The sequence below is a fragment of the Oncorhynchus keta genome, chromosome 17 (assembly GCF_023373465.1).
Source record: "Oncorhynchus keta strain PuntledgeMale-10-30-2019 chromosome 17, Oket_V2, whole genome shotgun sequence".
In the NCBI taxonomy this organism is placed as follows: Eukaryota; Metazoa; Chordata; class Actinopteri; order Salmoniformes; family Salmonidae; genus Oncorhynchus; species Oncorhynchus keta.
Genome location: NC_068437.1, coordinates 1,642,540 through 1,714,628, shown reverse-complemented (window position 1 = coordinate 1,714,628; position 72,089 = coordinate 1,642,540). Strand labels below are relative to the sequence as shown.

The 72,089-nt window shown below is 41.7% G+C and overlaps 1 protein-coding gene across 1 annotated transcript; it reads left to right on the top strand.

The window, feature by feature from the left end:
- The first annotated feature begins 11,705 nt into the window (after positions 1-11,705).
- Positions 11,706-70,771, top strand: tmem86a (transmembrane protein 86A). Its single transcript, XM_035790372.2, has 3 exons — positions 11,706-11,871; positions 41,950-42,214; positions 55,162-70,771. The coding sequence occupies exons 1-3, from the start codon at positions 11,851-11,853 to the stop codon at positions 55,587-55,589; spliced, it is 714 nt and encodes a 237-aa protein (XP_035646265.1). The 5' UTR covers positions 11,706-11,850; the 3' UTR covers positions 55,590-70,771.
- Positions 70,772-72,089: the final 1,318 nt, after the last annotated feature.

The window sequence follows — 72,089 nt, the reverse complement described above, 5'->3', positions numbered from 1 at the left end:
TTCATATATCCTTATGTACATATTCCTTATCCCCTTACACTGTGTATAAGACAGTAGTTTTGGAATTGTTAGTTAGATTACTTGTTGGTTATCACTGCATTGTCGGAACTAGAAGCACAAGCATTTCGCTACACTCGCATTAACATCTGCTAACCATGTGTATGTGACAAATAAAATCAGATTTGATTTGATTTTGAAATTTGATTTGATTTGATTTGATTTGATTTAGTTGTCTGTTTCCCTGGCCTTGTTCTGTAAGAGGGGTCTTCTGAGGATGGCTAATCAGCCGTGTAGATGGTTCCAGCATAGGAATGAAAGCAGTGTAGACACACGATTCCTTGGAGAGAATAACCAGGTGGTCCTGCTTGAATTCAACTTCTTAGATACAGATACAGCTACTCAGTCACAGTCAAATTCTTAACTCACATGTTTTATACCCCTGGGTCACAAGAGGATGTTTCCGTTTTCATGGCAAGTTCTCTGGGGCGTATCTAGTTACGAGGCAAGGTACGGATTTGACTCTGATCTAGTTTAGACAACTAAATTCACAATCTTTACAAAAACATTATTTTTGATCAGAGAGGTTCTAATGTGAACTTTCGACTGGTCACTCTAGATCAAGAGAAGGCTTTTGATAGAGTGGGCCATGAGTATCTGTTTAATGTGATGTCTGTGTTTGGGGAAAGGTTTTTGGCCTGTGTGAGGATGTTGAATGCTGAAGCGTCATGTATGGTCAAGGTGGGCGGAGGGCTCAGTAAGCCAGCCTGGGAGAGGTGGGGCATTAGACAACGATGCCCTCTATCAGGGCAGTTATATACACTAGCTAATTAGCCTTTTTTGGAGACTGCAGAGAGAGTGCTGGACAGGAATGGGTGTGTTGACAGGCGTAAAAGGCTCATCGTATACTGATGCTGAGGACGTTTCTGTGATGGGCATGGATGGGCAGGATATGCAGGCACTACAGAATAGTCTTTTTACACATTTAAAAAAATATATTTGACCTATTATTTAACTAGGTAAGTCAGTTAAGAACAAATTATTATTTACAATGATGGCCTACTGGGGAACAGTGTTAACAACCTTATTCAGAGGCAGAACAACAGATTTTTACCTTGTGAACTCCAGGATTCGATCCAGAAACTTTTCGGTTACTGGCCCATTGCTCTAACAACTAGGCTACCTACCGCCCCTTCGTCAGCTAAGGTGAACTGGGACAAGAGCAAAGCTCTTTCCCCCTCCCTCTTCCATGCCCCTCTGCTTCCAAAGGGTTTGCAAGTAGGGTTGTGAAGAGCTTAACATTTTAGGGGGGGGCCTGGGCTCGGAGAGGTAGGTCAGGAGGAACTGGGAGGGGCTGTCACAGGCAGTTTGTGTCAAGACTGGCCAGGTGTAGGTGGCTCCTGTCACAAGTGTCATATAGAGGGAGGGTGCTGATAATCATCAACCTGGTATCTTCCCTGTGGCATAAACTATCTGTCTTGCAACGCAAACTGGTGGATTTTTTTCTGGTCGGGCCATCACTGGCTGAGGGCAGCTGTGTTGTACATGTCCATCCACGAAGGAGGACAGGGCCTAAAAGGTGACGCAGAGACTGCTGTAGCATATCAAATAAAAATCAAATCAAATGTATTTATATAGCCCTTCGTACATCAGCTGATATCTCAAAGTGCTGTACAGAAACCCAGCCTGAAACCCCAAACAGCAAGCAATGAAGGTGTAGAAGCAAGTCCTCTTCTGGCTGTGCCGGGTAAAGATTATAACAGAACATGGCCAAGATGTTCAAATGTTTATAAATGACCAGCATGGTCAAATAATAATAATCACAGGCAGAACAGTTGAAACTGGAGCAGCAGCACAGCCAGGTGGACTGGGGACAGCAAGGAGTCATCATGTCAGGTAGTCCTGAGGCATGGTCCTAGGGCTCAGGTCCTCCGAGAGAGAGAAAGAAAGAGGGAAAGAGAGAATTAGAGAGAGCATATTTAAATTCACACAGGACACTGGATAGGACAGGAGAAGTACTCCAGATATAACAAACTGCCCCTAGCCCCCCGACACATGAACTACTGCAGCATAAATACTGGAGGCTGAGGCAGGAGGGGTCAGGAGACACTGTGGCCCCATCCGAGGACACCCCCGGACAGCGCCAAACAGGAAGGATATAACCCCACCCACTTTGCCAAAGCACAGTCCCCACACTACTAGAGGGATATCTTCAACCACCAACTTACCATCCTGAGACAAGGCAGAGTATAGCCCACAAAGATCTCCGCCACGGCACAACCCAAGGGGGGGCGCCAACCCAGATAGTAAGATCACATCAGTGACTCAACCCACTCAAGTGACGCACCCCTCCTAGGGACAGTATGGAAGAGCCCTAGTAAGCCAGTGACTCAGCCCCTGTAATAGGGTTAGAGGCAGAGAATCCCAGTGGAAAGAGGGGAACCGGCCAGGCAGAGACAGCAAGTGCGGTTCGTTGCTCCAGAGCCTTTCCGTTGACCTTCACACTCCTGGGCCAGACTACACTCAATCATATGACCAACTGAAGAGATGAGTCTTCAGTAAAGACTTAAAGGTTGAGACCGAGTTTGCGTCTCTCACATGGGTAGGCAGACCATTCCATAAAAATGGAGCTCTATAGGAGAAAGCCCTGCCTCCAACTGTTTGCTTAGAAATTATAGGGACAATTAGGAGGCCTGCGTCTTGTGACCGTAGCATACGTGTAGGTATGTACGGCAGAACCAAATCAGAGAGATAGGTAGGAGCAAGCCCATGTAATGCTTTGTAGGTTAGCAGTAAAACCTTGAAATCAGCCCTTGCCTTGACAGGAAGCCAGTGTAGGGAGGCTAGCACTGGAGTTATATGATCACATTTTTTGGTTCTAGTCAGGATTCTAGCAGCCGTATTTAGCACTAACTGAAGTTTATTTAGTGCTTTATCCAGGTAGCCGGAAAGTAGAGCATTGCAGTAGTCTAACCTAGAAGCGACAAAAGCATGGATTAATTTTTCTGCATCATTTTTGGACAGAAAGTTTCTGATTTTTGCAATGTTACGTAGATGGAAAAAAGCTGTCCTTGAAACAGTCTTGATATGCTCTTCAAAAGAGAGATCAGGGTCCAGAGTTACGCCGAAGTCCTTCATAGTTTTATTTGAGACGACTGTACAACCATTAAGATTAATTGTCAGATTCAACAGAGGATCTCTTTGTTTCTTGGGACCTAGAACAAGCATCTCTGTTTTGTCCGAGTTTAACTTCTTGCGTCGAGCCAACCCGGATCCGGGATCATGACTACAGCCTCAATCAAGCCCATTACCATAACGCAACGTTAACTATTCATGAAAATCGCAACTGAAATGAAATCAATATGCTAGCTCTCAAGCTTAGCCTTTTGTTAACAACACTGTCATCTCAGATTTTCAAAAATATGCTTCTCAACCATAGCAAACTAGCATTTAGCATTTAGCATTAGCATTTAGCATTAGCAGGCAACATTTTCACAAAAAACAGCAAAAACATTCAATAAATCATTTACCTTTGAAGAACTTTGGATGTTTTCAATGAGGAGACTCTCAGTTAGATATCAAATGTTCAGTTTTCCTGAAAGATTATTTGTGCAGGAGAAATCGGTCCGTTTTCTGCGTCATGTTTGGCTACCAAAAAAAAAACGAAAATTCAGTTATAAAAACGCCAAAATTTTTCCAAAATAACTCCATAATATCGACTGAAACATGGCAAACGTTGTTTAGAATCGATCCTCAAGGTGTTTTTCTACATATCTCTTCAATGATGTATCGTTCCTGGAAGTCTGCTTCTCCCTCTGTATCTCATGGTGAAATGAGTGCCACTACTGGGAGTTGCGCAGCAATTTAGACAAAGGACACCGGACGGCCCCCTGGCAAATGTAGTCTCTTATGGCCAATCTTCCAATGATATGCCTACAAATACGTCACAATGCTGCAGACATCTTGGACAAACGGCAGAGCGCATAAGCTCGTTCACAGCATATTCACAGCCATATAAGGAGATGATAGTAAAACAGAGCGTCAAAAATCTTGCTCATTTCCTGTTTGAAGTTTGATCTTTGTTTCGCCTGTAAGATCAGTTCTGGGGCAGTCACAGATAATATCTTTGCAGTTTTGAAAACGTCAGAGTGTTTTCTTTCCAAAGCTGGCAAGTATATGCATAGTCGAGCATCTTTTCGTGACAAAATATTGCGCTTAAAATGGGCATGTTTTTTTATCCAATAATGACATAGCGCCCCCATAGGTTGAAGAGGTTAAAAGTAGAAAGTTTGCAGCCATCCACTTCCTTATGTCTGAAACATATGCTTCTAGCGAGGTCAATTTTGGGGCTTCACCATGTTTCATTGAAATGTACAGCTGTGTGTCATCCGCATAGCAGTGAAAGTTAACATTAAGTTTTCGAATGTCATCCCCAAGAGGTAAAATATATAGTGAAAACAATAGTGGTCCTAAAACGGAACCTTGTGGAACACCGAAATGTACAGTTGATTTATCAGAGGAGAAACCATTCACAGAGATAAACTGATATCTTTCCGACAGATAAGATCTAAACCAGGCCAGAACTTGTCCGTGTACCACCCTTCCCCCAATTAGAGTAAACCAATAAACACTTAGGGTTCTACCTTCAGTTTATATATCTTATACACATTTTATAGACACAAAACTACACTTCTCAAAAGAATAAAGGGAACACTTAAACAACACAATGTAACTCAAAGTCAATCACACTTCTGTGAAATCAAACTGTCCACTTAGGAAGCAACACTGATTGACAATACATTTCACATGCTGTTGTGCAAATGGAATAGACAACAGGTGGAAATTATAGGCAATTAGCAAGACACCCCCAATAAAGGAGTGGTTCTGCAGGTGGTGACCACAGACCACTTCTCAGTTCCTATGCTTCCTGGCTGATGTTTTGGTCACTTTTGAATGCTGGCGGTGCTTTCACTCTAGTGGTAGCATGAGACGGAGTCTACAACCCACACAAGTGGCTCAGGTAGTGCAGCTCATCCAGGATGGAACATCAATGCGAGCTGTGGCAAGAAGGTTTGCTGTGTCTGTCAGCGTAGTGTCCAGAGCATGGATGTGCTACCAGGAGACAGGCCAGTACATCAGGAGACGTGGAGGAGGCCGTAGGAGGGTAACAACCCAGCAGCAGGACCGCTACCTCCGCCTTTGTGCAAGGAGGAGCAGGCGGAGCACTGCCAGAGCCCTGCAAAAGGACCTCCAGCAGGCCACAAATGTGAATGTGTCTGCTCAAACGGTCAGAAACAGACTCCATTTTTTTAAACCTTTATTTAACTAGGCAAGTCAGTTAAGAACAAATTCTTATTTTCAATGACTGCCTAGGAACAGTAGGTTAACTGCCTGTTCAGGGGCAGAACGACAGATTTGTACCTTGTCAGCTCGGGGATTTGAACTTGCAACCTTTCGGTTACTAGTCCAACGCGCTAACCACTAGGCTTCCTGCCGCCCCAAAAGAGTGTCCCCCAGGGAGTGCTGGGTCCCTTACTCTTCAGAATCTACATCTTCCACCTTGGTCAGCTCCTCATTCACTTCAACCTTGACTTCCACCGATGACACCCAGATCTCCCTCGGCACCAAAACCCTCCTCAACCCACCTCTGATGCGCATTGAATCCTGCCGCTCTGCAATAAAAACATGGATGCAACAAAACATCCTCAAGCTCAACAGTGATAAAACGGAACTCCTCCTCATAGGCACCAAATCCACCCTCACCAAAGCTGGCAACCTCACCCTGACCATTGACAACACCACTGTCTGTCCCTCCCTCCATGCACGCAACTTTGGCATCATCCTGGACTGCACCCTCTCCTTTAACCACCACTTAAGACATATTGTCAAATCCTCATTCTTCCCACTCCGGGCCTGCCCTTGAAACCTTCATACATTCATTCATCTCCTCCCATCTTGACTACTGCAATGCACTACTCACCGACATCAACTCAAGCTCCCTCCATAAACTCCAAATGGTTCAAAACTATGCAGCCTGACTTCTAACCCACACTAAGTCCTGGCAGCACATCACACCGTCCTCCGCGAACTCCACTGGCTCTCTGTCTCCCAATGCATTAATTACAAGATCCTCCTACTGACCTATAACACCCTTCACCAACTTGCCCTACCTTCCCTCGGAGACCTTCTTCGTTACCAACCGACACGTGCACTTCGTTTCGCCACATCAGGCCACATTGTCATCCCCAGGTCGAAGTTTCAGAGCTTCGGCAACAGGACCTTCTCCAGGGTTGCTCTTGAAGTCCCCCCCTCCAGCCATTCATGACTCGGAGTCATCACTAACTTTCAGTCCCTCCTAAACCCCCTCCTCTTTGACGTGGCCTACTACCACACACACAGAAAGAAATACACTGCAAACTCTTACAATACCCCTTCCCCTCAACCGGGTTCGTATCCAAATCCCAACCCTACCCATATACTGATACATCACACTCTTTCCCTTCTTTATTCATATTTTTCTTTTGTCTGATGTTTTGTTTGTTTTTCTTTTCTACAAATTTTAAAGCGACTTTGGGTCCTTGAAAAGAGCTATATAAGTCCTATGTATTATTATTATTAAGGGTAGGGCTAAAAAGATCTCCATTATAGTAAACGCACTGCATGAATCTATCATCTTATTTGCAGGTCTGAAGAAAAAGAAAAGAAAAAAAGAAGTATTTTATAAACGCATTTCATGCAATTCTACGTAATTTTACATGACTGGAGAAAAGCAGAATCTTTTTTAAAACCACAACAGAGCATGACAACGAATGAGCGCATGCTGTTGCACTGGAGATGTTTTGATTTCTATACAGGCCATTGTTCAAAAATAGGATAGTCTAAGTTTGGAACAGGTGGCAGGTAAGGTGGAGGTGATTGTTGTCCTTGATGCACTTTCAGTTTTGCGCGAATTTCACCATCTATCCACGGTTTCTGGTTAGGGTAGGTTTTAATAGTCACAGTGGGTTCAATATCTCCAATGCGCTTCCTTATAAACTCACTCACCGAATCAACGTATAAATCAATATTATTCTCTGAGGCTACCCGGTGTCCATGACTAGCCTCTCAAAACACTTCATGATGACAGAAGTGAGTGCAACGGGCAATATTAATTCAGTTCAGTTACCTTTGCCTATGTACAGGAACAATGGTGGCCATCTTGCATGTGGGGACAGCAGACTGGGGTAAGGAGAGATTGAATATGTCCATAGACACACCAGCCAGCTGGTTTGCGCATGCTCTGAGGACACGGCTAGGGATGTCGTCTGGGCCGGCAGCCTTGCGAGGGTTAACATGTTTAAATGTCTTACTCACTTCGGCCACCGAGAAGGAGAGCGAGAGCCTGCAGTCCTTGGTAGTGGGCCCACATCGGTGGCACTGTATTATCCTCAAAGCGGGCAAAGAATGTGTTTATTTTGTCTGGAAGCAAGATGTCGGTGTCTGAGACGTGGCTGGTTTTCTTTTTGTAGTCCTTGATTGCCTGTAAACCCTGCCACATACGTCTCGTGTCTGAGCCGTTGAATTGTGACTCCACTTTGTCCTTATACTGACATTTTGCTTGTTTGATTGCCTTGCGGAGGGAATAACTAACATGTTTGTATTGGGTCATATTTCCAGTCATCTTCCTATGGTTAAATGCGGTGGTTTTCACTTTCAGTTTTGAGCGAATGCCGCCATCTTTCCATCTTTCTGGTTAGGGTAGGTTTTAATAGTCACAGTGGGTTCAATATCTCCAATGCGTTTCCTTAAACTCACTCACCGAATCAATGTATAAATCAATATTATTCTCTGTAGCTTCCCGGAACCTATCCCAGTCCGCGTGATCAAAACAATCTTGAAGCGTGTATTCCAATTGGTCAGACCAGCGTTGAATTGTCATGGGTACATTCTGTCTGAGTTTCTGCCTATAAGACGGGAGGAGCAAAATGGAGTCGTGGTCAGATTTTCCGAAGGCAGGGCGGGGGAGGGCATTGTATGCATCACGGAAATTAGAGTAGCAGTGATCCAGTGTATTGCCCGCACAAATGCTACAATCAAGATGCTGGTAGAAATTAGGTAGCCCTGTTCTCAAAATTTGTTTTGTTAAAATCCACAGCTGCAATAAATGCAGCCTCAGGAAATATGGTTTCCAGTTTGCATAGAGTCCAGTGAAGTTCCTTGAGGGCCGTCGTGGTATCGGCTTGAGGGGCGAAATACACAGCTGTGACAATAACCAACGAGAATTATCTTGGGAGATATGGTCAGCATTTGATTGTGAGGAATTCTAGGTCAGGTGAACAAAAGGACTTGAGTTCCTATATGTTGTTTCGATTACACCATGAATTGTTAATCATGAAGCACACACCCCCACCCTTCTTCCCAGAGAGATGTATATTTCTGTTGGTGCAACGCATAATGAATCCCGGTGGCTGTACCGACTCCAACAACATATCCCGAGAGAGCCATGTTTCTGTGAAACAGAGTATGTTTACAATCCCTGATGTCCATCTAGAAAGCAACCCTTGCCCTAATTTCACCTACCTTGCTATCTAGAGACTGGACATTGGCGAGTAATATACTCGGAAGCGGTGGGTGGTGTGCACGCCTCTGAAGTCTGACCAGAATCACACTCCATCTACCTCTTCTGCGGCGACATTGTTTTGGGTCGGCCTCTGGAATCAGATCAAATTCTCTGGGTGGTGGTGCGAACAAAGGATCCACTTCGGGAAAGTCGTATTCCTGGTCGTAATATTGGTAAGTTGATGTCGCTCTGATATCCAATAGTTCTTCCCGGCTGTATGTAATAACACTTAAGATTTTCTGGACTAACAATGTAAGAAATAATACATAAAAAAATAAAATACTGCATAGTTTTCTCAGGATTAGTAGCAAGGCAACCCTCTCTCTCGGTGCCATCAAGCTTACATCCCTCTCATCATTGAACTTTCCCTCTAAAACTAAAGAGGACATCAGTAGGCCTAGATCACGTGCACAGATATGACCTTTTTGGGGGGGGGGGAGTAACTTTGCCTTGTGCTTCTCCAAGCATGCTCTTTGTATATCCTAGGTCTATAGCCAATAGTATAGGCTATGGATCATTTGATTGAGACCACACTAGACTCAGTTGATATTTTGCGCGTCCAGCAGAGAATCAGGTATGAGGGGGAGCATCGGGCACAGATGAGACATAATAATAACTAATTCTGAAACACTGAGCAATATTACATTTAATGGATAAACAAAATTACATGACCCTCCCCTGGACTACATGTTTAAATACTAAACCCTCCCTGATTGAAATTGAAAAAGCATGACCCTCCCCCATTTTCCTCTGGGTAACAATTGAGTCAATTTCGACCGCTCCCTAGCTAGCTAACTACAACACACGGGTATAGTTACTCTAAGACTAATATGAGTCATCAAGCCAAAGTAATTCCTTTACTATCCACCATCATCATCAAAACATTTATACAGTTTTGCTCATAATGAGAAGCACTGAGGCTAGCTAGGCTAGTTAGCTAGCTATAACGTTATACTAAAGTAACTTTTAGGTATAGCAAAAAACAGTTATCTAAACTTGGCTTGTAGGGGTTCTCGCAAGCCCCGTTATGGCGGAATCAATCCCCAAATTGTACTGTACTGAATAACACTGTCTCGGTTAAAAGAGAGATTATCTTGCTAGCTAGCTGCTGACAGCAAAACAACTTACTCGTTTGTCATTTATCCCCCCGAGGCCTGGCCCAGCTGGTCTCGGCTGCCACTGCTGCTTGCTGGTTTCGCAAATAATTTTTCTCGCTGTCTCTTCAGTGTATTCCAGCTCAAAATAAATATGGCTTTATGTTCCTATCTAAAAGAACATAAATAAATAAAAAATGTCACCCAGCACTTCTTGGAAACAGGAATCATCATAAACAGCCACTGTAGCTAATTATTTAGCAGTCTTGGATAGACAGTGAACCTGTAAACTTGTACCACCCCCGTTTTGAAACACCTGTGTTCGAGGGTGGGCACAAGGAAGTATGGCTCTCATCAGGCTGTTGTCTTTAGAAAGCTAGGGAAAATGAGTCAACCTAGATATCCTGCAATGTTGTGGCAGATAGGAACATCGTTGAGACAAGTCCAATGGCTTTATTGAACAAGGACAACCATGTCTACTCAAGTGAGTGTGCAATATGCAAAACACAAAAGCCACAATAATTGATAGAAAACATAAGTCCAATCCTTTTAAGATCAGAAAGCAGGCTCAATCAACCAATGATGCCATTGGTTGAACTCTCCCAGCCCAAAAATAAAAACAATACTGCTACACTGCATAATTATGTCTGAAACACCCTCTCATTACTCATAATTATGTAGGCAAACTGGAAAAACACAACACAAATAATGTCTAGGGGTGAAGTTTCCCTTTAAGCTGTTAACAATATTGTCAATGCTATAATATTATCAAGCCTTTTAACTTATTTCCTTTTTTGATGTTGTTAAACAAAATTCTAAGTCAGCTAACATTGCTTCATAAAATCTTACGAATTTTGAACATTGCCATTTCTATAATTTCTACCATATTCATTACAAGACTTTTATTCTGAAGGAAAATCCCGACCGTATAATTTTCACCATATTCATTACAGGACTTTTATTCTGAAGGAAAATGTCCGCACTCACGACCTTATTTATTGCTAGGTCTTGCTTATTGCTGCTGGCTTCTAAGAGGTGCGGTGTAGCTAGCTAGTGTATGACCACAGTCAACAGATTTCAGAACAAAATGTCCGTAAAACAGAAAAGCTTGAATTCGTGTAATACGGGATCAATGCCCGGCACCGGGTTGCTATAACATATGATGTTAGCTGATATGTAAAATACCTATCCATGCACATAAAATCTAGCATGCGTCAGCAACGTCTGGGCATAGGAACGTGCCCATATGCTGCGACGGTAACCAAGTGTGAAGTGGGAATTTACCACCTTAAGAGTTAAATAGAGGATGGAGAAAACACGTTACGGCATGGACATTGAGGGCTTGAACCATTTTAAAGTCAGCTGTGTGAGCATTCCTATGGGCGAAGGAAGGATCACATAATTCTATCAGGGGTATCAGCCAATGAATTATACTCGTGAGCAAACACTGAATAACTGTAGATGGCAGTAAATCACCAACCACTTGGCTTTAAACCTGTTCAAACAACACACTAGCTGTCACTAGCTATGCACCCTTTCAACTTGTCTGCCAACTCATAGAAATAGTAGAAAAATAAAATTGACTACTTCAAAATACAGGTGGTCTCAATGGCGCTACAATGGTGGTAAAGTCCCAGTTCCCACTTGGTTACTAAATGCAGAAAAGACTGTTTAAACATAGTTTGATGCACAGCGCGCGAGACAAAAGGACGAGTGTGTTGTTCATCATTGTCTACAATGGAACAATGTTATCACAATGTAAATGTACAGAGAGAGATACAGTGTAACAAAGTGAAATGTGTAATTAGACTAGATGTAAATACAGGCCATCTGCTTCGATAGGTAAACAGCAGTCAAAAGACCTCGTATTAAAAGGGGCGTTATAGTCTCTTAACCTTGCCTCTTTTTTTGTTCCTGTCTGTTAATTGGTCGGATATTTTAACGGCACCCTATCGGTGCCTAAAGTCTATCTCCACCTACAATTATGGTCGGTTTGCCTCCTCCCCTTATGCCAGTCTGCCCCGAAAAGGGACCAAAACAATACGCATCACAAAGACTACAGCAATTTTAGTGAACCGTACAGTACGGGAAAACGGCCGCAGCTCAGTGTCGCAATCTCCAGTTGCTTTGCGAATATATACTACAGTGATCGATTGAGAGATGGTTTCGCCAGTGACAGTGGTAAGTTTGGCTATTTGACGTCACACGTAGAAATATGGACATTTAAATCAAAATGTGCCATTAAGAAAATATTCAGTTTTTATCATTGTCACAGCGTTGATTTGAAGGGTTAATAGAGATAAAGGAAGGCTCGTTAGCTCTACAGGGACTGTATGTATTGCTTGTCGGTGTGACGGGTAGGCTATAGGCCTGTCTTGTCAATTTCGTTTTTCCTCCAATGTCGGGCATTATAATACCACAGACGCACATAGGACCGAGTTTACCCTAAATAGGCCTACAGTACAGCACGTGATCATGAAAGCATGTCCGTGTTTATTTCGCGATTGTCACCCACAAAACGTTCGTTATTCATTCTGCCTCTATGGATGTGCAGAGGTTTATAATGATCCATACAATGAACTGGGCATGCATTTGAGGGTTTCGGTCATACTAGACCAGACGCAATTCATTGGCGGTGGTCTATTGATGCTATGCGGTATCTCTTTGACGATGTGATGATCAGTTGTTGTAGTAGCTACCACTTAAAAAAAAATCTGCCTTGATTGTAGAGGCAAATCATAACTTTTCTAAGCATAAACTTAAATAGCCTAATAAGCCCATGGATATTTTTCGACAGACATGCGCGATCGTATTTTTTTTGTCTCGAATTTTCCTTTGTCTTGGTACTTTCTAAACTGTTCCAAAACCGAAACCTATCATGTGACTGAACTTTTTGTCTTTTTTTTCCTGTACCCTCCAGTGACGGATGCACTGAAGAGCTGTCCCGTTGTGGCTTTGCTATACCTTTTCACCACTCTACCGAGCCTCTCAGCTTTCCTTCTAAATCCCTATTTCAGTAAACCTTATAATTACTGTAAATATTTAAAATAGAGACAGATATATTCTGTTGACAAGGGCTCGTGTGCCCATACGAAAAAAACGTGACATGTATTTTAACTCATAAAGTGACATACATTTGAAATAATATCGTCATATATTTTAATAACCTATATAAATGGCACAGCTCCATACCAAAAATTCTATATTATATTGATATGCCTATGTATTTTCATCATGCAAAATGTGTTCGGAACATATTTGTTTTGTTCAATGCATGTATTGCTTTCAAAATGTATTACAGAATTATTATTTGTTTTGCATGGTATATATATATATATATATATATATATATATATATATATATATATATATATATATATATTCATACTTTTTAAAAATGTGCTTGTCTTTTTTCCTACTATCACTGGCTTTACCGATACCTACTTTGTCGAGGTAAAAGATGCCTTCTACAATGGTGATATGCTGTTGTCTCACCTAGCTATTTTAAGAGGAATGCAGTCATGTAAGTCGCTCTGCTCAATCACTAAAATGAAAATGTAATTTAAGAACCATACATAAATCACACGATTTTGATATTGTTGTAATACACTTATTTGGGCTGAGTCCTCCCAAGGATTTCAATTGGGAATTGTTTATGCCTGTTGCCACCAGCAGTGGGCGTTGTAGGGGCGCGACAACAGCGTTTTGTGTCTCCCCTCAACACTCAAAGGAGAAACTGTGAACGTTAAACATTTCCTCCTGCCTCCTTTTTCATTATTTTGTTAAAACAAGTATGCCTTTTACACAAGCACGTTATCTATAGACAATTTTAGTCGAAATCTGAGTACCCTTTATGTTGAAATTGTACAGTTAAAATGTGTAAATTGATTGAGTGAAAACTGTTAGCAATCTTGCCTTGGAGATGCCTGGGTTTGCTGCTTAAACAGGCTAGCCCATGGAATAATATAAGACAAAAGGGTGCCAGCTACTATTCTGGTTTAAACTTATTGATTTATAGCTCCTCTAAGGTAATAATGTGGTTTATTTTCTACTCCGTTTATATGGTCTAAGGTCCATCTCCCAACCCAAGTGAGTATTATTATTAGAGTATTATTTTTAGAGTAAAACGGTATACGCTAACGCTAAGCTAACTGCAATCGCTAGCGGGTCAAGCCTATACTGGTCACTATTAGTTTAGCGGCTATCTTTAGCTGGCTCAAGCCTCGTTCACATCCTGTCCGAGGTCCAACAGATGCATATGAGTTTTTTTTGCCGCATGTCTGGCCTGCGTTTTCCGTATTTGACGCACATGTCATTTGCTTTTCAACTTGCTAAAAGCTAGCTAGTTTGAGTCTGTGTGTGTACTTCCGTTTGTACCACCGCATGGTAAAGCAACACACAATTAGAAAATATTGAACACATGCGGTAAAGAGAATGCACTGCAGCCTAATGCTGCACCCCCAACGTAGTGTTGTGGACTGCTCCATTGAAAATTATGTCATGCATTTCAATGGGGACATCCACAATGGAGGCAAGTGGCAGCAGGGCAAAACAATGGACCTGGGCACTCTGTGCCATTACATTCAATAATATAAAATGTCCACATATTAAGATATATACAAAAAAGCTAATATAACAAATCACTCCACTAGCGCGGAGTGTATTTATACTTGGCTATGAGGCTATCTCAACATTAACCAAGCCTTGCAGGAGTGTTTGAACCTAAGACTTGCAAAAACAGCTTTTATCTCAGCCGGGAGTTTGTTCCACTCCACCACTGCCGTATATAAAAACGTGCTCTGACCAGTACCGCTCTTGAATCGAGGTGGCTCAAAATCTCTGGCACTGCCTCTCATGGCGTAGGAAGGACAGTAGTAAGATAGTTCTTTAGATACTGGGGGACTGTAACATACACAATTTTATGGGCCAATCCCAGCTCCTAGCTACAGCTAAATTACCCTTTTATTAACTGATAGTCACTGTAGTTCACTGCACTGAGAAGGGCCGAGCTGAAAAGGTAAACATCTGTTGTTCTGCCCCTGAGCAAGGCAGTTAACCCACTTTTCCCTGGGCGCTGAACTTGTGGATGTCGATTTAAGGCAGCCTCCCACACCTCACAGATTCAGAGCGGTTGGGTTAAATGCGGAAGGCACATTTCAGTTGAATTACATTCAGTTGGACAACTGACTAGGTTTCCCCCTTTTCCAACATGACCCAGAGGGCTATAAGATTCAGAATGACCCATGACATTTTATTTTGAGATGTCTGTAGCTTGTTCTTGATGAACTTGGGGAACTACTTGAGCAGGTAGTTCACACAGTCAAAGTGAGGTTGCACAAACTGCTGCAAGTGTTTTCAAGTTCCTTTATGTACAAATGTGGCTTTTCTGGCCAGACATTTCACTTCCTAGTTGACTTTGGCAATCACTTTCTGCCCCATACTCTCCCCTGTGAGGAACCTGTCTAGTTCACAGCCTAAGTATTTAACACAGTTCTTGGCTGTAACCTCTGTGTCACCAACCGCGACTCTAAAGCCTGGTGATCTACCAAGCCTGATCTTAGATCCAAATAAAATTGAATCTATTTTCCCCAAATGAAGAAACAGCATGTTGTCTGACAGCCAGTTACTGATACTCGTCAGTTCTGCACTAAGCTGGCTCTCATCCATACTTTGCGAGAGACCAAAAGAGCTGAATCGTCTGCATTTAAAAACAGTTGAAAGGAACAAGCTGATTTCATATAATTTATATTGAGACATCACTAACACAGAGAGTCTGCTGCCTACATAAAGACTACATACAATGGATCACTAGTCACTTGATTAATGCCACTTTAATGATGATGTTTACACATCTTGCATTACTCATCCCATATGTACAGTGAGGCAAAAAAGTATTTAGTCAGCCACCAATTGTGCAAGTTCTCCCACTTAAAAAGATGAGAGAGGCCTGTAAGAGACAAAATGAGAGAAAAGTTTTTCCAGAAAATCACATTGTAGGATTTTTAATGAATTTATTTTCAAATTATGGTGGAAAATAAGTATTTGGTCAATAACAAAAGTTTATCTCAATACTTTGTTATATACCCTTTGTTCCCTTTGTTGGCAATGACAGAAGAAAACGTTTTCTGTAAGTCTTCACAAGGTTTTCACACACTGTTGCTGGTATTTTGGCCCATTCCTCCATGCAGATCTCCTCTAGAGCAGTGATGTTTTGGGGCTGTTGCTGGGCAACACGGACTTTCAACTCCCTCCAAAGATGTTCTATGGGGTTGAGATCTGGAGACTGGCTAGGCCACTCCAGGACCTTGAAATGGTTCTTACGAAGCCACTCCTTCGTTGCCCGGGCGGTGTGTTTGGGATCATTGTCATGCTGAAAGACCCAGCCACGTTTCATCTTCAATGCCCTTGCTGATGGAAGGCCGGTTTTCACTCAAAATCTCACGATACATGGGCCCATTAATTCTCTCCTTTACACGGATCAGTCGTCCTGGTCCCTGTGCAGAAAAACAGCCCTAAAGCATGATGTATCCACCCCCATGCTTCACAGTAGGTATGGTGTTCTTTGGATGCAAACACGACGAGTTGAGTTTTTACCAAAAAGTTATATTTTGGTTTCATCTGACCATATGACATTCTCCCAATCTTCTTCTGGATCATCCAAATGCTCTCTAGCAAACTTCAGACGGGCCTGGACATGTACTGGCTTAAGAAGGGGGACACGTCTGGCACTGCAGGATTTCAGTCCCTGGCGGCGTAGTGTGTTACTGATGGTAGGCTTTGTTACTTTGGTCCCAGCTCTCTGCAGGTCATTCACTATGTCCCCCCCGTGTGGTTCTGGGATTTTTGCTCACCGTTCTTGTGATCATTTTGACCCCACGGGGTGAGATCTTGCGTGGAGCCCCAGATCGAGGGAGACTATCAGTGGTCTTGTATCTCTTCCATTTCCTAATAATTGCTCCCACAGTTGATTTCTTCAAACCAAGCTGCTTACCTATTGCAGATTCAGTCTTCCCAGCCTGGTGCAGGTCTACAATTTTGTTTCTGGTGTCCTTTGACAGCTCTTTGGTCTTGGCCATAGTGGAGTTTGGAGTGTGACTGTTTGAGGTTGTGGACAGGTGTCTTTTATACTGATAACAAGTTCAAACAGGTGCCATTAATACAGGTAAGAGTGGAGGACAGAGGAGCCTCTTAAACAAGAAGTTACAGGTCTGTGAGAGCCAGAAATCTTGCTTGTTTGTAGGTGACCAAATACTTATTTTCCACCATAATGTGCAAATAAATGAATTAAAAATCCTACAATGTGATTTTTCTGGATTTTTTTTCTCATTTTGCCTGTCATAGTTGAAGTGTACCTATGATGAAAATTACAGGCCTCTCTCATCTTCTCAAGTGGGAGAACTTGCACAATTGGTGGCTGTATATACTGTATTTTATACCATCTATTGCATCTTGCCTATGCCGGTCGGTCATTGCTCTTCAAATCAAATCAAATCAAATATATTTATATAGCCCTTCGTACATCAGCTGATATCTCAAAGTGCTGTACAGAAACCCAGCCTAAAACCCCAAACAGCAAACAATGCAGGTGTAAAAGCACGGTGGCTAGGAAAAACTCCCTAGAAAGGCCAAAACCTAGGAAGAAACCTAGAGAGGAACCGGGCTATGTGGGGTGGCCAGTCCTCTTCTGGCTGTGCCGGGTAGAGATTATAACAGAACATGACCAAGATGTTCAAATGTTCATAAATGACCAGCATGGTCGAATAATAATAAGGCAGAACAGTTGAAACTGGAGCAGCAGCACAGCCAGGTGGACTGGGGACAGCAAGGAGCCATCATGTCAGGTAGTCCTGGGGCACGGTCCTAGGGCTCAGGTCCTCCGAGAGAGAGAAAGAAAGAGAGAATTAGAGAGAGCATATGTGGGGTGGCCAGTCCTCTTCTGGCTGTGCCGGGTGGAGATTATAACAGAACGTGGCCAAGATGTTCAAATGTTCATAAATGACCAGCATGGTTGAATAATAGTAAGGCAGAACAGTTGAAACTGGAGCAGCAGCATGGCCAGGTGGACTGGGGACAGCAAGGAGTCATCATGTCAGGTAGTCCTGGGACATGGTCCTAGGGCCCAGGCCAGTTGAAACTGGAGCAGCAGCATGGCCAGGTGGACTGGGGACAGCAAGGAGTCATCATGTCAGGTAGTCCTGGGGCATGGTCCTAGGGCTCAGGTCCTCCGAGAGAGAGAAAGAAAGAGAGAAGGAGAGAATTAGAGAACGCACACTTAGATTCACACAGGACACCGAATAGGACAGGAGAAGTACTCCAGATATAACAAACTGACCCTAGCCCCCCGACACATAAACTACTGCAGCATAAATACTGGAGGCTGAGACAGGAGGGGTCAGGAGACACTGTGGCCCCATCCGAGGACACCCCGGACAGGGCCAAACAGGAAGGATATAACCCCACCCACTTTGCCAAAGCACAGCCCCCACACCACTAGAGGGATATCTTCAACCACCAACTTACCATCCTGAGACAAGGCCGAGTATAGCCCACAAAGATCTCCGCCACGGTACAACCCTGGGGGCGCCAACCCAGACAGGCCGACCACAACAGTGAATCAACCCACCCAGGTGACGCACCCCCCCCAGGGACGGCATGAGAGAGCCCCAGCAAGCCAGTGACTCAGCCCCCGTAACAGGGTTAGAGGCAGAGAATCCCAGTGGAAAGAGGGGAACCGGCCAGGCAGAGACAGCAAGGGTGGTTCGTTGCTCCAGAGCCTTTCCTGTTCACCTTCCCACTCCTGGGCCAGACTACACTCAATCATATGACCCACTGAAGAGATGAGTCTTAAAGACTTAAAGGTTGAGACCGAGTTTGCGTCTCTGACATGGGTAGGCAGACCGTTCCATAAAAATGGAGCTCTATAGGAGAAAGCCCTGCCTCCAGCTGTTTGCTTAGAAATTCTAGGGACAATTAGGAGGCCTGCGTCTTGTGACCGTAGCGTACGTGTAGGTATGTACGGCAGGACCAAATCAGAGAGGTAGGTAGGAGCAAGCCCATGTAATGCTTTGTAGGTTAGCGCAGTAAAACCTTGAAATCAGCCCTTGCTTTGACAGGAAGCCAGTGTAGAGAGGCTAGCACTGGAGTAATATGATCAAATCTTTTGGTTCTAGTCAGGATTCTAGCAGCCGTATTTAGCACTAACTGAAGTTTATTTAGTGCTTTATCCGGGTAGCCGGAAAATAGAGCATTGCAGTAGTCTAACCTAGAAGTGACAAAAGCATGGATTAATTTTTCTGCATCATTTTTGGACAGAAAGTTTCTGATTTTTGCAATGTTACATAGATGGAAAAAAGCTGTCCTCGAAATGGTCTTGATATGTTCTTCAAAAGAGAGATCAGGGTCCAGAGTAACGCCGAGGTCCTTCACAGTTTTATTTGAGACGACTGTACAACCATTAAGATTAATTGTCAGATTCAACAGAAGATCTCTTTGTTTCTTGGGACCTAGAACAAGCATCTCTGTTTTGTCCGAGTTTAATAGTAGAAAGTTTGCAGCCATCCACTTCCTTATGTCTGAAACACATGCTTCTAGCGAGGGCAATTTTGGGGCTTCACCATGTTTCATTGAAATGTACAGCTGTGTGTCATCCGCATAGCAGTGAAAGTTTACATTATGTTTTCGAATAACATCCTCAAGAGGTAAAATATATAGTGAAAACAATAGTGGTCCTAAAACAGAACCTTGAGGAACACCGAAATGTACAGTTGATTTGTCAGAGGACAAACCATTCACAGAGACAAACTGATATCTTTCCGACAGATAAGACCTAAACCAGGCCAGAACATGTCCGTGTAGACCAATTTGGGTTTCCAATCTCTCCAAAAGAATGTGGTGATCGATGGTATCAAAAGCAGCACTAAGGTCTAGGAGCACGAGGACAGATGCAGAGCCTCGGTCCGATGCCATTAAAATGTCATTTACCACCTTCACAAGTGCCGTCTCAGTGCTATGATGGGGTCTAAAACCAGACTGAAGCATTTCGTATATATTGTTTGTCTTCAGGAAGGCAGTGAGTTGCTGCGCAACAGCCTTCTCTAAAATCTTTGAGAGGAATGGAAGATTCGATATAGGCCGATAGTTTTTATATTTTCTGGGTCAAGGTTTGGCTTTTTCAAGAGAGGCTTTATTACTGCCACTTTTAGTGAGTTTGGTACACATCCAGTGGATAGAGAGCCGTTTATTATGTTCAACATAGGAGGGCCAAGCACAGGAAGCAGCTCTTTCAGTAGTTTAGTTGGAATAGGGTCCAGTATACAGCTTGAAGGTTTAGAGGCCATGATTATTTTCATCATTGTGTCAAGAGATATAGTACTAAAACACTTGAGCGTCTCTCTTGATCCTAGGTCCTGGCAGAGTTGTGCAGACTCAGGACAACTGAGGTTTGGAGGAATACGCAGGTTTAAAGAGGAGTCCGTAATTTGCTTTCTAATAATCATAATCTTTTCCTCAAAGAAGTTCATGAATTTATCACTGCTAAAGTGAAAGTCATCCTCTCTTGGGGAATGCTGCTTTTTAGTTAGCTTTGCCACAGTATCAAAAAGGAATTTCGGATTGTTCTTATTTTCCTCAATTAAGTTAGAAAAATCTTCCATTTATATGTATATGTACATATTCTTATATTCCATCCCTTTACTTGGATTTGTGTGTATTAGGTAGTTGTTGTGGAATTGTTAGATTACTTGTTAGATATTGCTGCACTGTCGGAACAAAAGGAACAAGCATTTCACTACACTTTCAATAACATCTGCTAACCATGTGTATGTGACCAATAACATTTGATTTTATATGATTGTTATTGTAGAGAATTAATGAAAACAACAATATTCCCCTAACCCCTAAATTTAATTTTAAAATATCTAATCACTACATGCTATACTGCCATGCTACTGCTACACTCCTCATGTACAGTATCATTGTATTAGCACTGTGTGTGTGTGGTTAGGCCTACTCTCCCACTCCCAGTCTCAGCTGGTGACAGCTTGGGGTGGTGGGCAGATAGAATAGCATTACCTTCTTTAGCATATAAGATGACTAGATGAACAGACTTAAAGTGTTACTGAAGGACCCTGATAGTGCTTCATTTGGCATTAAAGCCTTGTTGTTGAACTTCCATTTTCCTCAAATGGCAGCTGTTTCTTGCGCATTCAGTTTATTCCTCAATTAATGCACCTTGATTGGTCTCTGATTGGTCTCTGGCCGAGGCTGCATACTTTCCCTGAACAAAAACAACTCTGTCAAAGAAGGAAACCAATGCTTCTGCTCATCTTGCCCTTTATGAATGATCTAGGATCAGCTACCCTTACCTCATGTTGTCCTAACGCCTATAAATTACGGGCCAAGCACCAGAGCTGGCACTGATTGTGAACCTGTTGTTATGCCTTAAGTTACCAGGAGAGATAGAATGTAGTGTATCGCTGCCCTTTTCCCCGTGGCCATTTGGCATACGGGTGAGATCATCCTCTTGTCAAAATGTTATTTGTCTTGACGAGTCCAACGGTTTAAGTGGTTTAAGTGAATACCCCTTTCTGTGAACCTATTAACTGTGCTATACTAGTCTGTAAGTGTTAAAACAGTAACATATTACATGAAGTGTATTACAAGTGTGTAAAGTGTTATTACACATTATTGTAACAGCAATAAAAATAAAATTGTATTTGTCACATGTGCCGAATACAACAGTTGTTAACCTTAATGAAATGCTTACTTATAAGCCCTTAACCAACAATGCAGTTAAGAAAAAGTTTTTAAGAAAGTATTTACTAAGATAAACTGAAGTATAAAAGAAAATAGAAAAATCTATAATTAAAGAGCAACAATAAAAAAACAGGAACAAGGTTATATACAGTGGGTATTGGTACAGAGTCAATGTGCGGGGGCACAGTTTAGTTGAGGTAATTGAGGTAATATGTACATGTAGGTCGAGGTAAAGTGACTATGCAGAGATAATAAACAGAGAGTAGCAGCAGTGTAAAAATGGGGGAGGGACAATGCAAACAGTCCGGGTAGCCGTTTGATTAGCTGTTCATGAGTCTTATGGCTTGGGGGTAGAAGCTGTTTGGAAGCCTCTTGGACCTAGACTTGGCACTCCGGTACCGCTTGCCGTGCAGTAGCAGAGAGAACGGTCTATGACTAGGGTGGCTGGAGTCTTTGACAATTTTTAGGGCTTTCCTCTGACACCGTTTGGTATAGAGGTCTTGGATGGCAGGAAGCTTGGCCCCAGTGATGTACTGGGCCGTACGCACTACCCTCTGTAGTGCAGAGCAGTTGCCATACCAGGCGTTGATGCAACCAACCATACTCTCGATGGTGCAGCTGTAGAACTTTTTCAGGATCTGAGGACCCATGCCAAATATTTTCAGTCTCCTGATGAGGAATAGGCGTTGTCATGCTCTCTTCATGACTGTCTTGGTGTGTTTGAACCAATGAACTATCATGGTCCATGTGTACACCAAGGAACTTGAAGCTCTCAACCTGCTCCACTACAGCCCTGTCAATGAGAATGGGGGAGTGCTCGGTCCTCCTTTTCCTTTAGTCCACAATCATCTCCTTTGTCTTGATCACGATGAGGGAGAGGTTGTTATCCTAGCACCACACTGCCACGTCTCTGACCTCCTCCCTATAGGCTGTCTCATCGTTGTCGGTGATCAGGCCTACCACTGTTGTGTTATCTGCAAACTTAATGATGGTGTTGGAGTTGTGCTTGGCCACGCAGTCGTGGGTGAACAGGGAGTACAGGAGGGGACTGAGCAGACACCCCTGAGGTGCCCCCATGTTGAGGATCAGTGTGTCAGTTGCGTTGTTACTTACCCTTACCACATGGGGGCGGCCGTCAGGAAGTCCAGGATCCAGTGGCAGAGGGAGGTGTTTAGTTTCAGTGTCCTTAGCTTAGTAATGAGCTTTGAGGATACTATGGTGTTGAACGCTGAGCTGTAGTCAATGAAAAGCATTCTCAGTAGGTGTTCCTTTTGTCCAGGTGGGAACGGGAAGTGTAGAGTGCAATAGAGATTGCATCATCTGTTTGGGCGGTATGCAAATTGGAGTGGTTCTAGGGTTTCTGGGATAATGGTGTTGATGTGAGCCATGACCAGCCTTTCAAAGCACTTCATGACTACAAACGTGAGAACTACTCGTGTCACTGGACAGCTCGCAGATGTGTTTCCCTTTGTAACCTGTATTTGTTTGCAAGCCCTGCCACATCCGACGAGCGTTGGAGCCGGTGTAGTACGAGTCCTGTATTGACGCTTTGCCTGTTTGATGGTTTGTCTGAAGCGGGATTTCTTATAAGCATCCGGGTTCGAGTCCTGCTCTTTGAAAGCGGCAACTCTACAATTTAGCTCAGTGCTGATGTTGCCTGTCATCCATGGCTTCTGGTTGGGGTATGTACGTACGGTCACTGTGTGGGAGACGTCTTCGATGCACTTATTGATGAAGCCAGTGGCTGAGGTGGTGTACTCCTCAATACCATCGGAAGAATCCCGGAACATATTCCAGTCTGTGCTAGCAAAACTGTCCTGTATTTTAGCATCTGCGCCATCTGACGTTCTGTATTGAGCGAGTCACTGGTACTTCCTGCTTTAGTTTTTGCTTGTAAATAGGAATCAGGAGGATAGAGTTCTGGTTATTTACCAAATGAATGGTGAGGCATAGCTTTGTATGTGTCTCTGTGTATGGAGTAAAGATGATCTAGAGTTTCTTTCCCCTCTGGTTGCAAATGGTAGAAATTAGGTAAAACGGATTTAAGTTTCCATGCATTAAAGTTCCCGGCAATGAGCATTTTCTTGTTTGTTTATGGCCTTTAACAGCTTGTTGAGTGCTTTCTTAGTGCCAGCATCGGTTCGTGGTGGTAAATAGACTGCTACGAAAAATATAGATGAAAACTCTTGGTAAATAGTGTGGTCTACAGCTTTTCATGAGATACTCTACCTCAGGTGAGCAAAACCTTGAAACGTCCTTAATATTAGATTTTGTGCACCAGCTGTTATTTACAAATAGACACAGACCACCACCCCTTGTCTTACCGGAGGCAGCTGTTCTGTCTTGCCGATGCACCGAAAACCCAGCCAGCTGTATGTTATCCATGTTGTCGTTCTGCCACGACTCGGTGAAACATAAGATATTACCGTTTTTTAATGTCCCGTTGGTAGGATATTCTTGATCGGAGGTCATCCATTTTATTATCCAATGATTGCACGTTGGCTAATAGAACTGATGGTTTAGGTGGATTACGCACTCCCCGTCAGATCCTTACAAGGCACCCCCGACCTACATCCCCAATATCTCTGTTTCTTCTTCATGCGAATGACGGGGATTTGGGCCTTGTCGGGTGTCTGAAGTAAATCCTTTGTGTCCGACTCATTCAAGAAAAAAATCCAGTACGAAGTGAGTAATCGCTGTCCTGATATCCAGAAGCTCATTTCCGTCATAAGAGATGGTGACAGAAACATTATGTACAAAATAATTGGTAAAACGGCAGCCATCTCCTCCGATGCCATGCAGCGCCATCCCTCTCTTTTCTTTGCACCTATGAACAGTGCAATACTAGTCAAGTGTTAATACGGTAACAAGTTATATTATGTGTATTATAAGTATTTAATAGTGTTGTTAGGCTACAGAATGCATACAAGTAACTTATTCTAATTACATATACAGTGTTTTCTTTGGAATCACTTTCAAAGTTTTTGTCTTTTGGTTGCTGAAAGCAGAGCATTTTATATTGTAGTGTTGTCCCCCTGCTCTCATACTAATGTGACCCCTGGGTGTGCACTGTGTTATGGAAAGGTCTAATTCAGTATAGGGTATCATAATAAACATGGTAGTAATATGACCCACTCGCCATATTTGTACCTCTGTTGTCCCTTTGCCAAGATGAGTATGATGAAAGAAAGAGAGTGTCTGTGTGTCTGTGTGTGTGTGTCTGTCATGTTTCTGATACCCATCACCATAGTGCCAGATGAACCAGAATGCTAAGATGGCATGATGGGACTTTATTACGACTGCACCAACATGCACGCGGTTGTAGTATTTCCTAATAATGGATCCGGAGCCAATGCTGATTCCTTTTGGGTCGCGGTGTAAAAGTGGTAAACTGGACCCAGATTAGTTTGTACTATCTTGCTGAGCTTGAAACATTGTTTTCACATCACAAAAGTAATGTGTTTTCCCAAATGGTGGGTTTCAGCAAGCTTACTCTTAGGTTGAAGTCTGAAGGTAGAGACATTGGTTTTGGTGTTAATTTGGTTGGTCACAAGAACATTTGAAGAGCTTTAGATGGGTCTCCCAGCACAACAAATGTGCCACTACACTTTCATGCGGCATAAATACTGTATCTCAAATCTCAAGCCTATTCCTGTTTTTCATTAACCGTATGATTCTTCAATGGGAAACAAGAGCTAGTCTAGATTACCAATAAACCATGCAGTAAGATGCTTTCAATGTTGTATCGGGAAACGGCTTTTGTTTGCATTTCGATCATGAAAACGGGGGGGGTGATGGTACGGTGGTTCACATCATTTGCATCCCAAATGAAGAAATACGTTTATTGTGTTTGTCTTCTCTACCTTAGTTGAATGTCTGTAAGTCGCTCTGGACACAATGCCTTCAGAAAGTATTCATACCCCTTGACTTCAAAATAGTTTTTAAAATTTCACCTTTATTTAAGCCGGTAGGCCAGTTGAGAACAAGTTCTCATTTACAACTGCGACCTGGACAAGATAAAGCAAAGCAGTGCAACAAAAACAACAACACAGAGTTACACATGGGATAAACAAACGTATAGTTAATAACACAACAGAAAATCTGTATACTGTGTGTGCAAATTAAGTAAGGTGGTAAGGCAATAAATAGGCCATAGTGTTGCAGTAATTACAATTTAGCAATTAACACTGGAGTGATAGATGTGCAGATGAGGATGTGCATGTAGAAATTCTGGTGTGCAAAAGAGCAGAAAAAAACAAAAAACAAATATGGGAACGAGTTAGGTAGTTGGTTGGATGGGCTATTTACAGATGGGCTGTGTACAGCTGCAGTGATCGGTAAGCTGCTCTAACAGCCGATGCTTGAAGTTAGCGAGGGAGATATGTCTCCAACTTCCAGTGATTTTTGCAATTCGTTCGGTTCATTGGCAGCAGAGAACTGGAAAGAAAGGCGGCCAAAGGAGATGTTTGCTTTGGGGATGACCAGTGAAATATATCTGCTGGAGTGCGTGCTACGCGTGGGTGTTCCTTCACTCATGCTGCCAAACATACCCTCGTAAATCTGACCATCCTACCGATCCTCGACTTCGGCGATGTAATTTACAAATTAGCCTCCAACACTCTCCTCAGCAAATTGGATGCAGTCTATCACAGTGCCATCCACTCTGTCACCAAAGCATCATATACTACCCACCACTGCGACCTGTACGCTCTCGTTGGCTGGCCCTCGCTTCATACTCGGCGCCAAACCCACTGGCTCCAGGTCATCTACAAGTCTCTGCTAGGTAAAGCCCCGCCTTATCTCAGCTTACTGGTCACCATAGCAGCACCCACTCGTAACACACAGGTATATCTCACTAGTCACTCCCAAAGCCAATTCTTCCTTTGGCCTCCTTTCCTTCCAGTTCTCTGCTGCCAATGACTGGAATGAACTGCAAACATCACTGAAGCTGGAGACCCATATCTCCCTCACTAGCTTTAAGCACCAGCTGTCAGAGCAGCACACAGATCATTGCACCTGTACATAGCCCATCTATAAATAGACCATCCAACTACCTCATCCCCATACTGTAATTATTTATTTATTTATCTTGCTCCTTTGCACCCCAGTATCTCTACTTGCACATTCATCTTCTGCACATCAGTGTTTAATTGCTATATTGTAATTACTTCGCCACCATGGCCTATTTATTGCCTTACCTCCCTTATCCTACCTAATTTGCACACACTGTATATAGACCTTTTCTACTGTATTATTGACTGTATGTTTGTGTACTCCATTTGTAACTCTGCGTTGTTGTATGTGTCGAACTGCTTTACTTTATTTTGGCCAGGTCGCAGTTGTAAATGAGAACTTGTTCTCAACTAGCCACCTGGTTAAATAAAGGTGAAATAAAAAATAAATAAATCAAAATCAATTCACATATGGTGTCCAGGGCACAGCTGGAAGCTGAGGGGAGTCTATAACGAGCGGCAACAGTGAGAGACTTATTTCTGGCGAGATGGATTTTTAAAAGTAGAAGTTCAAACTGTTTGGGCATAGACCTGGATAGTAGGACAGAACTCTGCAGGCTATCTCTACAGGAGATTGCAACTCCTCCCCCTTTGGCAGTTCTATCTTGACAGAAAATGTTGTAATTGGGGATGGAAATTTCAGACTTTTGGTGGCCTTCCTAAGCCAGGATTCAGACATGGCTAGGACATCAGGGTTGGCGGAGTGTGCTAAAGCAGTGAATAAAGCAAATTTAAGGAGGAGGCTTCTGATGTTAACATGCATGAACCCAAGGCTTTTACGGTAACAGAAGTCAACAAATGAAAGCGCCTGGCGGGACACAGGGCCTGGGTTAACCTCTACATCACCAGAGGAACAGAGGAGGAGTAGGATGAGGGTACGGCTGAAGGCTATAAGAACTGGTCGTCTAGTGCTTTCAGAACAGAGAGTAAAAGGAGCAAACTTCTGGGCATGGTAGGATAGATACAGGGCGTAATGCACAGACAATGGCGTGGTAGGGTGCGAGTACAGTGGCGGTATACCTAGGCATTGAGTGACGATGAGAGAGGCTGCATCTCTAGAAACGGCAGTTAAACTAGGTGCGGTCGCCGCATGTGTAGGGGGTGGGCAAGGGAGCTAACCGAGGCATGCAGAACAGGACTAAGGGCTCCGCAGTAAAACAAAACAATGAGAGTTACCCTAAACAACAGTATACAAGGCATATTGACATTTGAAGAAGACATATAGCAATCACAGGTGTTGATTGGGAGGGCTAAGATAACAACGGCTAAACAGCTAAGACAACAACAATGGGTAAATGGTGTTGAATGGGCAGAGAGGGGTCAGTTAGTTATGCACAGGGCCTGAGTTTGAGGCTGGGGCCGACAGATAAACAAATTGATGTCCCTGTGTTAATGAACAGTCCAGTAGGCATCAGCTGTGTAGCCGTGGGATCATAGGGTCCAATAAGCAGCAATGGACGAAACATGGAGCCACTCGGCAGTCGTCACTACGCTAGGCGAGCGGGAGACACGGTGCTCAGAGAGTTAGCGGGCCGGGGCTAGTAGCTGGGTCCTCACCGACATCAGCGACGCAGAGACCGGTTGAGTGCACATCGGCCGAAATATGTCAGCAGACCAGTCGTGATAGATCAGCGGAGCTCCGTGTCGACAAAGTGTGCAGGCCAATTGACAAGAGAGGTGTTGTAGTTGGTGTATTTCGTTTGCTAGCCGGAGGAATGGGCCTAGCTCGAGGCTAACTGGTGGTTCCTTCTGGACAGGGGCATTAGCCATGATAGCCACTCGGTAGCAGCTAGCGAGCCGCGATGATCTGGGGTAATGGTCCAGAGCTTGCGGCAGGAAGTAGTCGGGGAAAAAAGCAGTCTGATATGCTCAGGGCTGATATCACGCTATGCAGACTGGCAGATATTATCCGGACCCTCCGGGCTACAGCGGCTGGTGTCTGTGCTAAAGGTAAAGACTGCTAGCAGTGTCTACAATGACTAAATAGCTAGTAGAGTAAAAAAACAGGCTATATACAGTATTGAGATAATTAGCTGGCTAGCTTCTGAATGCTAGCATCTGATGGAGATTCCAGTTATAAGGTCTAGAAAAATAGCAGATCTATAGCGCGTTGGGTGAGGCGGGTTGCAGGAAGGTATATTTAATTTGAAAATGGAAAAAGAGATTGAAATGTATACAAAATAAAATGAAAAAGCTGCATATTTACACGGGTTAAAACACAGGACAAAACAAACACGTCTTGCTGCTACGCCAGTTGATCTACACACAATACCCCATAATGACCAAGTTTAAACATGGTTTTAGAAATGTATTGAAAATGATATACAGAAACATCTATTTGCATAAGTATTCACACCATAGTCAATACTTTGTATTAAGCACCTTCCTGGGTAAGTCTTTAAGAACTTTCCACACCTGGATTGTGCAACATTTACCATTATTATTTTCAAAATTCTTCAAGCTCTATCAATTTGGTTGTTGATCATTGCTAGACAACCATTTTCAGGTCTTGCCATAGATTTCCAAGTAGATTTAAGTCAAAACTGTAACTTGGCCACTCAGGAACATTCACTGTCTTGGTAAACAACTCCAGTGTAGATTTGGCCTTGTGTTTTAGGTTATTGTCCTGCCGAAAGGTGAATTCATCTCCCAGTGTGTAACGGTGTGCGCTAAGAGTCGGGAAGCAACTTCAGGGAGTGAGTGTTTTAATAAATAAATATAACATAATCCAAAACAAGAAACCACACACAGACAAGAAACAGAAACAATGACACCTGGGGAAGGAACCAGAGGGAGTATGTATGTATGTGTATATATATATATATAGACATATATATATATATATATATATATATAGGGCAGGTAATCAAGGAGATGTCTGCTAGAGATGTCTGCTAAATGGCATATATATGATGGAGTCCAGGTGAGTGTCATAATGCGCTGATGTGCGTAATGATGGTGACAGGCGTGCTCCATAACGAGCAGCCCGGTGACCTAGAGGCCGGAGAGGGAGCACACGTGACACAGTGTTTGTTGGAAGGCAGACTGAACCAGATTTTTCTCTAGGATTTTGCCTGTGCTTAGCTCCATTCCGTTTCTTTTTTATAAAAAAAAAACCTCCCCTAAATGATTACAAGCATACCCATAACATGCTTGAAAATATGGAGAGTGGTACGAAGTAATGTGTTGTATTGGATTTGTCCCAAACATAACACTTTGTATTCCCGGACAAAAAGTTAATTGCTTTGCCACATTTTTTGCAGTATTACTTTAGTGCCTTTTTGCAAATAGCATGCATGTTTTGGAATATTTGTTTTTTTGTACAGGCTTCCTTCTTTTCACTCTATTAGGTGAGTATTGTGGAGTAACTACAACGTTGTTGATCCATCCTCAGGAGACAACTGTCACAGCCATTAAACTCTGTAACTGTTTTAACGTCACCATTGTCCTCATGGTGTTAATCCCTAAATGGTTTTCTTCCTCTCCGGCAACTGAGTTAGGAAGAACGCCTGTATCTTTGTAGTGACTGGATATATTGATACACCATCCAAAGTGTAATTAATAACATCACCATGCTCAAAGGGATATTCAATGTCTGCTTATTTTTGTTTTACCAATAGCTGCCCTTCTTTGCAAGGCATTGGAAAACCACCCTGGACATTTGGGCAGACCTACGATATGCTACTCCAAATACTGTGACTTCATTTAACATATCGATACATCTGATAAAACTGCACAGTTTTGATTTGTAAACTTCAAATAGATTATAGTCTTGACCATCATCATATATTGTCTTGCACTTCACAATATATTTTCTGTCAAATATCACGATATTCGATTTAATCATATATTTACTCCTGAACTTATTTAGGCTTGCCATAACAAATGGGTTGAATACTTATTTGCTCAAGACATTTCAGCTTTTCATGATTGATTAATTTGTAAAAATGTCCAAAAACATAATTCCACTTTGACATTGTGTAGGCCAGTGACAAAACAAATCGAAATATAATCCAATTTAAATTCAAGGCTTTAACAAAACAAAATGTGGAAAAAGTCAAAGGTTTGAATACTTTCTGAAGGCACTCTAAGAGTGACTGTTAGTCACTACTGACGGATGTTATCTTCAGACTCCCTTAGTCTCAGGCTGCCGTCCCCAATACCACCCTACTCCCTATATAGTGCACTACCTTTAACCAAGTCACATAGGGCTCCAGGCAAAAGTAATGTATTATATAGGGAATAGTGTGCCATTTGGTCTCCTGCATCTCTTTCAGTCTCCCTCGGGCACACACTGGTGGCAGAGCCAAAATGAAGTGAGTCATTCCATGCTACATGTTGGCACATGCTTCAGTAGCTGTCTGTGAGAAAGAAAGGCCGATGGAAAGGAGACAATCAATGCAATGTTTTGACACATTCCGCTTCAAACTCTCAAGTATGGCTCGGTAGCCGTCTGGGAAAGAAAGGCAGATTAACAGAATACTGAAAGGAGTCCGTCAATTCAACATTATGACAGATGCTACTAAGTGTGCCAACCATGAAATAAGAAGAGGATGTAGATTAAATTTGTTAGTGTTGTCTGGGTTGATCTCACCACCTGCTGTTTTATTTAATCTTCATGGGACAGAGAAAATATCCATGCGTGGAAGAGAAGGAGGCCTCTGTAATCTGTTATGTCACTGTTATGATAATGTTACGAGGGCCTATTGATGGAGTTTAAGTGACGTGCTACTGAATGTTGGACGAGAAAGACGGATATATTGAAACATTGAAAGTAGGCCATTTGAAAAGGAGACTTAAAATGCTTCTTATGATACAGTAAGGCTGGAGAGAACCAAGTGTGAGAAATAAAAAAGAAGCAGGTATATTTTGAGACATGCCGTTATAAACTTGACAGGGCTGGCAAGCCACCCGGGAGGAAGAAAAGGGTAAGAAACTGAGCTTTGAAAGGAGACATGTATGAGGTTAAGGCAGATAGCCAGATGGTAGACATTTGAGAGGGTAAGCATTCAGTAGATGCAACATTCAGTAGCACGTCACTTACACTTTCCATCAAAAGGCCTTCATAACATTATCATAACAGTGACATAACAGATTACAGAGGCCTCCAACTGTTCTTTCCTAATTTAGTTTCTTCATTCTTCCTTGTTTTTCAAGTTCTGAGGATGTTCGAGCACGAGGAAGACATAGCCCACTCAAATCCTAACCTCAATTGTCAGCGTAACTTTCCTTGATTAATGGAATACAGCATACATACTGTAGATATATATAAATCAAATACAATTTTATTTGTTACATGTGCCGAATACAACAGGTGTAGTAGAACTTTACCGTGAAATGCTTACATACAAACCCTTTAACCAACAATGCAGTTCAAGTAATAGAGTTAATCAAATATTTACTAAATAAACTAAAGTTTTAAAAAATTATACAAAGGAACACAATATAATAACAATTAGAACTCAGTGAGATCAAGAATATGAGGATTCTGAGCTGATGTTCACCCGTAATTGAGTTCTTTATTGTGTACAAAATATATATTTGTATTAAAATGTCATTTTTTATTATTAGAAACATTTTTGAGTTTCGGACCTCAATGTCCTCATATGTAGTTACGGCCCTGTGCCCAGTATTATTAGTCAGCTTACCCAAAAGGTTGGATTGGTGAAAGATGAGAAAATATGTGTGTGTGAAGCAGAGGCCATGTGGTTGAAGGGTTGACCCTCCTGCCCTTTTCATGCTGTGTTTAAGCAATAATTCTCAGAGCAATTGTTTGACGGGAGTTTCCCTTTCAGTTGCTTCACGTTTAAACATAATATCAGCACAATGAGAACATGGGGCACTGTACTGTTATCTACACGAAATATACAAAGGTATGTGGACACCCCTTCAAATGAGTGGATTCGGCTATTTCAGCCTCACCCGTTGCTGACCGGTGTATAAAATTGAGCACACAGCCATGCAATCTCCATAGAAAAAAATGACAGTAGAATGGCCTTACTGAAGAGCTCTGTGACTTTCAACGTGGCACCGTCATAGGATGCCATCTTTCGAACAAGTCAGTGCATCAAATGTCTGCCCTACTGGAACTGCCCTGGTCAACTGTAAGTGCTGATATTGTAAAGTGGAAACGTCTACGAGCAACAACGGCTCTGCAGCGAAGTGGTATGCCACACAAGCTCACAGAATGGGACCGGCGAATGCTGAAGCGTGTAGCGTGTAAAAATCGTCTGTCCTCGGTTGGACTCTGGAGCAGTGGAAACGCGTTCTCTGGAGTGATGAATCATGCTTCACCATCTGGGATTCCGACAGACTAATCTGGGTTTGGCGGATGCCAAGAAAATGCTACTTGGCCAAATGCATAGTGCCAACTGTAAAGTTTTGGTTGAGCAATAATGCTCTCGGGCTGTTTTTCATGGTTTGGGCTAGGCCCCTTTCCCTCAGTGAAGGGAAATCTTAAGTCATTACAGCATACATTGACATTCTAGACGATTCTATGCTTTCAACAGTTTGGGAAAGGCCCTTTCCTGTTTCAACATGCACAAAACGAGGTCCATACAGAAATGGTTTGTTGAGATCGGTGTGGAAGAACTTGACTGGCCTGCACAGAACCCTGACCTCAACCCCATCGAACACCTTTGTGATGAATTGGAACACTGTTAAATAAAAGTTAAATAAAAAATAAATAAAACATTTGAACGTAGACTGCAAACCAGGCCTAATCGCCCAACATCAGTGCCCGACCTCACTAATGCTCTCGTGGCTGAATGGAAGCAAGTCCCCGCAGCAATGGTCCAATATCTAGTGGAAAGCCTTCCCAGAAGAGTGGAGGCTGTTATAGCAGCAAAGGGGGCACCAACTCTATATTAATGCCCATGATTTTGGAATGAGGTGTTCGAAGAGAAGGTGTTGACATACTTTTGGTCATGTAGTGTATGTTCGCCTCACCTTTTATTTATTACGGATATCTTTGCTAGCTGCAGCACAGGTCAGGGGTTGATTAAGCAAGGCTTTGTTGTTTCAGTTTGTTTTTAACCCCGTAGAGTCGATTGGCGCACCGGTGTGTCAATATAAGTTGCATAAAGAAATCCCCATCAAAATGTGTCAGTTTAAGCTAGAGATATCAGTTTTTTAGCATTGGATGCGTCCACCGCATATGCCAGTGTTGCACTTCCACATCTGCGGTGATGGGTGGCAGAGCTAGAGCAGTGTTTGTCAGAACATGAGGCATCCCGAAACGTCTGTATCGTATGTATCATCTTAATAATACGATGGTGTTCCCCATTTTGCTTTACGACCCCCATAACTGTCATGGGACTCTTCATGGGGCTCTTCATATTGGGGTTGTTCTTCTGCAAAGTGACCAGGACGGCTGATCCGTGTAAAGAAAATAATGAATGGGGCCATATATATATATATACAGTATATATACACACAGTGGGGCAAACAATTATTTAGTCAGCCAACAATTGTGCAAGTTCTCCCACTTAAAACGATGAGAGAGGCCTGTAATTTTCATCATTAATGAATTTTTTTATGAATTTATTTGCAAATGATGGTGGAAAATAAGTATTTGGTCACCTACGTCAAGATTTCTGGCTCTCACAGACTGTAACTTCTTCTTTAAGAGGCTGATCTGTCCTCCACTCATTACCTGTATTAATGGCACCTGTTTGAACTTGTTATCAGTATAAAATACACCTGTCCACAACCTCAAACAGTCACACTCCAAACTCCACTATGGCCAAGACCAAAGAGCTGTCAAAGGAACCAGAAACAAAATCTGATTCACACAGTCTCCTCTCAATAGTTGATGTTGAGATGTCTGTTACTGCAATTTCTGAGACTGGTAACTTTAATGAACTTATCCTCTGCAGCAGAGGTAACTCTGGGTCTTCCTTTCCTGTGACTGTCCTCATGAGAGCCAGTTTCATCATAGCGCTTCATGTTTTTTTCTTGAAATGTAATGATGGACTTTCTATCGCAAGGCCATCAGATTGTTAAACAGCCACCACTAGCACAGAGAGGCGGCTGCCTACCTACAGACTTGATATCATTTGTCACTTTAATAAATGGAACACTAGTCACTTTAATAATGCCTCCAAGAATGTTTACATATCTCGCATTAATTAATATTGCCTGCTAACCTGGATTTATTTTTAGCTAAATATGCAGGTTTAAAAATATATACTTCTGTGTATTGATTTTAAGAAAGGCATTGATGTTTATGGTTATTGGAGCAACGATACGGACCGCATCGATTATATGCAATGCAGCACACGCTAGATAAACTAGTAATATCATCAACCATGTGTAGTTAACTAGTGATTATGATTGATTGATTGTTTTTATAAGATAATTTTAATGCTAGCTATCAACTTACCTTGGCTTACTGCATTCGTGTAACAGGCAGGCTCCTCGTGGAGTGCAATGAGGCAGGTGGTTAGAGCGTTGGATTAGTTAACTGTAAGGTTGCAAGATTGAATCCCCCGAGCTGACAAGGTAAAAATCTGTCGTTCTGCCCCTGAACGAGGCAGTTAGTTAACCCACCGTTCGTAGGCCGTCATTGAAAATAAGAATGTGTTCTTAACCGACTTGCCCGGTTATTTTTTTTTGTAAATGATTTTTAAAAATTACAAGATCGGGCCAAATCGGTGTCCAAAAATACCGATTTTTGATTGTTATGAAAACTTGAAATCGGCCCTAATTAAATTGGCCATTCCGATTAATCGGTCGACCTTCAATCAGCTATTTCAGCCATTTCCAGCTACAATAGTCATTTACAACATTAACAGTATTGTCTACACTGTATTTCTGATCAATATAGTGTTATTTCAATGGACAAAAAAAATGTGCTTTTCTTTCAAGAAGATTTCTAAGTGACCCCAAACTTTTGAACGGTAGTGTATATACTGTATCCTTCACTATCTATTGCATCTTAGCCGCTCTGTCACTGCTCATCCATATGTGTTATACTTATATATTCTCATCCCATTCCTTTACTAGATTGTGGTCCTTCTGTAGCTCAGTTGGTAGAGCATGGCGCTTGTAACGCCAGGGTAGTGGGTTCGATCTCCAGGACCACCCATACGTAGAATGTATGCACACAAGACTGTAAGTGGCTTTGGATAAAAGCGTCTGCTAAATGGCATATATTATTATATATTATTATTAGGTTTTGTTGTGGAATTGTTAGATATTACCTGTTAGATACTGCTGCACTGTCGGATCTAGACGCGTAAGCATTTCGCTACACTAGCGATAACATCTGCTAACCATGTGTATGTGACCAATACAATTTGATTTGATCTGACTGTTGTTTCTCTTTGCTTATTTGAGATGTTCTTGCCATAATATGGACTTTTACCAATAGGGTTATCTTCTGTATACCACCCCTACCTTGTCACAACACAACTGATTGGCTCAAATGCATTAAGAAGGAAAGAAATTCCACAAAATAACTTTTACCAAGGCACACCTGTTAACTGAAATGCATTCCAGGTGAATACCTGTCAGAGACGTGTGTATAGGTGGCAGGGAAGTCAGGCGCAGAAGAATCAAACTTAGTTGAATGGAGTTGTTTAATGATTTTAAACAAAACATAACTCCAAAACTATGAATAATATAAAACAAAGTGGGTACGAGGACCCGTCGCGCACCAATACAAACACGAAATCTGAACAACAACCAATCTCTGACAAAGACATGAGGGGAAACAGGGGGTTAAATACATAACAAGTAATGAAAGGGATTTGAAACCGGGTGTGTAGGAAGACAAGACAAAACCAATGGAAAATGAAAAATGGATCAAGGATGGCTAGAAGATCGGTGACGTTCACCGCCGAGCACCGACCGAACAAGGAGAGGCATCGACGTCGTGACACTACCTCATGAAACTGGCTGAGAGAATGCCAAGAGTGTGCAAAGCTGTCATCAAGGCAAAGGGTGGCTACTTTGAAGTATCTCAAATATTACATTTACTTTGATTTGTTTAAAACTGTTTAGTAAAAATAAAGAAAAACCGTGGAATGAGTAGATGTCAACTTTTGACTGGTACTGTATAGATATCTTTCGAGATTTTTTTATATACCAAAACTGACCTTTCTATCGTCCTTATTTTCTACCCCCCCCCCCATCTCTTTCTGTAAGAGGGGTGACAGACTGACTGAAGGTTGGGGGAGAAGTGTGAGAGAAATGGCACCATTGTTTGGAAGCATCTTCCCCACTTCTGCTTTCATGTTCCGTGCAAGCACAAGTGGTTTGTGTCCGTCTGACTTTCACATGGGTCAGAGAGCACGTGATCATCAGGGATAACAGCACACAGCACATTTCCTCCCTATTCTTTTACTATCTTTTGGTTCACCTGTCAAAACTGTCCGTGACACCTTATTCTCATGCCAATTGATAGAATATACAGAGAAAATGCACATCCATTTTTTATGAAAGATTTAATTGATTGATGTAAAAAAAAACTCAGCTGCCAAAACTGCTGACGGTTCCGCTTTTTTGCTTTGTCAGGACTAGAGGAAGACCAGAAATGCAATGCAACATAAAAAAAGACCCCAGAGTAAAAGGAGAACATTGATATACATTTGACCTGAAATAAGACTACAGTGTTCTGACTTTACAGATAACCCTTCTTCCTCACCCATTCTCCTCCCTCACCCCTCCAGCCTCACCCCTCCTCCATCCTTATCCCTGCAGTAGGGGCTGTGGCGGTCACAACATTTTGGCAGCCGGTGATTGTCAAGCAAATAACTGCCGGTCTCACGGTAATTGGGCGTTAATTAACATAAAAACATTTAGCATCTCCTGGCTTCAACACATAGCCTACAAGCCATTGATGCAGATCATTGGGACATCTACATTTAAAAAAGTCTAATAAATCCATGTAATATAGCTTACACCTTCACAATAAATACATTATTTAGACCGGTCTAAAGAAACATGTCGTCTATTTCAGATGAACAGAATAGCTTACTCTGAGTTTTCCTTACGTGAGGTCCTGATCTGGCTATGCCTTCTGGCTAGTTCATTTAGCAGACAAGATATGCTTAGAATTCTGTGGCATTATTTTATATTATTAAGAATACAATTGAACAAAGCTGAATAAAATAGAAAGGGTATTTTCTCCAAGCGATTTGAGGGAGTGCACACACGTGCCTGTTCTGTGTTGAGCGGTTAACAAAGAAACAGGTACTCCTATATACTTAATTTATAGTTATTAATGTAACTTTAGTTGTTCTACAAACATTGGGCTGATATGTTTAGATTTTTAAGCTTTTCATACTTGAGTTCCAAATATCTCTACCAGTGTGAGTTGTTTTATGCACGTGATGTCAGAATGCACTCACTGTTCCAAAATGTGATTATTACGCACAGGACAGTTAACACGTGCAGCCTGCTAATTATCTATAGCCTATGTTTCAACGTGTCAATTTCAAATGATTTTCTAACAAGTATTTTCAAGCAACAGTTTGAATCCTAATTCACATAGAAGGAGGCCATTTTAGCGTTGCTGACAATTTAAGTTTGAGGCTTTACTGAGCCGGACAAACTTCTCTCTTCGAGGAGAGCCCACGCACTTCACCAATGTTTGGGCAGATCAAGTATGCAGATATTTGCGCCGTTTTGCACGAATTGGAAAATCTTCTGGCTGGCACTCACATTGTCTTGTTGTTTTCCTTACAAATAATAACTTTGTGCGTTCCTATCAAAGTAAGTTCCTTATTATCTGTATATCGTGTTGTCGTTTCTACTGTAGGCGCATACAGTATGGAGCATAATTTATTTACAGTTTTATTCACATGTTTTCAAGTACTGGTGACAAATAATGCATTCCGATTATTGCATAGATTGTAATGGACACATATGATGTGTGTAAAATACTTTTTTGAAGTTTGTACTGATTATAATGAGCTAATGCTAAGCTATTTGCCAGCTATGTGTATGTGTGGCGCCATGTTTGTTGACATTACACAATGCATTCTGGGTGTCACGTAAACATCTGCCAGACCAAACATCTCTCAGACCTGTGTGTACAAGCTGTACACACTTCATCAGTTTCTCATTCACAATTTGACAAGCACTTGATGTTATAATGAGGTGAAGGAATGGTTCACTCATCTTTTGGGTAAACTTCTGGAAGTGAATGAAGGGAAGTGAATGATTGTAGACGCCACACCCTCTTCAACATGCATACTATAATAGACCAAACTCATCTTGTCTCATCTTATTATCTTTCGTTGATGCGAAAAAACAAACATGGTGGCGCGCACCACCTACCTATCGTCGGATTACTTTCCATTTCTAGAAAGTGTTTTACTCAATTATTTTGATCAATGGTGAGCTCACCCATGATGTGATTAATTATAAATAGTAATATCTAATAGCTAATTCATATTGTAGTTTCTGTCAGCCGAGAGTTCTAAAAATATGATTGCTTGTGTTACGTCAATCTTTCCTCAGTTAGCGTTAGGACTACTGTAGCCTACATTTTCTGGTTTGGATGAGTATGTTATGCTGTGGCTACTTCTGTGAAAGTCTGAACATTGCATCCAAAAATAAACTGGTCACATTCTGGACATAACTTTGTAAGGGCTGTGTTTGTGCAAAATGTTTCTGTAAAAACAAAAGTGTGGCCGTCTCAAATGCGGATTGTTGCATCAATCAAAACTACACTTTTTAAATAAGCGTTCTAATCACACCGGTTTGAGCGTAAGCTGCAGGGACCACTGTAGAATGTTTGTTGGTACATGTGAAAAGGATCATACATTGTCAGGCTGCATGATGCAACTCTTAATGATCATTTGAAAAAAAGTAACTTGAAAGGCATGAGCTCTGCTTTGTTTTTTTGCTCAGGCTGTACACACTTCATCAGTCTCTCATTCAAAATTTGACAAGCAATTGATAATGCCTCAAATTTCCCAACGGCATCTCCTTTGTGTGGCCGTAATGCTCCTTAAAAAAATCCATGCCTTTTGCGGCCAGTGACAGTTGTGTGTTTGGGCTAAATATAATAATTATAATTCCCTTCTCCCTGAGTGCTGTGTGCTCCGAAGCACCTCTCACTCACATGGCTCTCCATCATGTGATCGGGTTTTTTCACAGGCTTCCGATGTGTAAATTGAAGATATTGGAAGAACTTTCCACATTTTACTTTTTGTATATTAGGCTATTTCTGCCAAGCAGTTGCCGTACCAGGTGGTGTAGCATCCGCGTCATCTGTCCACTTCCGTATTGAGCGAGTCACTGGTACTTCCTGCTTTCGTTTCTGCTTGTAAGCAGAATCAGGAGGATAGAATTATGGTCAGATTTGCCAAATGGAGGGCAGGGGAAAGATTTGTATGCATCTCTGTGTGTGGAGTAAAGGTGGTCTAGGATTTTTTTCTCTGGTTGTGCATGTGACTTGCTGGTAATAATTAGGTAAAACTGATTTAAGTTTGCCTGCATTAAAGTCTCCGACCACTAGGAGTGCTGCTTCTGGGTGAGCATTTTCTTCTTTACTTATGGCCTTATAGAGTTGGTTGAGAGTGGTCTTAGTGCCAGCTTTGTTCTGTGGTGGTAAATAGACAGCTGTGAATAATATAGATGTGAACTCTCTTGGTATATAGTGTGGGCTACAGCTTATCATAAGGTACTCTACCTCAGGTGAGCAATACCTTGAGACTTCTTTAATATTAAACATTGCGCACCAGCTGTTATTGACAAATAGACACCCACCCCCTCGTCTTACCAGAGGTAGCGTCTCTGTTCTGCCGGTGCATGGAAAATCCCACTAGCTCAATATTGTCTGTATCGTTGTTAAGCCACATCTTGGTGAAACATAAGATGTTACAGTTTTTAATGTCCCGTTGGTAGGATAATCTTAATCGTAGGTCATCAACTTTATTTTCCAATGATTGCACGTTAGCAAGAGGAACGGATGGCAGTGAAAGTTTACTCGCTTGCCTACAGATTCTCAGAAGGCTGCCCGATCTGTGGCCCCTTTTTCTGCGTATTTTCTTCACGCAAATGGCAGGGGTCTGGGCCTGCTCCAGTGAAAGCAGGATATCCTTCTCGTCAGATTCGTTAAAGGAAAACGTTTCTTCCAGTCCACGGTGAGTAATCGCTGTTCTGATTTCCAGAAGTTATTTTCGGTCATAAGGGACGGTAGCAGCAACATTATGTACACAGTAAGTAAAAAAATAAGTTATGCAAAAAAAACTAACAAAATAGCACAATAGCACACCCATCAGACTATTCTTGATTTAATCTTGCCTTAGATATACTAAATAATAAATGTGTGAAATTGGTTTTGATTTAGAATGTTCTATTATCATACACCTGTTTGGAAACAGGGGCAGGGTAAAAAAAATACATGTCATCTATGCACTTAAATAGCGAATGGGAGACACTTTGCCCGTGGTTAATTTTCATGCCAGTCAGGTAGGCAATACTCCTATGGTAAAGACAAGTAATGTGCTTAATATTAGTAAAGTTGAGAAATAAATATAGTAGGCCTAGAAAGCTGATGGGATTCTCCTCTTTTTAATAGAGGCCATCACCCTCTTTTTACTCACGCAATTGCATAGCCTATAGAAATGTTGCGCAACATGAGCTCTTGGCCTCATGTAGTGTTTGATTTTCGATAACATTTGCATTGATGTCAGAGTGTTTAGATGGACAGTAGAGTGCTGAATACCAGGCAGTTAGAACGTTTGGTAGGCTACTAATGATCATTAGCATCAGAGCTTGGAGAAGACTAAATACCATGACTACACGGCTATGTGGAATTTGACTGCCTTCATGACTCGTGACTGCAGGTGTTGTGGTTATATGGTCACCGTAATAGCCCTACCCTGCAGTTGCCCTCACCCCCTCACCTCTGCAGTTTAGATTTTGACCCACTAAACCAGATTCACAACAAAGCATGACCACATGACCTTTGACCTGTAGGAAGTGTTTACCAGTTATCAGCGAGCCATAGAAGAAAAGAGAGAGAGAAGAGGGCACTTCAGACAAGGAGGCTAATACACACAGTATATAGTCTGTTGTAACGTTATACTAGATTGTGCAGAATCACTGATCTACATGACCTTCCATACCAAATAACTACTCACTATGTGATAAAGATTAGCAATCATGTGCTTTGCCTTGCTTAAACTGATCCCTTCAAATGTGATGTTATTGTTCAGGAGAGTCGTTATTATTCAACCAAAAAATGTTCCTACATTTGTTGTTGATCTTCTCTAGGAATTCTGTTGTTTAGAGTAATTCCTTATTCCCAGTTCCTTGTAGTAGAATGTCATGATGATACTTGTACCTGACTTGCCTTTCTTAATTCCCCCTGAGGGGATGAATAGCGTTTCATTGAACACTTCGGGACACACTTCGGGACAAGGGTAGAGAACCAGATATAGCCAATCACTCACTCACTCACTCACTCACGAGGGAATGCTATAGCTTCTCCTGCTCATTCACTCATTCTCTTGGGTTTTATGTTGTGTTCCAGGTGAAGAGCGAAGGCCCTAAACTGGTGCCCTTCTTCAAGTCTACCTGTGTCTACTTCGTCCTGTGGCTACCAACCTCAAGCCCTTCTTGGTTCAGCGCCCTCATCAAGTGTCTACCCATCTTCTGCCTGTGGCTCTTCATGCTGGCCCACGGCTTCAGCTTCTTAGGTGCCCACTCCAGTGCTCGCAAGATCCTGGCCGGTCTCATCTTCTCTAGCCTGGGAGATGCCTTTCTCATCTGGCAGGAGGATGGCTACTTTAGCCACGGTGAGTGATAATTGTGTTTTCAACATTTTGAAGGAGATGTATCTACTGCTTAGATAGTTCTGACTGTGCCACTGGCTTAGTCCTATTCTTTAACTTTGATTTCTGGTTGAGTTGGAGACGTGAATCCAACATTTAATTGGTCAAATCAAATCAAATGTATTTTTATAGTCCTTCGTACATCAGCTGATATCTCAAAGTGCTGTACAGAAACCCAGCCTAAAACCACAAACAGCAAGCAATGCAGGTGTAGAAGCACGGTGGCTAGGAAAAACTCCCTAGAAAGGCCAAAACCTAGGCTGAAACCTAGAGAGGAACCACGCTATGAAGGGTGGCCAGTCCTCTTCTGGCTGTGCCGGGTGGAGATTATAACAGAACATGGCCAAGATGTTCAACTGTTCATAAATCACCAGCATGGTCAAATAATAATAATCACAGGCTGAACAGTTGAAACTGGAGCAGCAGCACGGCCAGGTGGACTGGGGACAGCAAAAAGTCATCATGTCAGGTAGTCCTGAGGCATGGTCCTAGGGCTCAGGTCCTACGAGAGAGAAAAAGAAAGAGAGAAAGAGAGAATTAGAGAGAGCATACTTAAACTTCTTGCAGCGACCCATCCCGGATCCGGGATCGTGACTACGGCTCAAGCTCATTACCATAACGCAAAATGCAAAACAATATTCTTAGAAATATTTAACCTCCACACATTAACAAGTCCAATAGCTCAAATGAAAGATAAACACCTTGTTCATCTACCCAGCAAGTCAGATTTCTAAAATGTTTTACGGCGAAAACATAGCACATATTTATATTAGATCACCCACCGAAACAAAAGACAAGAGGCAGCCATTTTGTCCCAGAAAATATCAAATTTAAAAGTAGGATTAAAAAACCTTTTGAAAATCTTCATCAGATGACAGTAATATGACATGTTACACAGTACATTTATGTTTTTTTCAATAATATGCCATTTATATCCATAAATCTCTGTTTACAATGACGACATTTCAAAAAATGCTACTCAAATGTCCGGAGAAATGATGATAGCTCCGACAGATAACGTCAGATTACAAGCAATAAACATGACTAAATATACATGTTCTACATATAGTTACAAAGATACACTTCTTCTTAATGCAACCGCTGTGTTACATGTATTTTTAACGTTACAGAATTCGTTCACTAGGCTATACTGAGACGGCGCTCAGATATTAGCAGTATGTCTCCTCTACGTTTGGAGTCCACAGAAACCCAAAATAACCACATAAATATTCCCTTACCTTTGATGTTCTTCGATCAGAAGACGTAGAAGGAGTCATACTTACCCAATACATTGTTTGGTTTCAAGTTGTGTGTCTCTGTATTAGCATATGCTAACAGCTTCAGCTTAAATGCACCCAAAATGACTTCTGGTCCCGCACTCTTGCGCATCAAAACTTCAAATGCAATAGAGTGCATGTATTTTCGAGTGACCCGAATGTTTTTGCCCGCCAAAGGACGAGGGCGCGCGAGATTCTCACAATGAACGCGCCATTTGAAAGCAGACATCGCGCTGAACCTATTCCCAGATCGCTAGCTGCTTGGGAAGGGTGGGGGCGATGACGTCAAAGTTGGCCCAACTTTTCTGTTGCCAAGAGAGAGTTTGGGAGAATGGCTGCCCTGAGAGTTCTGCTTTACATACAGACATAATTTAAACGGTTTTAGAAACTTTAGAGTGTTTTCTATTCAATAATAATTATTATATGCATATATTAGCAATTTTGGGAAAAAATATTTTCAGTTTACTATGGGCACGCACTTCCTCCAAAGGGGGCAGTAATTCAGCCCTATCTCCAAGAGGTTAAATTCACACAGGACACCGGATAGGACAGGAGAAGTACTCCAGATATAACAAACTGACCCTAGCCCCCCGACACCTAAACTACTGCAGCATAAATACTGGCGGTAAACAAGTTAATAGGCAATTTACTGTAATAAAATAATAGTTAATAGGCTATTTACTGTAATAAAATAATAGTTAATAGGCTATTTACTGTAATAAAACAATAGTTAATAGGCTATTTACTGTAATAAAACAATAGTTAATAGGCTATTTACTGTAATTTACTGTAAAAAAATGTGTTTCAATACAACATTTTCAACACAACCAAGTATCAGCATTGAAAGGAGATATATCAACTACCTGGATAGTTCCATTTGTGACACTGGCTTAGTCCTATTTTTTAAGTTAGATTTTTGGTTCAGATGGAGACGTCAACACAACATATCAATTTCTAAAGGAAGACTTTGGGATTTTGGCAATCGTGGATACCATTTTTATGCCTGCGTGCAGTTTGAAGGAAGTTGGTAGCTAGTGCATTATAGCGTTAGCATAATGACTGGAAGTCTATAGTATCTGCAAGCAATACCTTGCTATGTATGGATAGTATGCATCCCCTTCAACTCAAGAATGGTCTACCATATAGCCAGTTATGCAGGGTTTAATGAATCTGCGGCCACCAGACAGATTTTGACAGCAATGCTAAAAAACCAAGAGAGGAATTACTAAAAACTCAGCCTAAGAAGAAAAACAACGCAACTGTCTTTTGCACTAAGTACACCAAGGGTTCGGGGAAAAATGAAAGCAATCCTGAAAAAGCACGGGCATATTCTGCAATCAGACAAAAATTGCACAACTCTTCAAGGAACTCCCACTGGTGTTCTATATGCGTGGTCGCAATATTGGAGATACCTTGGTGAGACCTGACCTGCCCCCTGAGCCCACTCAGACACTCTTGACACCTATCCCAAATGAGAACTACAAATGTGGCTCATGCGCCCACTAGCACTATAAAAACATATTTCTTCAGGCACGCACATACAGGTCGAAAAATCCCTGTTAGATTACTCCCTTGGTGTTGCATGAGATGATAACCCTATCTCATCACCTGTTCATGTGGAAAAGCCTACGTAGGACAAACAAAAGACAATTAAAACAACGCATAGCTGAATATTGCAGCTCAATCAGGTGTAAGAACATTGACTATCCAGTAGCAGCTCACTTTGTTGAAGCTAACCCTCCAATCTCCTCCCTCAAATAAACAGGAATTGAGCATGTTGCTCTACCAAGGAAAGGAGGTAACATTGAGATCCTACTACTAGAAAGGGAGGCTTACTGGATATCCTATCTAAAAACATTGACCCCTAGCGGTCTGAATATTGACTTTGGTCTCAGGTCCTTCTTATGAACAATTATTTATTTTATGAACAAGTCTTATAAATGTATATATTCTTTCTACAGCTTATTAGCATACACCTAATATGTTCCCCCTGTTGATGATGCTCATAAAGTTTAACCAAAAGATTACACGTAACAAATATGAAATGAAATACGAAACCATTAAATATGTGAAATTGAATTAAAGAATAATGTATGTACAATATTCAATTATGTTTCTATATGATAATATATATAATAATAATATATGCCATTTAGCTGACGCTTTTATCCAAAGCGACTTACAGTCATGTGTGCATACATTCTACGTATGGGTGGTCCCGGGAATCGAACCCACTACCCTGGCGTTACAAGCGCCATGCTCTACCAACTGAGCCACAGAAGGACCACTTTATTATTATATTATTATTATATATTACCTTGATAACAATATACTAATATATTTAATATGCCATAAACAATTTGTATTTGATTTTTTTAAGTTTCACTAATTCATTCGAATTAACTTAATCATTATGACACAACACTATTGTCATTGGTTGCACTAATTGCACTGTTTGCTTACATAACCCGGCTCAAGTATTCATGACATATCCCTGAAGAAGGCACAGTGATGCCCAAACCTTGGTAAATACACATAAAATTACTGGGAGTTTATATGTGGAGTGTGTGACTTTCTTTATTTTGATAGTTTTCAGATGGCGACGTCAACACAACATATCAATTACTAAAGGGATACTTCGGGATTTTGGCAATCGTGGATACCATTTTTATGTCTCTGCGTGCAGATTGAAGGAAGTTGGTAGCTAGTGTATAATAGCATTAGCATAATGACTGGAAGTCTATAGTATTTGCTAGCATGCAAGCAGATACCATAGAATTCCATTCATTGCGCTAATGCTAGTGAGCATTGGGTTGCAAAACTACCTCTAACTGCCTTCATACTGGACATAGAGGGATAAAAATGGTATCCACAAGTTCATCTGGCTCTGGGGGAAGTAGATAAAGGGCATTATGGCCACATTCCGGAAGTATCTCATTAACTTGTAGACATACTGGAATTAAATTTGAAATGGACCGAAGCCTATAAGTATTGTCTCTTTTTAGTTGAATCCTTGGTTAAATTGAAACAATAGCTGTTGATTACTTTTTGCAACTCCTATATAAAGTGGAAGTCGGAAGTTTACATGCACTCAGTGCCTCTTTGCTTGACATCATGGGAAATTCAAAAGAAATCAGCCAAGACCTCTGAAAGAAAATTATAGACCTCCACAAGTCTGGTTCATCCTTGGGAGCAATTTCCAAATGCCTGAAGGTACCACGTTCATCTGTACAAACAATAGTACGCAAGTATACACACCATGGGAACACTCAGCCGTCAGACTGCTCAGGAAGGAGATGCGTTCTGTATCCTAGAGAAAAGTGCGTTCTGTATCCTAGAGAAAAGTGCAAATCAATCTTAGAACAACAGCAAAGCACCTTGCGAAGATCCTGGAGGAAACAGGTACAAAAGTATCTATATCCACATTAAAGCAAGTTCTATATCAACATAACCTGAAAGGCTGCACAGCAAGGAAGAAGCCTCTGCTCCAAAACCGCCATAAAAAGCCAGACTACGGTTTGCAACTGCACATGGGTACAAAGATCGTACTTTTTTGGGAAATGACCTGTGGTCTGATGAAACAAAAATGAACTGTTCGGCCATAATGACCATTGTTATGTTTGGAGGAAAAAGAGGGAGGCTTGCAAGCCGAAGAACACCATCCCAACTGTGAAGCACAGGGGTGGCAGCATCATGTTGTTGGGGTGCTTTGCTGCAGGAGGGACTGGTGCACCTCACAAAATAGATGGCATCATGAGGAAGGAAAATTATGTGGATATATTGAAGCAACATCTCAAGACATCAGTCAGGAATTTAAAGCTTGGTCCCAAATGGATCTTCCAAATGGACAATGACCTCAAGCATACTTCCAAAGTTGTGGCAAAATGGCTTAAGGACAACACAGTCAAGGTATTGGAGTGGCCATCACAAAGCCCTGACCTCAATCCTGTAGAAAATTTGTGGACAGAACTGAAAAAGCGTGTGCAAGCAAGGAGGCCTACCAAACTGACTCATTTACACCAGCTCTGTCAGGAGGAATGGGCCAACATTCACCCAACTTATTGTGGAAAGCTTGCGGAAGGCTACCAGAAACATTTGACCCAAGTTAAACCATTTAAAGGCAATGCTACCAAATGTTAATTGAGTGTATGTAAACTTCTGACCCACTGGGAATGTGATGAAAGAAATAAAAGCTGAAAGAAATAATTATTCTGACATTTCACATTTTTTAAATAAAGTAGTGATCCTAACTGACCTAAAACAGGGATTTTTTACTTAAATGTCAGGAATTGTGAAAAACTGAGTTTAAATGTATTTGGCTAAGGTGTATGTTAACTTCAGACTTCAACTGTAGGTCTAAATAGCATCATTGATGAAATAGGATTACATTGATACAAATGTGGTCAAATTTTCTGTGTTAAACCTACCCTTTGGATTAAAAATGGCAATAGTTAACCCATTTAGTTTTAAAGTGGAGATCCCTCAATAATAATTCTTAAGATAGCCCATTACCCTCTGGGCACATACCTGTACGTCACCTCAACGTTTAGTTTGAGTTACCAACTTTCTTTAAAAAAAAAAAATCTCATCTATCTTTACACAACATGTGAAATGAGCTGAAATTAGAGATTTTCCATACACACAAAAATGTGTTTACATCTCTGTTAGTAAGCATTTCTCCTTTGCCAAAATTATCCATCCACCTGACAGGTGTGGGTGTGGCATATCAAGAAGTTTATCAACCCCCTAGAGTCAATTGGCGCACCGATGCGACAATCTAAGTAACATTTAAAAACATCCCCATCAAAATCAGTCAGTTTAAACTAGAGATATCCGTTTTTCTTAATTGGATGCGTCTCAATCCAGCACATTTCTGCATCTGTGGTGGAAGGTTGCAGAGCTAGAGTGGTGTTTGTCAAACCATCAGACATCCTGTAATTTGGCCTTCTCACCAAAACGTCTGTAGCGTCCGAACCGTTTGGCCTACAAAAAAAACATGACCACTCTCACAAACATCAAGGTTGGTCTCCATTTTGCTCTACGACCACCACAAGGGTCAGGGGACTCGTCCAAAATTGGTTACCCTCAGTGTGCCAACTTGTGTTTTGTAGCATCCGGAGGATTTGGGTTACAAACTAACGTGAACCCACTGAGGAAAGGGGAGAGTCTCACGAACACCATGCATGGTGTTCTCCGTTTGGGTCTATGACCTCCCACAAGTGTCCCTGGACTCATCTGAAGGTAATCGGTACCGGTTAAAAGAATGAATGGAAGTATGGCGGAAGTTTTGTGCCTACCCAGTAAAGTGGTTCAATATATGTACATTTAAAAAAAAATAAAAAAGTAATTTCCTGAGCTTTCTTATACAGTGCATTCGGAAACTATTCAGACCGCTTCACTTTTTTCCATTTTGTTACATTACAGCCTTATTCTAAAATTGATTCCATTTTCCCCCCTCATCAATCTACACACAATACCCCATAATGACTAAGCAAAAACAGTTTTTTATACATTTTTGCTAATTTATTAAATCAAATATTACATGAACATAAGTATTCAGACCCTTTACTCAGTACTTTGTTGAAGCACCTTTTGCAGCGAATAAAGGTTGGGCCACTCAAGGACATTCAAAGACTTGTCCTGAAGCCACTCCTGCGTTGTCTTGGCTTTCCCTCAATCCTGACTAGTCTCCCAGTCGCTGCCCCTGAAAAACATCCCCATATCATGATGCTGTCACCATGTTTCACTGTAGGGATGTTATTGGCCAGGTGATGAGTGGTGCTTCGTTTCCTCCAAATGTGATACTTGGCATTCAGGCCAAAGAGTTCAATCTTGGTTTAATCAGACTAGAGCATTTTGTTTCTCATGGTCAGAGTTCTTTATGTGCCTTCTGGCAAATTCCAAGCGGGCTGTCATTTGCCTTTTACTAAGGAGTGGCTTCTGTTTGGCCACTCTACCATCAAGGCCCGATTGGTGGAGTGCTGCAGAGATGGTTGTCCTTCTGGAAGGTTCTCCTATCTCCACAGAGGAACTCTGGAGCTCTGTCAGAGTGACCATTAGGTTCTTGGTCACCTCCCTGACCAAAGCCCTTCACCCCCAATTGCTCAATTTGGCCAGGCTGCCAGTTCTTGAAAGAGTCTTCTTTCATTTAAGAATGATGGAGGCCACTGTGTTCTTGGGCACCTTCAATGCTGCAGAAATGTTTTGGTACCCTTCCCCAGATCTGTGCCTCGACACAATCCTGTCTTGGAGCTCTACGGACAATTCCTTCGACCTCATGGCTTGGTTTTTGCTCTGACATGCACTATCATCTGTGAGACCTTTATATAGACAGGTGTGTGTCTTTCCAAATCATTTCCAATCAATTGATCAATGGTAACAGGATGCACTTGAGCTCCCTTTCGAGTCTCCTAGCAAAGGGTCTGAATACTTAAATAAGATATTTCTCTTTTACATTTTTTATTAAGAAATGTACAAAAATGTTTTCGTTTTGTCATTTTGGGATATTGATGAGGAAAATGTTTTACTTAATAAATTTTAGAATAAGGCTGTAACATAACAACATTTGGAAATAGTGAAGGGGTCTGAATACTTTCCGAATGCACTGTATTTTCTAGATATAGGACAGACACTTCAAAACCTTATTCCTTATGGGTTTTTTCACTCTCTTTTTTGCCATTTCACGAATGCGTTATTCAATGCGTTTCTATGGGCTATAGTAGTAAATGCCAAATTCAATATTTTGTCAAATACATTTTGTAAAACAGGTTTGGGACAGATGAAGGGGCCCTAAAATTAAAAAACAAATAGCTAAATGATCCATGGTATGACCATCTTAAAACAGTTCCATATGTCAGCTGCGAAGACGGATAATGAAGAGGAGTGGGACAACATTCCACAGGCGACAATTAACAGCCTGATCAACTCTATGTGAAGGAGATGTGTCGCACTGCATGAGGCAAATGGTGGTCACACCAGATACTGACTGGTTTTCTGATCCATGCCCCCCACCTTTAAAAAAATAAAGTATTCCCAGTCATGTGAAATCCATAGTTTAGGGCCTAATGAATGTATACATTTACATTTAAATTAAATTGACTGATTTCCTTATATGAACTGTAACTCAGGAAAATCTTTGAAATTGTTGCATGTTGCGTTTATATTTTAGTTCAGTGTACTTTCCAGCGGGAGGTACTGGCCAGCCTATTGTCTTTTCCGATGGTGGATATAACGTTGTATATCTGACTTTGTTTCAAAGGTACAAATTTAACAAATTTAACAAATAGGGTATAGACCCAGCAAACAGGACCCCAATTGGCCCCATGTAGGTATTCAGTGGGCAAGGTGGGCACAGGCTAGCCCACACTAATCCCATGCCAGCCCAACACAGGCTAGCCCAAACCAAGCCCAGCTAGAGGCAGGGGCTCATTTGAATATTTGGGAGCATGTGAAATTTTCATATGTCCCATGCACTTATTTAAAGGCCCAGTACAGTCAAATGTGTTTTTTCCCTGTGTTTTATATATACTTTAGCCTTACATCTACACCTTTCAAACCAAAATGTTTTTCTGCCAACTTTAGCATTTATCCAACTTTTTGCAGGCTTTTCTTTATATGAAATGTATTGCCGGTGACAAAGCCTCTACATTTCCGCCAACCGACTTAGTCATGACTTAGTCATGTTTATGGTAAAGTTCTGCCTACGGCTTAGAATTAAATGTTGCCCTGAGGCTGAGGCGTCATTGGCACGCACTACACTCTTAAGCTCTTGATGGTTGCTAGGCAGCGCCCATTACCACTACCATTACCATTCCTGACAGTTAGAAACTTTTCGAGGCATGTCACTTCACCCATGTCTTCGCATATCCTACCACACGCACTGTTTTCTTAAACACAACTGGATGGATCCATAAAGAATTACTGTGGGAATAAATATCACCGAATGATGAAAATATTGGAATAAACTAGGCTAATGTAATTGAAAGCATCAATTTGTTGCTTACTGAAACTCCCAAAGTCATCTAATTGTTTTAATACATTTGAAGTAATGGCCAACCCGCGTGTGTTCAACTATTTCAGTGCTGTTTCTCGCAGCTTTGAGACAAGCGTGGGGACTCGATCAACGTCTACATTTTCTTTTCACTGAATCTCCATTTGGATATTGGTTAGGCTACAATTAGGCTGTGGACATATTCGCTATGTTGAGGTGAGTGCTGCTCATGATCATCTTGTCAAGTGTCTAATTCATTAGCACTGATCAGAACATTTGTCAGCATGTTCAGTGCCTTCAGAAAGTTTTCATACCCCTTGATTTATTCCCCCCAAAATGGTGTTATAGCCTGAATTCAAAATGGATTAAATGTATACCTTTTCTCACCCATCTAAAAACAATACCCCATGATGACAAATGACTTTTTTTTGTTTTTGACATTTTTGCAAATATATTGGAAATGAAATACAGAAATATCTCATTTACATAAGTATTCACACCCCTGAGTCAATGTATGTTAGAATCACCTTTGGCAGCGATTACAGCTACAAGTCTTTCTGGTTAAGTCGCTAAGAACTTAACACACCTGGATTGTGCTACATTTGCCCATTATCATTTTTTCAATTCTTCATGCTCTGTCAGGTTGGTTGTTGATGATCACTAGATTGCTATTTTCAAGTCTTGCCATAGATTTTCAAGTTGATTTTAAGTCAAAACTGTAACAGGAACATTCCATGTCGTCTTGATAAGCAACTCCAGTGTATATTCTGCCTTGTGTTTCAGGTTATTGTCATGCAGAAAGTTGAATTTTGTCTCCCAGTGTCTGTTGGAAAGTTTTCCTCTAGGATTTTGATGTGTTTATCTCTATTATTTTTCATTCTTGCCGATGACAAGCATACCCATAACATAATACAGCCACCATCATGATTGATGTGTTGTATTGGATTTTCCCCAAACATAATGCTTTGTATTCAGGACATAAATGTAATTTCTTTCACATTTTTTGCAGTTTTCATTTAAAATCAAATCAAATTTTATTGGTCACACACATATGGTTAGCACACACTGACCATCTCGAATCCCACCGTACCTTCTCCGCTGTGCAATCTGGTTTCCGAGCCGGTCACGGGTGCACCTCAGCCACACTCAAGGTACTAAATGATATCATAACCGCCATCGATAAAAGACAGTACTGTGCAGCCGTCTTCATCGACCTCGCCAAGGCTTTCGACTCTGTCAATCACCAAATTCTTATCGGCAGACTCAACAGCCTCGGTTTTTCGGATGACTGCCTTGCCTGGTTCACCAATTACTTTGCAGACAGAGTTCAGTGTGTCAAATCGGAGGGCATGCTGTCCGGTCCTCTGGCAGTCTCTATGGGGGTGCCACAGGGTTCAATTCTCGGGCCGACTCTTTTCTCTGTATATATCAATGATGTTGCTCTTGCTGCGGGCGATTCCCTGAACGCAGACGACACCATTCTATATACTTTCGGCCCGTCATTGGACACTGTGCTATCAACCTCCAAACGAGCTTCAATGCCATACAGCACTCCTTCCGTGGCCTCCAACTGCTCCTAAACGCGAGTAAAACCAAATGCATGCTTTTCAACCGATCGCTGCCTGCACCCGCATGCCCGACTAGCATCACCACCCTGGATGGTTCCAACCTTGAATATGTGGACATCTATAAGTACCTAGGTGTCTGGCTAGACTGCAAACTCTCCTTCCAGACTCACATCAAACATCTCCAATCAAAATCAAATCCAGAGTCGGCTTTCTATTCCGCAACAAAGCCTCCTTCACTCACGCTGCCAAGCTTACCCTAGTAAAACTGACTATCCTACCGATCCTCGACTTCGGCGATGTCATCTACAAAATGGCTTCCAACACTCTACTCAGCAAACTGGATGCAGTCTATCACAGTGCCATCCGTTTTGTCACTAAAGCACCTTATACCACCCATCACTGCGACTTGTATGCTCTAGTCGGCTGGCCCTCACTACATATTCGTCGCCAGACCCACTGGCTCCAGGTCATCTACAAGTCCATGCTAGGTAAAGCTCCGCCTTATCTCAGTTCACTGGTCACGATGGCAACACCCATCCGTAGCACGCGCTCCAGCAGGTGTATCTCACTGATCATCCCTAAAGCCAACACCTCAATCGTTCCAGTACTCTGCTGCCTGTGACTGGAACATCAAAAAAATGCTGAAGTTGGAGACTTTTTATCTCCCTCACCAACTTCAAACATCAGCTATTAACCGATTGCAGCTGTACATAGTCTATTGGTAAATTCACCCTTTTCACCTAATTCCCATAATACTGTTTTTATTTATTTACTTTTCTGCTCTTTTGCACACCAATATCTCTACCTGTACATGCCCATCTGATCATTTATCACCAGTGTTAATCTGCAAAATTGTATTATTCGCCTACCTCCTCATGCCTTTTGCACACATTGTATATAGACTGCCCATTTTTTTCTACTGTGTTATTGACTTGCTAAATTGTTTACTCCATGTGTAACTCTGTGTTGTCTGTTCACACTGCTATGCTTTATCTTGGCCAGGTCGCAGTTGCAAATGAGAACTTGTTCTCAACTAGCCTACCTGGTTAAATAAAGGTGAAATAAATAAATAAAAAATAAAAGATGTTAATGCGAGTGTCGCAAAATGCTTGTGCTTCTAGTTCCAACCATGCAGTAATATCTAACAAGTAATCTAACAATTTCACAACAACTACCTTATATACACACAAGTGTAAAGGAATGAATAAGAATATATACATATAAATATATGGATGAGCGATGGCCGAACGGCATAGTAGAGTGAGTGCAGTAGTCTAATCTAGAAGTGACAAAAGCAGGGATGAGCTTTTCTGCATCAAATTTGGATCAAGTGTTTCAGATTTTTTGCAATGTTACTACAATTTAAATTCAAGAATTGAATTAGAATTTATGAGCCATTCTGAATTCAATTCTGAATTGAGCCCAAACCCTGGTTGGATTACAGGAAATTGACTTTAAATCATCGAGTTTTCTGTATACTGCAAAGAGGGAGGTCACTAAAATGTTTAGTATGGGGGGTTCTAGAGCCGTCCCTGACTGCAATGTAGTCGGGCAGGAACTCGACCACTGATGCCTACAGTCCTTTTCAGCAATTGAAGGTGGCTTCCTCTACTGGGTTGCATATAAAATGGCACCCTATTCCCTTGTAATAGTACATTATACAGAGAAAAGGGTGCTATTTCAGAAGAAGATATAGGGTCTCCTTTCCCTCTTGCTACTCTCAGCTATCCAGTTTGTTTAGATCAGCGCAGATGGAGGAGAGGAAGGTACTTTAGACAATTTTGGCATGCCCCATGCTTAATGTCTTCCCTACTTGTCATTTCCCTATACCTCCTGTGTGTACCTGAATGTGTGTGTATATACTATATCAGGCAAATTCTAATCTGGGCCTCGAAGAATGATCCACATTATTTCCCTCTAATCAAGGACTGATTTATACCTTGGACACCAGGTGGTTGCAATTAATTGTCAGGTATAACAGAAAACCATCAGTACTCTGGAGCTCCAAGCTCAGATTTTATAACAGAATAGTCAATATAACAGTAAGTTATATATACTATTTTCTGTATCCCACAGGTTTGCTGATGTTTGCCATCTCCCACATCCTCTACTCCTCGGCCTTCGGTATGAAGCCCCTGAACCCGCTTGCCGGCCTGGTGATCGGCGCCATTTCGGCCGTGAGCTACGCCCTGCTCTACCCCTACCTCTCAGGCCCCTTCACCTACCTGGTGGGGGTCTATATCGCCCTGATCGGCTTCATGGGCTGGCGGGCCGTGGCCGGCCTCCAGTTGGCCAATGACCTGTGGACCTGGACCAAGATGTCGGCATGTCTGGGCGCTGTACTCTTCATGGTCTCCGACCTCACTATTGCCGTTAACAAGTTCTGCTTCCCTGTGCCGCACTCACGTGCCGTTATCATGGCCACCTACTACGCCGCGCAGATGCTGATCGCGCTCTCCGCCGTCGAGTGCCAGGATGTGGAGACGGCAAGGAAGATGGCATGAAGAGGAGAGAGCGAGGTCGCGTCACGTGATCAAGAAGATGTGATAGGGGCAGCCAATCCCCCTTGTTTTTGTCATGGACATATTCCAGAGACAGTTACCCGCAAACCCCCTACTTTGGTTGTAGCGTGGCATTCGCACACCCTTGTTACCATGGACACTAGTGTACTACCACCAGCCTGCCCCATGGCTAGTGGGACAGTCAAATACCCTAGTTACCATGGAGACAAGTGCACTACTTTTAACCCTCAACTACTGCCCTACAGTTCTCGTAGATACGTCCTAGTTACTAGAGAGTAGTGCACGACAACTCCCCCACCTCACTGCCTAGGATGTTGGTACAGATGACCATACAGATCACCATGTCAAGGTTTGTGTGTGGGTGTGGGTGCGTGTGCGTGCGTATTAGGTTAGAGGATTCATACTATATAACCTACAGATGAGTGTGAATTCTCATGGCCTGCTACAATAATAGCACATCTTCCTTCTGCCCCCCAGTCATTGGCTGCCCTCTCCACCCCATTTACAGTATAATGTGGTCCAATATTGCAAATTCAAATGGATGTACTTCCTGTGGCATATTGTCTTTGCAACTATTTTATCACCATTATTTAATTTATCTCTGAAAAGGGAGTTGTTATAGTGAATAAGTTTGCACATCTCGACTTGTTATGGGGGAGGTTGTGTCCCGTAACTGCTGTCTGTTCTCATGTATTTAGGTGCTGTTCTCAAAGTCTGGAGCACATCCACCCTCCTTTTTTTACTGATTTTAGTCTCTTCACTTTCACTTAAGACAAACTGCCTTTTGTACTTCTGCTCGCCACACTCCTATTAGAATACAACCTCTCTCCTGTGTCTATGAGCCTATGAAAATTGCTGTGAATGTCTACGCACACACACAGAGAGAGAGAGAGAGAATTCGTGGACTTTTACCTAGCTAGCTGTTGCTAAATCATTTGTCCTGGAATATGAACATTGGGTTGCTATTGTAACTGAAATCCATATGGTCCTTCTATCTGCTGGATCTTTGTAGAATTTTGTACCCATTTTGAGTCCCACAAAATCGTGTGTTCTCTACTCCGACAATGAATCGAAAGGTAAAAGGGAAAACCTAGTATGTTTTCTTTGATTCATCTCTCCTCATTCATTCCTCTTTGGATTTTATATGACTGTTGGCAACCGGCATTAAGGCTCATGACCTCATGACCTGTGGACCTGCTTCATCTTTCAATCACTCACGTGGGTTTGTATGATCCTAAAAACCAAGGCGGAGATTGGAGAGGCATGACTTGCCGCGCCAAATAGAACCAAGTTCTATTTTAGTGCTATGCAGATGACGTGCGTGAGCAGTTTCGATGACATTATTGAATAACATGTATGTCTACATTTATTTTTTTTCAACACTCGCGCATGCGAACGTGGCCGGTTTGGTCAGCATGTGAGAGAGATCATTTGAGAGCGCCTGCTCTAGTATTTTACCACAGTCATACTGATCACTCAAAAGGCTGGTCCCTAAGGGGAACATTTTTCTTAGGTGTGTGTGTGTACCCTCTGTACCTGAGGCATCTCACAGTGTTCCTCCTTTACTGTTTATGATACCCTGAACACGCACAAACACACACCACATATACACGCTTCCTTCAGGTCACACTTCATACCCCCAGCTCCTGCTGGTTTGGTTATTAGAAGAAGGCTGGTGGTGCCCTTATTGCTGGAACATTTTCAGCTACCAACTGTGTGCCTATGGCCATATAAAGTGTTACGAAAAGGACATGTTGGCTGAAGCCAGTCCTTGTTTTGTCTGCAGTGTTTGGGCCTTCAGAGAAGAACACAGCCCTAGGACACCCTGGTCCCTTAGTGTCCAAACACAGCCAAAAAAGAGAGAGAAGACTGGCCAATGGTTTCATTAGCACAAGGGAACAATTATACCACTCAATCCCGATTGGTTATATCCCCCTAGATAGATATGCAGCTATGACACTTATCTGTCATAGTATTTCTCTCTGTTGCACCAGCTATAGGGCCATCTTTGCTGAGTTATTGTGCTGTCTGTTTGAAGCATTTTGACTGAAAAAATGTCCGTGTGTATTTAAGAAATGTTACAAAACAGATACATTGTTATACTTGTTGCATGTTATTTTAGTGTGTTTGTGTGTACTGTATGTGTGTGCGTGCGTGTAGGTGTGTGTCGAGCTCCCACTAGGGCCGTGGCAGAATTGCTGTGAACTATCATTTTGCTTGAACATTGGCTGAATGTCCATCATACCGGCGTATTCCTATTTCGTGATATTTTCCCAAAATCCTTTGGCATTTTCTCTTCAGTCTTCCAATCTTCCTATTAATGGATATTGTCCATAGTATTTTCACCTGCTATTACCTTTTCCCTTGCTGTCTCTTTCCTTTCTATGACACCATAATCAGGGATGACGGATTAATGCCAGGCCATTTTGATGTACCGTTTTCCCAACTAGCACATAATGTTCTGAGAACCATATGTTTCTTAGACCTTGGTGAGAAAGTGATTGTCCTATGTTTATTTTGCATACAACTTTTCCACAACTTTCTGGGAATGGTGCAGGATAATTTGGAACATTCTCAGCACCTTTAAGGAACTTGACAAGAAAATGATATCTATTCAGGCATAACTTTTTACTACAGGTTTCCTCCTGGTTCCATTTAAAGTCACGTTCTCAAATTGTTCCGAGAACGTTAAAAAGAGCTTTTCATAGAAACCACAAAACCTTTGTAATGTTCAGAGAACGTTCTAGGAATGTTATTTAATAACATACATTCCATTCTCAGCATCACCAAAATTATCTCTATCCTCAATCTTGTTAAGTGTGTTCAGGTGTGTTGCCTGCACCCACTAATTGGCCCCACCTGGTCTTAATGAGCGTTCATTTCAATTGAAATGGGGTCTGTTTGAATAAACTAAAATGAACAGATTTGTAAGCGTAAAAAATATGGCATGCTAGCTCCATCCTGGTGGTGTGGTGGACTAATTCCATGGATAGATTATAGGTTCGAATCTCACTGATGCCTTGTCACAATGAAAAAGAAATGTGTTTGCATGATTAATGCATAAGGAAATGTATTTCCATGTGTCCTATCTGTGCAAGTAACCCACTTGTCAACTATCGCAAAATCAACAAAACAATTCACAATGTCATTGGATTTTTGGTGGGGAAAAAAACGAAATTCCCCTCTGTTGACTTTTTGAAAATCCAATTGATTCAACATCATCACATGGAAACATCATTGATTCAACAAGTTTCTGCCCAGTAGGAAAAGTCACATCCAGTGAACGTTTTAAGGAAGTTATTAAAAAACCTTGAAATAACCTAGAATTTCCATTCTCAGAGCGTTAAAGAAACCTCCCAGGAATACTTTCAAGGAACCAGAGTAAAGCATTCTCAGAACCTTCTGAAACCCCAAAATAAACCTTCACTTCACTTCTGTTCTCGTAACGTTTACCGGTCAGGAAACGTATGATTTAATTCTCACAACCAATGTGAAACCAAAAACATACTTTACCACAACTTCCAAGGAACCAAAATGTACTAGCTGGGGTCTCTTCTCAAACAGAAACAGTGTGTGGTTATTAAAGGCACGCTGTATAGCTTATGAGTGTGTAGTCACTATTTCTTTTATACCAACTTTTTTCAGCCCTGCATCCCGCTAAAGGATGTTTGTTTGATTACACTTTTCTATAGAGAGTGATTGTTGTATAGCGCCCACAGAGTCTAATGTAGCATGAAGAAGGATGCTAAGAATTGATGTGTTCTATTGGTATTGAACACATCTATCTGTTGGCTATTGTTGTTTATTGATATCTATTCAGCTACAGTATATGAAACTAACTGACAGTTTACTGGAATAAGTAGAGTAACTACTTAAAGATGCATACAAACAGTATATTGTAACATATATTTATTTGACCTTTAATAGTTTTAAATATTGTGTATAGGGAGTATTTGAATACTTGTGGATACACAGATAGAGTATCCAAATATATCGTACTGTTCTGTCCCACTTGGGCACCAACTGGTTGAATCAACGTTGTTTCTACAACATTTCCACAAAGAAATGCTATGTTTTTCCTTTTGATGATGTTGCATCAATGTAGAAGATTAATTGGATTTGCAAAAACTCATCAACGTACAGGAATTTTGGATTTTTTTGTCAACCAACTTTTAGCCTAAATAAAATGACAGTCTAAGCCGCAGAAGGGATTACTGATAGATCAAGATTCTAAATGAGGGGAAGCACGAGCTCGCCTTAATGCAACAAAAGTCAAACTTTAATTCAACCATTCTCCTATTTGTTTAAAATGCAATTTTGTACTGTTACAGTTGTACATTTTTAAATAAAAGCTTAAACGAACGATCTCTGTCATTGTTTAAACCAGTGACAGTTCAGGTTCTTTCAACCGCATTCATACTACTCGGCCTGTCTGCCGCTCTCTCTGTCTGTCTTGAGCTTTCGCAAGCAAACTTGCAAAATTGTATCGACTGGGTCAAGCCAGCTATCAAACTTGCAACATTGTTTCAACTGAGCTCTCAGTTTCCCACGGCAATGACAGGCAGGTCACCCATGTTACAAGTCAGTATTCGATGTCCATCCATGTCTGAGGACGTTGGTTGGTGACATAAAAACTGGCCACTAGGGACAACAGTATGTATCTCCTTGGATCTCTATCATGGACTAGTAACCAAACCACATAATTGGAGTTCTAAGTCTATGTGTAGAAAATTCTCTAGAGTTCTAGACACCTGGAAAACCTCTCTTTGTACAGTCAGCCCTTTGTTGTAGTGCACTACATAGGATGCGTCTGGAAATGTATTGCACCATATAGGGAATAGGATGCCATTTCAGATGCAGCCATGGTGGCCCCACACAATAAGTATTCTATGGGATTTCCACTTCAAAACAATCATGAGATGACGGACAAGGAGATGATTTTGCAGGATATTCGCGGGACAGTAGCCTACATGAATAAAAACATTTGGCAGCCACACAATGTAAATGACACCATCGTTTCTCAAAGTTTGTACCGATAGATAGCCTACAGATAGATAGCCTATTGAATATCATTTGAGAATATGCATGAAGTCTATTGAATATGCATTATCTCAAGAACATTTAATATTTTTAATTCCCTCAAACACCAAGTAAGGTCTACCTAATTTCACAATAGGCCATGGCGTCATCACTGTCAATCGTGAACAATCATTCTTAATGTTTTACCAGTGAAATGTCCCAAATGCGTCTGCATGCCAATCATTTGATCTCAATCATTCGTGAGCAAATGAGAGCAGATGGTGTTGAAATACGGAATGAGGTGGTGTTTTTTATGTAACGTTATACTATGCTAATTTGGTAATCTTATGTAGAATACTAATGAATCATTATGTGATCTTCCAAGACATTGATTCAGTGGAGGAGCGATCCATCCCTGCAGTCCGCAGCACCGAATGAGCAATTAAAGCGCACCTATCCTACTCTGTTGCCTCATGATAAATTTAGTGATGCAGAAATGAGAGACAACATGTGTGGCTCTTTTATGAAAATCTGGGAATATTTGGCCAAGGACATATCTGGTTGGTCTCAGGGAATGCAAAACAGGATTGAGTGAAGTAGCAGTAAATATGTGGCCGACCAGCTCGAATTCGGTCTTATGTAGCAAAATTTGACTTGTGTTTTTTACATTGGATAAAAGTAGAGACTCAGAGCTAGAAAATGCTATATCATACACTACAGTTTAGGAACAATGGGAAAGTAATTCTGCTTTGAAAGTTGATAAACTTATAACGTCACTTTTGAGTAAATGGCCCTTGAATGATTTGGTACACCTACTGGAGAGCTCTTCTTTGTCTACCCCCATTCAGCATCATTCACATCCTCTTAAGCCTTAGCCTCACCCATCTCTTTAAGGATTCACATGATGCCATGTACTAAACAACCAAAGATTTCAATAATATATGCCATTTAGCTGACGCTTTTATCCAAAGCGACTTACAGTCATGTGTGCATACATTCTACGTATGGGTGGTCCTGGGAATCGAACCCACTACCCTGGCGTTACAAGCGCCATGCTCTACCAACTGAGCCACCACGACTCAAGACTAAAGGCTGGTTTATACTACGTCTATTGACAGTTCTTGCAGTGACATCATGAACATTATATTGTTGTCCGACATCAAACTTGTCGTTGTCGTTATGAAATAGTATAAACACAAAAACTAGAGCCAACAGAAAACAGGTTACGGTTGTGAGTGTGATGAAATAAAAGCAGGGCATTCTACCGAATAATTTTTTAACTTGGAGACCGTCTCGTTGGCCTAACGTTATATCCTAATTTGACTTCTGTGTAGGTCATGTTCTTCACATTACCGTCTCTAGTAAACGCACATTATATCAAATAAAAGTGTATTTGTCACATGCACAGGATACAGAAGGTGTAGTGAAATGGTTACTTGCATAGTGAAGTCTTTTGTTTAGACATGTAGCCAGCTAGCTAAACAATGAACCATAATCCCACCTCATAACATCACTACCCTGCATGAATCTGCAGGTAGCTAACCAACCAGGTTTAATGTTAGCTAGCTAGTTAACATTGGACTATAACTAGCCATGCAAATGGCTCTGAGATACGAATAATATTACTACACAGATCATACATGTAACCTTAGCTAGCTAACAGTACGCTATAACTTGAAATTACTTTCTTACTATTTGAAATGTATAATATCTGAACATGTAGCTAGCTAGACTATCCTGCCTGTATACATGGATGGACACAACTCCATCTCTGTCAGCCTCCTGTGTGTTCTTTTCTCAACTGCCTCTACATATTTGGAAAAAACGCGAGAATTTTCTCGATCTCTTCAGCTGTCATACTCTAATTCCACCAGGCATTCCACTGATTTCAAAACTCGGTCCTCTAGAAAGTGGAGAGAAACACTTATACAGTTCTACTACGTGATATTTGACAAAAAAGCAGCGTTAGAAAGGATTACCTACACATACTGACCAGCTCATGTTATCTTCTTGACGCTACCCATCCCTTAAGCAGGATAATTGTCATCAGCAACTGCTAAATAGCATAGTGCCTCAGTCAAATAATATTACTAAAAATATTAATATTCATGAAATCACAAGTGCAATATTGCAAAACACAGTTTAGCCTTTTGTTAATCCACCTGTCGTCTCAGATTTTGAAATTATGCTTTACAGCGAAAGCAATCCAAGTGTTTGTGTAAGTTTATCGATCACACGACAAAACATTAAGTACACTTAGCATCTGGTAGCTCGGTCACGAAAATCAGAAAAGCAATCAAATTATTTGTTTACCTTTGATGATCTTTGGATGTTTTCACACACGAGACTCCCAGTTACACAACAAATGTTCCTTTTGTTCCATAAAGATTATTTTTATATCCAAAATACCTACGTTTGTTTGGCGCATTATGTTGAGAAATCCACAGGAAAGAGCGGTCACGACAACGCAGACGAAAATTCCAAATAGTTTCCATAATGTCCACAGAAACATGTCAAACGTTTTTTCTAATCATACCTCAGGTTGTTTTTAAAATATATAATGGATAATATATCAACCGCAAATGTCTTTCACAGTAGGAGAGGGAAAAACAATATATGTCCAATTTCTGTTGCGCGAGCAAAACTCATGTGACCACTTGACGCGATGTTATCGTTCTGGCTCATTTTTCCAAATAAAAGCCTGAAACTATGTCTGAAGACTGTTTACACCTTGAGGAAGCAATAGGACAATGAATCTGGTTGATATCCCTTTAAATGGAGGCTATGGAACATGGAGTTTTCAAAATAGCAGCCACTTCCGGGTTAGATTTTTCTCAGGGTTTCGCCTGCAATATCAGTTAGGTTATACTCACAGACAATATTTTGACCGTTTTGGAAACTTTAGAGTGCATCTGGGACAGAGTAGGAAGCAGTTCAGTCTGGGCACGCTATTCATCCAAAAGTGAAAATGCTGCCCCTTATCCCAAAAAGGTTAAGTTAATTTTAGACATCTCAGAATTCCAAAAGTCAAACAGACTACTTATCTCGCCAACTTGACACAAAGTAGCCCAAGAAACGTTCCTGAATAAAGCCCTGATCATCCACATACCTGACGATAACTGACAACTGCAACAGACCGGTGCCACCATAGGTCCCAGAGCGGTGGGGCAATTTTTACCCCGTGGGGCCTGGAGTTTTTCCTTATCTGTTAACCTAACCAGGAAAACTCTGGACCCTATAATGTATGACAGCCATTAATCACTTGTAAAATGGTTTTATATGGGCTATGATGGGACCAGTTGTCCTAATTAGGTCACACGGTTTTTTTAAAAACTCCTGAAAAAAACTCCAGGCCCTAGGGGGGATGAAAACCCTGTCAAACTGCAGCAACCTTATAATTGTTCATATTAATTATATTTAGACTAGATTCAGAGGGGGATTTCCTCTACCCAGACACAGAGACAACCGAACTCACAGGGCTGAGCTTGCTTTATGTATGTTTGCATCATGCAGGCCTATGCAAGTGTAGGCCTAAAACATTATCTCACATTTGTCATCACTATTATGTTGATTGATTTAATTCCAGTTAATCATTTTGAACTGAATATGTAGCCAGCCCAAGTTTGAATATAAACCAAATCTGATCACATTCACATTTTCTCCTGACAAAACGTTACCACTTTGTTTACCCTGACCAGATGGACAGGGCGCATTGGCAGCTGCTATTATTAGGTGCCTACAGTTGATCAGACTGAAAAATCGTCTCGTTTCATCCGATACAGCATGTCCAATCTCTAATGTTTAGGTGTAACCTAGGCTTGCTGCAACATTTATGTAATGAGTTTTTGCTTGTGTCTGTCCGGAGTGATTTGTGTTATTGATGACCTTTGCTAAATAAATACAGAAGGAAAGTGGAACGCCTACTTCTTCAGCGAGCGCAAAAAAATGCTCTGCGTCAACCTCTCTCTTTAAATCTCACTTTTAATGGATGATCTGAAGGAACCCATCAACACATTCTGAATTGATTTCAACATGCCAGAAAAGACAGTCGAAAGTTCCATATGTTAAGCAAGTAAAGCACCGCAACGCGCAATTAGCGGAACTTCCTCTCTCTTCGCGTTCTCTAAAAGACAATTCGTGCATGCCCAAAAATGTGGTGGTGTCGATAAGCTGCTTCATAACATCCCTGATTCTTTTTACTTTCTCGTTGTTACACAGTTTGAATACACAGACCTTCATCCATTACACGATCAATGCATTTTTTTCCCCCAGATGCTTGAATCTGATTTAAAATAAATATTATTTCACCTTTATTTATCCAGGTAGGCTAGTAGAGAACAAGTTCTCATTATCAACTGCGACCTGGCCAAGATAAAGCAAAGCACTGAGACACAAACAACAACACAGAGTTACGCACGGAATAAACAAACATACAGTTAATAACACAATAAAAAAAATTGATATACAGTGTGTGCAAACGGCGTGAGGAGGTAAGGCAATAAATAGGCCATAATAGCGAAGTAATTACAATTTATCAAATTAACACTGGAGTGATAAATGTGCAGATGATGATGTGCAAGTAGAAATACTGGAGTGCAAAAAGTAAATAAAAGCAATATGGGGATGAGGTAGGTAGATTGGATGGGCTATTTACAGATGGGCTGTGTACAGCTGCAGCGATCGGTTAGCTGATGTTTAAAGTTAGTGAGGGAGATATAAGTCTCCAACTTCAGCAATTTTTGCAATTCGTTCAAGTCATTGGCTGCAGAGAACTGGAAGGAAAGGTGTCCAAAGGAGGTATTGGCTTTAGGGATGACCAGTGAGATATACCTGCTGGAGCACGTGCCACAGGTGGGTGTTGTTATCGTGACCAGTGAGCTTAGATAAGACAGAGCTTTATCAAGCAAAGACTTATAGATGACCTGGGGTCAGTGGGTCTGGCGACGAATAAGTAGCGAGGGCCAGCCGACGAGAGCATACAAAACGGATGGCACTGTGATAGACAGCATTCAGATTGCTGAGTAGAGTGTTGGAGGCTATTTTGTAAATTACATCGCTGAAGTCGAGGATCGGTAGGACAGTCAGTTTTACGAGGGTATGTTTGGCGCCGTGGGTTGAGGAGTTTTTGTTGTGAAATAGGAAGCCGGTTCTAGATTTCATTTTGTATTGGAGATGCTTAATATGAGTCTGGAAGGAGAGTTTACAGTCTAGCCAGACACCTAGGTATTTGTAGTTGTCCACATATTCTAAGTCAGAACCGTCCAGAATAGTGATGCTAGTCGGGCAGGCGGGTGCGGGCAGCGATCGGTTGAAAAGCATGCATTTAGTTTTACTAGCGTTTAAGAGCAATTGGAGGCCACGGAAGGAGTGTTGTATGGCATTCAAGCTCGTTTGGAGGTTTGTTAACACAGTGTCCAAAGAAGGGCCAGATGTGTACAGAATGGTGTCGTCTGCATAGAGCTGGATCAGGGAATCACCCGCAGCTAGAGCGACCTCATTGATATATACAGAGAAAAGAGTCAGCCCGAGAATTGAACCCTGTGGTAGCCCATAGAGACTGCCAGAGGTCCGGACAACAGGCCCTCCAATTTGACACACTGAAGTCTATCTGAGAAGTAGTTGGTGAACCAGGCGAGTCAGTCATTTGAGAAACCAAGGCTGTTGAGTCTGCCGATAAGAATACGGTGATTGACAGAGTCGAAAGCCTTGGCCAGATCGATGAAGACGAATTCAGAATTCAGAATTCAGACACGGCTAGGACATCAGGGTTGGCGGAGTGTGCTAAAGCAGTGAGTAAAAAACTTAGCGAGGAGGCTTCTGATGTTAACATGCATGAAACCAAGGCTTTTACGGTTACAGAAGTGAACAAATAAGAGCGCACAGGTCCTGGGTTAACCTCCACATCACCCGAGGAACAGAGGAGGAGTAGGATGAGGGTACGGCTAAAGGCTATCAAAACTGGTCGTTGAGGACAGAGAATAAAAGGAGAAGATTTCTGGGCGTGGTAGGATAGCTTCAGGGCATAGTGTACAGACAGGGGTATGGTAGGGTGTGGGTACAGTGGAGGAAAACCTAGGCATTGAGTGACGATAAGAGAGGTTGCATCTCTGGATGCACTAGTTATGGTGGGTGAGGTCACTGCATGTGTGGGAGGTGGGACAAAAGAGGTATCTGAGGCATGTTGAGTGGGACTAGGGGCTCCACAGTAAACTAAAACAATAATAACTATCCTAAACAACAGTATACAAGGCATATTGACATTAGAGAGAGACATAAAGTGAGGCATAAAGCAATCACAGGTGTTGATTGGGAGAGCTTGCTAAGACAACAACGGGTAAGACAACAACAGCTAATCAGCTAAGACAACAACAACAGGTAAAATGGCGATGAATGGGCAGAGGGTCAGTTAACTACACACAGGGCCTGAGTTTGAGGCTGGGGCCGACAGATAAACAAAAATAAAGTTCTGTGATTAATGAACAGTCCAGCAGACATCAGCTATGTAGCCAAGTGATCATAGGGTCCAGTGAACAGCAATAGACGAGACATGGAAGCCGCTGGGTAGTCGTTACTACGCTAGCAAGCGGCAGACACGGCGTTCCAAAAAATAAAGAGTTAGCAGGCCAGGGCTAGTAGAAGCGTCTGCTCCGATGTCCGCCAAAGGCCGGATAGATTACGTCGGCAGACCGGTTGTGATGGAACAGCAGGGCTCCGTGTCGACAAAGGGTCCGGGCCAGTTGGCAAAAGAGGTATTGTAGCTGGAGTAATTTAGTTTGCTAGCCGGGAGATGCGCCTGGCTCGCGGCTAACTGGTGCTAGCTTTGGGACAAGAGTGTTAGCGACTATAGCCACTCGGTAGCAGCTAGCTAGCAGCGATGATCCGATGCAAGAATTCAGTGGAGTAGTGGATTCTAGTCGTGTTAGTGAAGAGTCCAGGAGGCATCAGCTGTATAGCCAAGTGATCACTGAGCAGGCCGGGAGGTGGGCCTGGCTCAAAGCTAGCTTCGGAGCTTGGCCACTCGGTGGCAGCTAGCTAGCTGTGATGATCAGGGGTAATGGATCAGGGGTAATGGCCCAGGGCTTACGGGAGGAATCCGGTGTTATAGTGGAGAAAACAGTCATATACAGGCAGGCTGGCAAGTGTTATCCAGGCTAAACGCGTCTGGTGTCTGTGCAAAAGGTAAAGGCTTCTAGCAGTGGCAAACAATGACTAAATAGCTAGTAGCTAATTAGCTGTTTAGCTTCTAATGGCTAGCTTCTGTTGGAGGTTCTGGTTATCAGGTCTAAAAATACCAGATCCGTATCACATTGGGTGAGGTGGGTTGCTGGAAGGCAGATTTAATCTAAAAATGAAAAAAAAAAGACATTGAAAATGAATTGAAATATATACAAAAAAGACAAAAAATACTAAATGTACACGGGAGAACAACAAACAACTTCTGCACAATTATTTGATGACATACACTGTATGAATATATTTAATATAGTCGTATCTAAAAAGTATAACTTAAAAATTTCACTATAAAAACATTTTTTTTAAATGTACTGAGGAGGATGGTCTTCCCCTTCCTCCACTTGTCAGAATGAGTGACTGACAAATCAACCTTTTTTTCCAAATTTGAATTTGTTGATAAAATGCGGGACATGAATGTTTGGTTGCGGGACAATGGGCCAAAATGTGGGATAGTCTCGCACAATTCAGAACATCTGGTCACCCTACATGAGATATACAGTATCTCCAAGCAGGTTAGGTGGTGAAATATGACACACTGGTAAAATTGCCTGTTATACAGTAGCTAGCTACTACTACCCAGCGCACCACAGATGGCAGGCTGTAGAGCACCACTTCACCTTCCCCATCAACAACCCTGTTGTTCGCTGCCTATGTGAGACTTAGACAAAGGTAGGTGAGAGTCATCTGGGAGGTGGTAGAGACAGACAATGTTTGGGCTGTGATGTGTGAGTGATGAGGTGGAATGAGTGAGTAGGCGTTGGAGAGAGGAGAAGTCTATGAAAATGCTATTCCCAACTAAGCACTTTTCTTCTTTTGTTTAGAGTTCCTTTATCACTTTCTCATTCACTTGCTGTCTATTGAAGCTAACATTATCTTTGTGTGGTTTGTGTCTGAGTGGAGATAGAATGCACATTGACCTGATCATAATATTTCGTGTCACCTCTAAAGTTTTGATGATCTCTCAATGGCTGCCTCAAATCATTTGGCTGTATGCACATTTGTTGTTGTGTATCTGGAGGTTCATTGACTCTTAACACTAACACAATATGACTCCTTTAAGGGAAACACAAACTCACATGTTCAGAACAGGATCTTGGGTTAAACAGCAAAACATTTTACATGGATAAGTCCAGGTACTCCCTCCCTGTCTTGAGTCAGTTTTATTCCATTTGGTGCCTAATGAATTTTCTGTTCTCCACTTAACTTCAATGCCAATAATGCACCACTCTGACCAGTGGCGTAATGTTGGATGATAAGAGGCTTCCCACTGGTCACAGACATCAATTGAACATCTATTCCAAGGTTGTCTAACACAATTTTATTGAAATGACTTAGAAACTATTGTGATTCAACCAGTGTGTGTTCTGCTTCAAATATAAATATGTATCTTCTACTATGGACAATTGTCATGATTAAACAATGCATGGGTACAAGTAACTGCCCAAATAAATTATACACCAACATAAAATGTCTTAATAGGGTGTTGGGCCAAGGCCAGTATGTAGGGGATCTAGTTTCAGGCGTTTCTTCTACGCCTGTTACGTTAGATTATGGTGATGGTGGGGGAAAACGCTGTCTCAGGCGCTGCTCCAATCTCCCATAAGTGTTCAACTGGTTGAGATTTGATGACTGAAACACACACCAGTGGAGGCTGCGGAAGGGAGGACGACTCATAATAATGCCTGGAACTGCCTGGAAACCATGTGTTTGATGTATTTATACCTCAATTGAGCCCGGCCTCCCCAATTAAGGTGCCACCAACCTCCTGTGACACACAAACACATTTTCAAGTCTTGCCACAGATTTGAAAGCAGATTTATGTCAACGCTGTAACTTGGCCACTCAGGAACATTCACTGTCTACTTGGTAATCAACAGTTAGATTTGGCCTTGTGTTGTAGTTTATTGTCCTGCTGAAAAGTAATGTCCTCTCTGTGGCTAGTGTAAAGCAGACTGAAGCTGATTTTCCTCTATGATTTTGCCAGTGCTTATCCACATGAGAAAAATACAATAGGATACTATGGTCTAAATACTGTAGTGTTAGTACATAGACTATAGTATTCGTGCTTCTACATCTGCATTGCTTGCTGTTTGGGGGTTTTAGGCTGAGTTTCTGTATAGCACTTTGTGACATCGGCTGATGTAAAAAGTGCTTTATAAATACATTTGATTGGTTGATTGATTGATATTGACTTTAGTATTTTTGCTGTCTTTACTGTAGTATTCACTGTAGTGTTTTTTTGCAGACTTGACTATAGTATACTGTAGTTTTCACTGTCGTGTTTTTGTTGACATGCCTGTAGTTTTCCTTGGGCAGCCTTATTAGGGGAGGACATGCAGGAAATGTATAAAGGCACCCCTTGGTCATGTTCAGGTGAGAGCTTTGTACCTGGAAGGTCCTTTGTGTGTATAGGCTGTACTGTGTTGGTGCTATTGGATTATTTCTGTGAGCAACCATTTTGTGTCCAAGCTGTCTTGAAGAAAACTGTTTGCGGTGTGGTCGGTTGTTCCGAATGGTATGTGTTGAGTTTGACCATCAGTGAATTTATTCACTTCTGACAATATTCAAGATGTTCATTATGTAAAGTCACTGCAATAAATGTCCTTTTGTTTTCAGTTGGTTTGTTTGGAGAGGCTTTGCCGGTTTGAGGTCCAGGCATTTTATTTGCATCATCCCTCCGATATGGTGACTGTCTAAGTGAAGTCATTTGTATTTCTAAAATATCTATTGTTTATGTAAATGTGAACATGGTCAGCCGAATATCTGTGAAAGCACTATTTCAGAAAGCTACCTAGTGGAAGTAACAGATCTAAGAAATAATTTTGTTGTACTCTTGTTAATGCGTGTTACTTATCTGCATCAAACAAGCAAACCTAATCTTTTAAGCTTTAATAAACATTGCTTGTTCTTCATATCTGTCTCTGTACTGTTTCCATATAAAGGGCCTAGAACCTGTTTAAATGTTTAGATGTAACAATTGCAACATGGTCTGTTGCATTGCTCAGAACTCAATCAACCTCATTTTATTTGTCACATGCTTTGTGGACAGGTGTAGACGATCTGTCAAATGCTTATTTAGGGGTCCTTCCCAACAATGCAGAGAGAAAAAAAAGATAAATAATAGAATAACAATAACGCATGACAAGACCCAAGGAGTAACGATAACCTGGCTAAATACAGAGAGTACCAAGTCAATGTGCAGGGGTACGAGGTAATTGAGGAAGTGATTTACATATACAGCGCCTTCGGAAAGTATTCAGACTGCTTGACTTTTTCCACATTTCGTTAGATTACAGCCTTATTCCAAAATTGATTAAATAAAAAAATGTCCTCAGCAATCTACACAATACCCCATAATGACAAAACGAAAACAGGTCTAGAAATTCTTACACAATACCCCATAATGACAAAGCGAAAACAGGTTTAGAAATGTTTGTTAATTTATTAAACATAAAACAGAAATACCTTATTCACATAAGTGTTCAGACCCTTGGCTATGAGACTCGAAATTGAGCTCAGGTGCATCCTGTTTCCATTGATCATCCTTGAGATGTTTCTACAACTTGATTGAAGTCCACCTGTGGTAAATTAAATTAATTGGACATGATTTGGAAAGGCACACACCTGTCTATATAAGGTCCCAAAGTTGACAGTGCATGTCAGAGAAACAAAACAAGCCATGAGGTCGAAGGAATTGTCTGTAGAGCTCAGAGACAGGAAGGATTGTGTCGAGGCACAGGTCTGGGGAAAGGTACCAAAATAATTCTGCAGCATTGAAAGTCCCCAAGAACACAGTGGCCTCATTCATCATTCTTAAATGGAAGAAGCTTGGAACCACCAAGACTCTTTCTAGAGCTGTCCGCCCGGCCAAACTGGAGCAATCGGTGAGAAGGGCCTTCCAGAAGGACAACCATCTCTGCAGCACCCCACCAATCAGGCCTTTAAGGTAGAGTGGCCAGACAGAAGCCACACCTCAGTAAAAGGCACATGACAGCCTGCTTGGAGTTTGCCAAAAGGCACCTAAAGACTGTCAAGGCCATGAGAAACAAGATTCTCTGGTCTGATGAAACCAAAATTGAACTCTTTGGCCTGAATGCCAAATGTCACATCTGGAGGAAACCTGGCACCATCCTTACGGTGAAGCATGGTGGTGGCAGCATCATGCCGTGGGGATATTTTTCACCGGCAGAGACTAGTCCAAAGATGAACGGAGCAAAGTACAAATCAAAT

Bases quoted from the DNA above. Each gene is read 5' to 3' on its own strand.
- tmem86a (XM_035790372.2), top strand. From the start codon at position 11,851: ATGGTTTCGCCAGTGACAGTG. The intron at 11,872-41,949 runs GTAAGTTTGGCT...GTTGTGTTCCAG, and splicing joins TGGTTTCGCCAGTGACAGTG to GTGAAGAGCGAAGGCCCTAA. The intron at 42,215-55,161 runs GTGAGTGATAAT...TGTATCCCACAG, and splicing joins GGATGGCTACTTTAGCCACG to GTTTGCTGATGTTTGCCATC.